General features: G+C 47.4%; 5 protein-coding genes across 5 annotated transcripts; 4 read left to right on the plus strand and 1 right to left on the minus strand.

Annotated features, from left to right (window-relative positions):
• The first annotated feature begins 7330 nt into the window (after positions 1-7330).
• On the plus strand, positions 7331-10939 carry LOC101786212 (acyl transferase 9). The gene is made up of 2 exons (XM_004968430.3): positions 7331-7886; positions 9891-10939. The coding sequence occupies exons 1-2, from the start codon at positions 7461-7463 to the stop codon at positions 10716-10718; spliced, it is 1254 nt and encodes a 417-aa protein (XP_004968487.1). The 5' UTR covers positions 7331-7460; the 3' UTR covers positions 10719-10939.
• Positions 10940-12385: 1446 nt separating this feature from the next.
• On the plus strand, positions 12386-17258 carry LOC101785805 (pleiotropic regulator 1). Its single transcript, XM_004968429.4, has 8 exons — positions 12386-12642; positions 13662-13845; positions 13987-14078; positions 14476-14581; positions 15620-15828; positions 16115-16157; positions 16310-16566; positions 16669-17258. Exons 1-8 carry the CDS (start codon positions 12482-12484, stop codon positions 17063-17065), a joined length of 1449 nt encoding a protein of 482 aa, XP_004968486.1. The 5' UTR covers positions 12386-12481; the 3' UTR covers positions 17066-17258.
• A 1826-nt stretch (positions 17259-19084) lies between these two features.
• Positions 19085-22036, plus strand: LOC101759093 (plant cysteine oxidase 2). Its single transcript, XM_012845946.2, has 5 exons — positions 19085-19397; positions 20364-20482; positions 20589-20724; positions 20807-21028; positions 21560-22036. The coding sequence occupies exons 1-5, from the start codon at positions 19151-19153 to the stop codon at positions 21676-21678; spliced, it is 843 nt and encodes a 280-aa protein (XP_012701400.1). The 5' UTR covers positions 19085-19150; the 3' UTR covers positions 21679-22036.
• Positions 22037-59758: 37722 nt separating this feature from the next.
• On the plus strand, positions 59759-62109 carry LOC101785397 (probable WRKY transcription factor 72). Its single transcript, XM_004968428.3, has 4 exons — positions 59759-59983; positions 60104-60178; positions 60315-60923; positions 61070-62109. Exons 1-4 carry the CDS (start codon positions 59906-59908, stop codon positions 61832-61834), a joined length of 1527 nt encoding a protein of 508 aa, XP_004968485.1. The 5' UTR covers positions 59759-59905; the 3' UTR covers positions 61835-62109.
• Positions 62110-63386: 1277 nt separating this feature from the next.
• Positions 63387-64786, minus strand: LOC101784996 (WRKY transcription factor WRKY24). The gene is made up of 3 exons (XM_004968427.3): positions 64354-64786; positions 64078-64257; positions 63387-63969 (listed from the first exon to the last, which is right to left on the minus strand). The coding sequence occupies exons 1-3, from the start codon at positions 64641-64643 to the stop codon at positions 63666-63668; spliced, it is 774 nt and encodes a 257-aa protein (XP_004968484.1). The 5' UTR covers positions 64644-64786; the 3' UTR covers positions 63387-63665.
• Positions 64787-69708: the final 4922 nt, after the last annotated feature.

Genomic DNA, 69708 nt, shown 5'->3' on the forward strand with positions numbered 1-69708 from the left:
ACGGGGTGCTGCGCGGGCTGCTGGATGAGGTCCACAAGGCGACCACGACGCTGCAGGGTGAGGGTGGGCGGCGGAGGATCTTGAGCTTGGGCGGCGCAGGCTGGGGTGCCAGCGCCGGCGGGGGTTGGGGAAGTGGCACGTGCGGGGTGGGAGCGGCATTGTGTGGGGAATAGTTGCTTGTTCGGTGAGAAAAAAAAAACCTTCCTTGCTCCTCGAAAACAAATTGTGAACCATAAGTTTTACACACTGAGCTAAAACATTTCCTCATTTTCCCCCTAAATTTTTCTCTGATATAGCTCATCGACTTTGCAAGTTATCGCACCCTTTTGAAAGATCAACGTTTCAGAATATTTAGGTGTGGCCTCTCAAGTGCCATAACAAACCTCTAATTCATTAGCCATAAAAAGAACATTGAAGAAAAGAAATAAGAAGAGTGGGCCGAATTCGCATTGTCAGGCCAGCCTCGGTTTCTGTGGGCTCTGTGCATGAATGGGAGGGCGCCTCAGCTCGGTGAGGAGGATCATTTCCTCCTGATTCTTTTCATTTGTGGATTATCGTGCTCGGAACAATAGCCCGAAAGGCAAATAGTCCGTTCCATCCAAAATTTGGTCCCGAACCGCGCTGAATTTCGTGCCTATTTCAGAGAGGAGATTGCGATTTAAACCTTTTGTATTTATTTAGTTCAAACTTCAAGTTTATTCAAAAGCTCCTAAAGCTACCGCCTAAAAAATTCCTAAGGTAACCTAGTGCGTTTCCCAAATAAGCCCTTGCAGGTGAGCTTCTCGTGGGAAATTCATAGTGCCCAACACATCCATCAGGAATATGTTCAAAATTACACTTTTGTAAGCTTCTAAAATAGGAGTATAATCAAACATGTTGGTGATATGATGGACCGTGCCTCATCGATCAGGATGGACAGCTGAACCAACTTGGACGAAGATGAAGCTCTGACGCTACAGTGACATCCATGCTACAGCCAACAGCTTAATGTTGGTGACATGATTCGGCCACAGTAAACTCGTCGACCACAAAATGCCAGACCGTCTTACGTCTTGTTTAGTCCCCTTTTTTTCAACTTTGGCACTATGTAAAAAGAAGATTCCCCATCACATTAAACTTGCGATATATGCATGGAGTACTAAATGTAAACGAAAAATTAAAAACTAATTGCACAGTTTTGTTGTACTTTGCGAGACGAATCTTTTAAACCTAATTAGTCAATGTTTGGACAATAATTCACAAATACAAATGAAATGCTACAGTTGCGCATTTATAGCAAAATGCAAACTTTGCCACTCCCAATTTGAGAACTAAATAAGGCTCTAGCTAACGTTACTTAGCTGATGCCAAGGAGCTCTCAGGTGCTTTTAAGTTGTGTTAAACCCTGTCCCTGTGACCAGGCACCAGCAGAGAGCATGTTTATTTTTCTCCAAAACAAGCAATGCAGGCTCAGCATTCACGGATTCACCCAAGATTTCGTCAGGCGAGAGCATGCGGCACCAATCATCCGTGTGTGTGGATAAAGGCATAAAGCCCTTTCAGGACCAATCGTAGGTCGTGGTTGCCGGTGTTACATCCGCACCAAATCCACCAGCTTAAAGGGAAACAGCAACCTGCATCGTCACGTGACACGGGCACGCGAGATCCTTTTCCGTTCCATGGCAAGCTGACCGTCAACATCCCTTGCAGCCTACGTCTGGCACCTTCGTGCGTCGCATGCATGGACGACTACATGGTCCTCCTCTTCCTCCCCACCCGTTCGCGTTGTGCTGTGCGCTCTTCTGGCACTTACGTTGACTGCTTCACAGTTTAATCCGGGCAGGATTAGGAATTTGCAGCTGCTAAAATAGGGCTCCAAAGTCAATGCACCTGCCTGCTGCAAACCTGCAACTAGGCCACGTCGTTGATGCAGCAGGGCCGCGGCCCCGTACCAGCCGAAAGCACAGCCAGTAGTGGTTGCTTCCTTTGATGGAGAGTGCGTGGCTGCCTTCACCCTAATGCCTATCTGATTGATTGTTGGCGGGTAATGACAGGATCGATGAGTGCGCGCAAGTTTTGCAATGATTTGAAATTGCCTACAGCCTGTGTGTGTGACCACGCATCATCTGAGAAAACGACCTTACCCAATGCAACCAGAGCACCTGACAAAGCCTGAAGATCCATGTAATGGAGTCGACACCTAACCAATGCCTTACTGAATTTACAGCTACGTACTACGTGTATATAATATGATCGCAGTAGGTCAAAAATAATACCGACGACGACGTGCGACATCGTGTTCTCTTCCATTCAGAACGCTACCAAACCATACCAAGTTACCAACTACACATGCTGGATATCAGGGAATTGATCCATGGAACCCGGCGGCCACCAGAGGCTGCACCACATCCTAGTGGCCGGCGACAGGTCTGGAGATGAGGACCAGAGAGGTCACCTTCCTGGTGGACGCCAATAGCTGCGCGTCTACCTGGCTACCGCACATGCTCATCCTCCCAACCAAATGAGGGCGGCTGCGCAAACGCAATGTTGTCTCCATCGGGGCACGCACTCGGGCAAGTTTTCTATGCACTATGCATCCATTCGCTTTCAGAAAATCGTAAGGACGACAAGATGAGATATAAATGCCGGCAGTTAGAAAAAGAATACTGCTCCCTCCATTCCAACCATTCCAATTTATAGATCGTTTTGATATTTCTAGATTAATAATTTTTATTATTCATTTAGATATACACTATATTTATATACATAGTAAAATTATGAATTTAGAAATGCCAAAACGATCTATAATTTGGAACGGATGGAATACATTAACCGGTCCCACCAATTTTATTTGTTCATTTATTGGTATAGAAGTAACGGAACATACTCTTGGTCTTTTCTTTTTTAACTTTAATAAAGTGCGATATCACGATTAATTCTAGATGTTGATAACATCCTACTTACTAGTAGTACTTAAGGTCCTGTTGGGATCATTCATTTAGAACTAAAAGATAAGCATGTAAGTTAGCTGCCTAAAATTAGTTCATATCCTATTTGGATCCCATGACTTAAAGATAGCTAGGGGACAAAAAAAAAATTCATTTTATTCTTCCTGTTTGCATGTGCGCGAAGGGATAAGGTAGAGGTATACTCCGGTCATTTCTCGTATGATTGGTTCCTTTTGATTGTTTTTAGTCCCAAGATGAGTTTGGAAGATTAATTTAGTTGAGGCGCAAGTAATTTTTAGTCCACCTTTTAGTCCTCTATTTAGACCACTAGTGGACTGAATTTTAGTCATGAGATCAAACAGGCTGTACTTTTGCGACCAGCGCGTATGAATGGAGTAGGAAACCAAATAAGGTAAGCAAATACATGTGTACATAATAGTATACCGGGTGGGAGGACATTACCCCCCCCCCCCCCCCCACACACACACTCTAGGCTTGATGTCATGGACCCATTGATTTCGAAGTATCAACTCCTCTAGATCACTGCTACGAAAGCACACCTTTAGCACCGGTTTTGTAACCAGTATTGTTAGTTTTGTACTAAAGGAGGGTCTTAAGTACCGGATCAAATAACCGGTACTAAATGGGAGCCTTTAGTACTGGTTGTTTATACCAACCGTTACTAAATTAGCTGCCACGTCGCGCGTGGTGGAGGTCAATTTAGTACCGGTTGATATAAACAACCGGTACTAAAGGGCTTTTTTCTTTTTTCTATATTTTTTTCTCATTTTCTTTTTCTGTTATATTAGTATTTCGTATTTATTTCCTTTACATATACTATTTCTAATATGCTAATATATATAAAGTTATATTTATCTATAATATTATATTTGAGATAATATTATATATATATAGACATATTGTGCATACACATATATGAATAATATTACATTGCATCAACTTTCTAAGTTCAACATTTTGGATCAACTATTCTGAACCCGAGTCCTAACGGTGATGCAGATTTGATCCATCATTATGGAACTCCCCTGCTGGATTTACTATCTCGTCTAGAAGAAATCCACTGAGTTGTTCTTAAAATGCCCTGATTTTTTCCATCTCGAGGAGTGCTCCTTCATGTCTCTCATCTGTATCATTGGCAAAGGTTATTATATAGTAGATTAATGGGTCTGCACAATTAGAGCTAATTTATTGTTAAAAATTTGTGTACGTACTCTGAATTCGCGGTCGGTTATACGCTTGGGACCTACAAAGCCATGGTCATACTCACATACGTATCCGTATAAATTATTTCCCGAATTCTATCTCAAACACTATATATATGGTAAAATAAATTATGAAATATTTGTTGTGGTCAAGAAAGTATCACACGATGCGGAAATTCAACACATACCGGGAATTCAGGCTTGAAATCAAGTTCCTCCTTTAATTGACCTGTGTGATGTTGACGGTTGGAGGCTTCACCCGGTACTAAAAGTTGCACATTGGTACCGGGTGGAGGCTCCACCCAGTACTAATGTGCATCCTTTAGTACCGGGTGAAACCCCCAACCAGTACTAAAGAGGGTCACTGGGAGCTCCTAGGGAATTAGCCGTTGGATCCGGTACTAATACTCACATTAATACCGAGTCAAAAATGAACCGGTACTAAGAGCTAGGAACAATGCTCAGTTTTCCATTAGTGGGAGGTAGTCATATCAGCTCATGGTTCTGATTGCCCATATGTCACATATGGGTAAATCGTTTTGTTTCCAGTATTTCTGTGTCAACTAGAATGATGGCCCTCGCATTAGTATATGCACTCACTTTTTTATAGTATATTTAGTTTCCGTTTGGAGCTTTTCAACATTGATTTGTTGTTTACATTTCATGCGATGAGTGTGAAAAGGCAGGGAACAATTCTTAGATTCTTTTACTACAAAAATTAAAAAATTGTCCATTTAGTTATCCAAATCCTAGTTGGAGAGAGTGTGTGGCCTCTAACATTTGGTCTAGTGCACCGTGAATGCCCTAGTAGGCAGATATGTTAACTTAAAATCAATGAGTTCTTGTGTGAAGATCATTTGTTGTACATGACGACCACATCCTATTTATCTTTGCAACCAGAAGCAGATTTATTTATGAAGAAGAGGGGGAATAAGAGAAGAAAACATTGTAGAAAAAGGCTTGCGTTCGAACTCGAAGAACAGAGCCACAACTCAATCTAAATGTTGCTAGACGGATGGCAACATGTTAGCGAAAACAAAAACTCAATTCGTGTGCCCATTGATCAATGATCGAATTAATTAGTCTTGTGACCATAAGTCCATAACGACTTACAAATTTGACCAAAGTTTGTCGACGAACTTGATTATTAAAAATGTCATATTCGTCCCGCCACGGGTCATATTCTAGAAAAGCTTGTTAACATAAATTAAAAAGCAAATTCAATTCGCAAGTTGTGTGTTGTTGTAGTTTTTTTGCTTTCCGAGATCACTGGTATGGGTGTAGATTGTAAACGGTGATCTAGTCGGCGGGGCCAGCTACGGCGGCGCATGCGTCGGGCGTGCGGATTGGCTCGGGCACGGCTGCGCCGGCGACCGTGGCTCGGGCGGCGTGGCTCGGCTACGACGACGACGGCGGCCGGTGCGAGGCACGGCTCGGCTGCGGCGGGGCTCGCGGCCGGCGCGTGGCCGCTGCCCTACTGTGCCCGACTGCGGCGGCGCCCGCATGTGGCGCATGGTGGGGTCCGGCGGCTGCAGCACCCGCTGTCGGCGCGCAGCAGCACCCAGCGGCTCCATGGCGATGCGGCTGGGGTTGCGGCCGGGCCCTGCGGCAGCTAGTCACTCTAGTGGCGTCGCGGCATGCCCGTGCAGCAGACGGGCTCCTAGGTGTTGTGCATCAGTGTGTTGGTGGCACCGCGGTGGTGTGGCCGACAACGGTTTGCTCGAGCGTATGCCAGCGTCGCCGTGGTGGTGTCATTGGCTGCGACCGTGCGGAGGATCACTAGCAGCACCATGGTGGTGGGGCTGGTGGCGCCGGCCGTCTCTTTATACCGTGGTGATGATGCGGGTGAAAACCCATCGCTCCTTGGGATGGCGTCGATGGTGCCATTAGTGTCATGTCCTCCCTGAAGGTGACGTCAAGCATCTCTTGCGCGGGCCTTGGTTGGCCCGGTCTTCCCTGTCGTATGAGCCAGGTGAAAATCCAATCCAGGTTGGGCTGGCATAAACGACGTCTTCGACGTCATGGCCTTCTTGAAGACGATGTTAGGCATTTCCGGCGAGGTGGCTTGCTTCGACGATGGTTGTTTCTGAGAGGGTGTTTTCTTTCTTTTCCTTTCTTTCTCTTTCCTTTAAAAAAAGAGAAAAAGAGGATCAAGTCTGTGGTGTTGGTTGTGTGCTGGCTCGTGTCGACGTCCCAATCCGACCGAGCAGAGTTCGTGGAGACTTGGGTCGATGTCCCAATCTGACCGGGCGGAGTCGTCGTTGAGGCTCGTGTCGATGCCTCAATTCGACCGGGCAGAGTTGAGAGAGACCCGGTTGTGTCCCAATCCAACCGGCCGATGTTGTGTGGTTGAGTTGAGTTTGAGTTGTGCGTTGGCGTGTTAAGATGTGGGTTGATCATCCTGGATTGTTTATTTGTTGTTTGTCTAATCTGAACTTATTCTTCTTTTTAATATAATCAGCCGCTCCCCTCGCGTGTTTATAACAAGTCGTGTTTCCGCTACTTATGCAAGGAATCAATCCTGTATTTTGTTCTCCATTGGTTCTGCAATCGCGTTGTAAAGTATGCACACCCATTGAATACTACAGTGGTTAGACATTGATCTCTCTAATGAAGGATCCAGATAGTAATGAAGCACCTCTCTCTGCGTCCCAGGGATTAAAAAAAGAACAAGGACTCCGTTGGAAGGTTCCTACGCTACGCAGGATGAAAACGTGAGAGGACTTTAGCAATGTCCAGACTCCAGAGTCCAGACTGCTGGAAAGGCACTGTCGGTGTCGGCGCAGAAGCATGACTACTCAAAACTGCAGGCCATTTCGGGTTTTCGCCGGCGTAACAAATTTGAACCTTTGAAACATCGTAGCTACCTCATTTGACTTGATCAAATGTATGGAAGTTTGAAGTAGTCCCTGGATTTGCTCGAGCACGTTCATAATCTGTCAAATCGAGATTCTAGATGATGATCACATCCTATCCAACACCACCTTCGTCTGCCTCAAACGGCAAGCGGCATCTGTACGTCAAACATTCATCCAGCGGCCGATCTCGGCCGTCGCCGCCACCGAACTGGCACCGGAATTCAACGCTCTCTCCCGCGGGCCCCACTCGCCAGCGACACACGCGCCGAACAGTTTCTGCACGCTGCAAGGCCAGCTCCTCCTCCTGCCCTCCATTTAAGACCAGAGCTCAAGCTCAGCGACAGCAAGGCTCGAAGCTCCCGAAACACCACCCCACAAGCCGAGACCCGAGAAGGGGAGGGAGAGTTAGAGCAGAGGCGAGCAGTCGGCGTCGTCGTGGTGCGGCGGTGGCCATGGCGAGCTTCAAGGTGACGCGGATCTCGGAGGGCCCGGTGAAGCCGGCGTCGGCGACCCCGGAGGAGACGCTGCCGCTGGCGTGGGTGGACCGGTACCCGACCCACCGTGGCCTGGTGGAGTCGATGCACATCTTCCGGTCGGGCGCGGACGCGGCCCCGGGCGTCATCCGGGAGGCGCTGGGCAAGGCGCTGGCCTTCTTCTACCCGCTGGCGGGGCGCATCGTGGAGGGCGCCGAGCCGGGGTGCCCCGCCATCCGCTGCACCGCCGACGGCGTCTACTTCGCGGAGGCCGAGGCGGACTGCAGCCTCGAGGACGTGCGGTTCTTGGAGCGCCCGCTGCTGTTGCCCAAGGAGGACCTCGTCCCCTACCCCGGCGACGACCGCTGGGGCGTCGAGCCCCACAACACCATCATGATGATGCAGGTAACCACCGCCAACCAGCCATCCAATCCGATTCCCCCTTGCTCATCCAGCTGCGCCCCCGCCGCCCCCCCTTCCTTCTGAAGCATGCGCGATACGTGAGCGCTAGCCGCTAGTGGTGCTGGCTCCGGCCGATTGCGGTTGCGTGCGGGAGGGATTTGTCAGATCCGGGCACGCGCGCGCGGTAGATCTGAGGAAGGAGGTGAGGGGTGAGGCGACGGGGGCGGGCGGAGCAGAACCGAGAAGTCAAAAGCTCCCGGGAAGGTGAATTGGTGGGGGAGGTTGACCGTGTCGGTTAAGGAGGCTGCCACGTGGGTCCCACGCGCTGTCTGACTCCCGTCGCACGATCACATTTTTTTTTCAGTTTTCCGATATTCTTTTTTCCCACTCGAAGAAATAGGATTAGTGGTGTGGGCTAAAAACAAAATGCACGAGGAATTAACGGCTGGTGCGCGGTGGCGCGCCGTGCACGTAGTTGGCGGGGCGGTTGGAGCGGACGGCCTGGTGTTGAATGCGCCGGCCGCCGGCCGGTGAGGTTGATCCGCCGCAGATCTGGATGTGGCCGCGCGATCGTGCGCGTGCGTGGTCTGGCTGGCCTCTGGCGCGAGGAACCACCCGGGCCAGACGACGGCCAAAAATTGCCTCGAGATTTCTCACCTGCACGCCGCGTCAGAGGAACCGAGCCGGAGTCACACTGACACTATAGAATTAGTAGAATCCAGTGCTAGGCTTGCGGCTGCCGATCGAACAAAGGCAATTAGCGACAGAAGCCACCGGCATCACCGGCCTTGCGACAGCTGTCGGCGGCGGCGTGACTTTGCTTCGACTCCGGGCTTGGCTTGCTCGGTGCGGCGCTTTACGCGTCGAGAGTTTGGTGGGTTGGTAGGCAGGTCCGCACTTGCGTGGACGGGGGGAGGACTCCCTCTCCGTCGTTGCCTGAACTGAAAGCGATGCCCCGAGATGATACTCTGGGGGTCCATTCCGTTCCCCATTTGCACAACCTAAACACACGGGCTTTGTGGTCGTCCGAGGGGAGGCGTACCGAACCGGCCATGCTCTGACCACGATGTTCCGGCGATCGCCACGGCAATGGCGATCTTGCCGATCGCTGCACGCTTTGACGGGGGGCATGGTCATCTGATCTGACCGGCAGTAGCTGGCCGGTTGTTGTGTCGTTGCCAGCCAGGTACTAGTGGCGCTGTGCTCGTAAATACGTGGATGTGTTGCTTTTGAGCTAAGGCTTTTGGCTAATTGGCTTCTTCTCCGCTTTTAGATACTTTGGCCCACCGACAGGTTTGCTGGGGTTGTTGGAGATGAGATGCGTACAGGCCGCTCATGGGGACCTTTCTCGAGTACTGTAGTCTGTACTCTACACCTTTTAGGGCTAAACTTTAGAAGTGTTCGAACGCTAATTAGGAGGACTAAACATGAGCTAATTATAAAACTAACTGCAGAACTCCTGTACTAATTCACGAGACGAATCTATTAAGCCTAATTAATCCATCATTAGCAACTGGTTATTGTAGCACCACATTATCAAATCATGTACTAATTAGACTTAATAGATTCGTCTCGCGAATTAGATTCCACCTGTGCAATTAGTTTTGTAATTAGACTATATTTAATACTTCTAATTAGTATCCAAACATTCGATATGACATGTCCGTGTTTCCCTTAGTGCTGTTGGTTGCAGCTGTGAGTGCTTTGCCACCGCGTGATGGCCATTGCTTTGGCATGTCAGCACTAATGGCTTGGAAGGACTAGACGGAGCGATGGCTTTTCTCGATTCAGAATTGGCGTTGGTCTCGTTCGATAAAAAATATAATTTATTTGCAGAACAATATGACTGAATAAACCAATTAACAATGTGCCATATCCAACAAAATATGGATTTTCATGATGTTTGCTGAAGTTCCAAGCGAAAATTGTCGTAGACTAGTAGCGTGACATCTTCTTTGTGGCTTGAAATTCGGTGCTTAATTGAATGGCATTCTTGCATGGTTTCAGATCACGAAGTTCACCTGCGGCGGGTTCGTGATGGGCCTCCGGTTCAACCACGCGTCGGCCGACGGCATGGGCGCGGCGCAGTTCATCAACGCCATCGGCGACATGGCACGGGGTCTGACGGAGCCCAAGGTGAAGCCCGTCTGGGACAGGGAGAAGTTCCCCAACCCCAAGATCAAGCCCGGCCCGCTCCCGGAGCTCCCCGTGCTGGCGCTGGACTACATCGTCCTCGACTTCCCGACCGGCTACATCGACGGCCTCAAGAAGCAGTACAAGGAGCACAGCGGCAAGTTCTGCTCGGGCTTCGACGTGCTGACTGCCAAGCTCTGGCAGTGTCGCACCCGGGCTCTGAACCTGGAGCCCAACGCCGAGGTCAAGCTCTGCTTCTTCGCTAGTGTCAGGCACCTGCTCAAGCTCGACAGGGGTTACTATGGCAACTCCATCTTCCCCGTGAAGATGTCCGCGCCGGCCGAGAAGGTGCTTGGCTCGTCTATCATGGAGGTCGTGGACATGATCCGGCAGGCCAAGGACAGGATGGCCGTGGAGTTCTTCCAGTTCGCCAAGGAGGAGACCGACCAGGACCCGTTCCAGATGACGTTCAACTACGAGTCCACCTACGTCTCGGACTGGAGCAAGCTCGGGTTCTCGGAGGTGGACTACGGCTTCGGCCCACCGGTGTTCGCCGGGCCACTGGTGAACAACGACTTCATCGCCTCTGTCGTCATCCTTAAGGCGCCGCTGCCGCTCGACGGCACGAGGATGCTCGCCAGCTGCGTCACCAAGGAGCATTCCGAGGAGTTCATCCGTGGCATGAAGGCAGACCTGCCCTGAACTTCCTTCTTTTATAGATGATGATGAAATGGGTAAACTTGACTGCAGGGAGATGAATGGTGACACAAAGACGCTTTTCTGTTTGGTTAATGCTGCTGTTACTTTTGGTTTGTATTTATTTGTCATATTATCTTGGTTAATACGACTTTTTAGACAGCAAATTCGATCTTCTGTACCATTTGATATGAGACAATAAAAAGGGTATACTGTCCATTTGATTATTTGATGGTCTTTCCTCCTCGGCTACTTCTTAACTCCAATGCTAGCCTACAATCTTGACGGAACAAAGAAAATTTTAGCAACAAAATGGAGAAAGTCAATCCAAAGGTAGATCCTATTTTCTCATTCTCTCATTTTGACCTCTCGTTAACTTTAATTTCCCTAATGTCTATTCGCTTGAAAATTTCTTCTCTCTCAATTTTCAAAGTCATGTGAATTTTAGATGTTGATATAACTGTTCAAAAATTGGACATAGTAAGGTATTAGAATTCAAAGAAATCATGGCTCCTCTCACAGACAAAAATGAACTACAAGAGGGAAGCTCTTATTTTGTAGCTTTGGCCTTCTTTAAATGGTTTCAGAGCCTAAGGGGGTGTTTGGATCCTGGAGCTAAAGTTTAGTCCGTGTCACATCGGATATTCGGATGCTAATTAGGAGGACTAACCATAAGTTAATTACAAAACTAATTGCAGAACCCCTAGGCTAAATCGCGAGACGAATCTATTAAGCCTAATTAATTCATCATTAGCGAATGTTTACTGTAGCACCATATTGTCAAATCATGAACTAATTAGGCTTAATAGATTCGTCTCGCGATTTAGCCTAGGGGTTGTGAAATTGATTTTGTAATTAGTCTATGTTTAATACTCCTAATTAGTGTCTAAACATTTGATGTGACAAGGGGCTAAAGTTTAGCCAGGGATCCAAACATGCTCTAAATAAGAGTGGGCGAGTGGTCGACGTTTGATAAGTTTAGTAATACTTATTTAATTTCACAAATTCATAAATGTTAATACTTTTTATATCAACTTGATCGAAGTTAAAATGGTACGATAAAGTTATAATTGCATTTTTGTTGGAACGAGGAGTGCACAGTCCAGATAAGATTAGCCCATCCCCTACATAACACCTATCTCTTCCTACCTCTTGATGAAATTTCGTTGGTTCCAATAATGTTTATGATTTATTCTTTTCTCAAATATTCAGGAGTTCGTCGAATCATGTTATTAAAGAAGAAGAAAAAGGGTACAAAACCAATTCGAACCATTTCATTTTTTTTAATTTCAGTAATTCTTTCCAAATTGAATTATATCTGAGTTCTTTTGTGGCAAATAACTCATTCGAACTGATGTTAGTGATCCAGTCTCGAATGCCTTTTCCCCTTTTTTAACTAAAAGGCCCTTTTAAAAAATAATTGTATTTTCCGACGTCTTCGATATCAGGAAAAAATTCTGCTGAGAAAAGGAAAATTGCATGAGGAATTATTTTATAGAAGTTCCTCCCTCCGTTCCAAATTGTAAGTTGTTTGGTTTTCTAGGTGCATGGATATTATTATAATTTAAAAAAAGTAAAACCACCTGCAAACTAAAATAGAAGAATTTAAATTCCCCGGGAAAGGCTTTCCGGCTCGTGATCTCGCTCGTTTATTGTAGGCGAACTCGAACTAGATAGGAAACGAAACAAATGCCACTGCCGCAGGGCCGCCCGCCCGGCACGGTGGCCACCGCTGCACAGCCCTAGGGTTCTCGTCGCCCGCGACCGCGATGTCGGCACCGCCGGCGCGGACGCTCGCGGACCTCGATGGCGACGTGCTGGCCCACTGCGCCGGCTACCTCGGCCACCGCGACGTCGCCAGCCTAGCCAGGGCCTGCCGGCCCCTGCGCGCCGCCGCCTACAGCGACGCCGTCTGGTACCGCCTCTTCAGGTCGTGACTCTTAACGCCCCCCCTCTTGTATGGTTCAGAACATGGAATTCATCATGCGTTGGTACCTCTCGTTACACATTTGCCTTCGTCTAGGGCAAAATTTTGGGAACAATCGGTATGCCGCTTTGTTTATTGATGATTGGGAATTTGGGATTTGGAGATGGTGCAAGGTTGAAACTTAGGCAAAGTTTTGCGACTTCCGGGGCTGATGCTATCGAGTTATATTATGGATGTGATTTAAAGCTTTCATGGGGGCAAAATTTAAAGCTGGACCTGGGAAAGCACAAGCTTGGAAGAGGAACGATTATTTAGGTTCCGGCTATTTATTAAGTGTAGTGAAGAAAATCTTCTAATTCCATTTGCTTTTGTTTCGATTCAGTGGTTAAGAAGCTCATCCTTGTTGGGCTTGTGATTTATCCCTGAGTAGTAATTTTCTTCTTTGGGTAATTAAGCCTGGAATTCTGTTTTGCCCAATCTGGTGAATTTTGCCATGATATGATCTTTGCTGCTGGACAATGCAGAATTACATATATTTCCTATTAACACTAAAATGTTACCTCCAGCAATTAATTGTATACAATTTTGTGATGTCCACACAAGATTAGTTTTTCAGTGTCTTTCAGTTTCAGCAATGACCATGCATTTTGTTGCTAAATTACCAATGATGGGAACCATGCAATCTTCCATGTTTACAAATTAGGATGCTGAACCTTTGAATAACAGTGAACAGCTTCAAATGGATTAAGTAGAGATGTTATTTCTAATTGTCTATGTTCATGATATTTTTTAATGATATTATTATACATGAAACTTGATGGTGACATACATTGTCAAGAAAATGGCTTTGGCGGATCACTCCTAACAAATCAACCTATCTATAATATCATGATTGTTTGTCTTGTCTCTAGCCTAACCCCAACTTGCTTTGGACTAAAGGCTTTCTTTGTTATTGTTGTTGTAAAAATGATATATTCATCTTATAGTCCACTTAGTTTTCATGTAATTGTGTAAACATTCAGGGATCAATGGCCATTTGAGAAGATTCGTGGAGCTGTAGGGCTCAGAGAACTATACATCCGTAGGCACACTGAAGTACATCAAATGAAATTTGATGACCCTCTATCAGCTATTTTTTACCTAAATCCTGCGGAAACATCACCGAGCCACCTAATGCTTGATAAGAACTCTGTCTGGTTGTCTCAGGTGAGTGGAAATAATAAGATCTGTTTCATCTTTTATTTAGCAGAAGATCTGCTCTTTCTCTTAACTACTAGTGATTGTTCTAATATCAAGACCTTATTTTGTCTGAACCTACATATATGATGTGTCGTTTCTTCTGTGCAGGGTTCAGTTGCCAAAAAACTTAGTTTTGATTGGCCGGTATCTGAAGTGGTGGAGACTCACAGAAATCATAGTGCAAGGATCACTTGTATGAGGTAACTCTAAAACAAATAACTGTTGCTCAAATTTGCCATCTGTAGATAATTCAGACCAGTTTATGTAATGTTGAACTTGTTCTTTCCTCAGTCTCAATCATAATTATTCTTGATTTGTGAGGAGAATTAAGGGCTGCCAATTAAGCCCTTGATTTTCCGCAAGTATAATCCCCTAAATAATGATCAAGAGAGTAAAAATTTTATCCTTCACTGTCTTGTAATTGTAGTTATATTTATACTTGGACATTTTTCCTGAATCATGATTCTCATAATTTCTCCATGTGTCTTCGCTACAACTACGATACGGATGCATGTAGTGCTAATGTGCTACTTGTATCCACCCTGATAGCTGAAATAGCAGCACTTGATTCTAAAGTATTCTTTGTTAACCGTGCAGGTCATTTTCACTGATTGATACCCCACTGTTTCGAAGTGATACACAAAAAAATGAAAAAGCATTAGTCACTTCAAGCACAGACAGAACAATCCGTCTTTGTTGGAAGGTACCTCATTTTGACATTTTAATACCCTGTTGATACTGCTGTCCTTGCCTACAGCAGGAACATTGCTTATGGACATCTGCATTTTTTTACATGCTTTGAGGGGATATCCTCCGCAGAAGGACAAGATCATATCATGAAAGCCTTCTCCCTTTGGTTAGAAAACTTACATTAAGTGGGATCAATTGCATCTGCCTCACCTATTGTCAATTTTCATGCCATTTTCCTTTTCATTACTGGCTTCTGGTGTGTATATAAACCATAGTTCTTCGTCCTATGCCATTGTGAGGCCCTTCACCTGCGCTAGCTTCAGTATCTATTATTATAGAAAGTTGTGCTTCTGTTCCTCCTCAGTCCTCACTTTGCCTTGTCAGCCTTCTGTGTGCTTCCGCGTGAGGCTATAACATGCTGTTGCGCTCTTGTAGTCGTGTACAGTTGTACCGCATCTTTTGTCACTCTTTTTTCAATATTATCTTCTTACTCCTAGTATGCTTAGGTTCTTCTAGATCTGCCATGGGCCATGGCGTCACAATATTACTTGAAAGTGTCACAGTTACACGTCGCCAAAGGTTGAGATGGCATAGCGAGACTTTTTTTATTATTTAAAGTAGCATGTTTTTTTGACAACATAAGTAATGAAAGCACATCTACAGTGGTTTATGGTTTTGAAAATATATTTAGTGTCTTTTTTTATAGAAACTTTTGCAGTTCCAAATTTCACTGGCACATAGATGAATGGGACTACTTACACTTTTGGCTTTCTTTCTCAAGTTTCCACAAAGTCTATTTATGATAAGCTTCCTCTCTTAGTCTCTGACATGGGTTTCACCCTCTCTGATGAAGGTTTTGCCAATTGTAATGTGATATACAAATGTAGACCTTCATGATTGGCTGATCTCAAGCTTTTCTATTTGATCTTACTTGAGACCTTGTCTGACTTGTGTACTATCAGTCCATTGCATACATGCCTTGTTAGGTCAGCTTTACCTCCATTGGATGCAAAAACTGATGTTATGAGGGGTCTTAACATTTTGTATGTAGGGTCACTCACGCTGTTACAAGGGCCATTCAGCACCAGTCACCGCTCTGGTTGATAAGTTGCTTGTGGATGGTGAATCTAAAGTACTTGCAAGTGGAGGGGAAGACTGCACCATTCGCCTATGGTCTATGAGTACGAGGGCGAAAAATCACCCTCTAATAGCAACATTTCATGGGCATGAAAAAGCATTGTCATTTTTATCTGTTGCTCGGTATGTACTCTCGAACTATCTTAATGCAACGCACTAGACTGTTAGAATTCATATTATGCTGTTAACCCATACTTCCATATAGAGTACCAGTGTTGCTCAAGTAATGATTTTCATTTAATTTGATTCTCACTGTGTGCCTTCAGCATATGTTTCTGACTTTGCACAGCTTCGTGTACCTGCGTTATATAGAAGGGAAAAAACTACTCGTACCATGTTATGACATATTAGAATCATGATCATCGGATCAATTTCTTAGTAACCCTTCTCCCTCTCTATTTCTTTTCAGGCATAAGTCCTCCCTGTTGGTGAGCTGTTCCAAAGATTCAAAGGTAATAGAACAGCAGTAGCAAATATCTGGTAAACCACAATAAGAAAATGTAGTTGAGCCTAAATTTGTTAGTGCCCATCTCTTCTGTTCTTTACTAAGTCATTTACTTTAGGAACCGTGCTACATTCTTTTCATGTTGGTATGTTGTATCAGGTTAAAGTTTGGGATACAGTGGCTGCTTCCAGTGGTTCATCGTCATGTGTAGGCAGTACTCACATCAACTCAAGCGGTCCACCAATTGCACTGAAGTGCCATGAATCCCTTTGCTACATGGTCGCTGGATCTGAAGTGACAGCGATCGACTTGAGGACAATGAAGAAGGCTTCTGTTCTTGCACTCCACAACCACGGAATACTTTCTTGTGAGATGCTGCCTTCCGAGTGGTTAATATGCACCGGCACAAAAGACAAGTAAGATTGCCAAATTCGTGCAACTAATGTTTTCTTTTATGCTTCAGTTTTTTATTGAAATCGTGAAACCTAGACAACTACTCATCATTATTTGTTGAGCAGGGCTCTCCTTTGGGATATCCGCAAGGGTCAAGAACTCCCAAATGCAGTGGCGGAACTGCATTCAGATGGCCCAGTGACTCTGCTTCACCTGGATCCATATAAGGTGGTGACCGGGGTGCCATCAGACTGCGAGGTCCATGTCTGGGAAACTCGAACAGGTGAACTGTTGAACACATTGAGCTGTGGTGAGCCTGCAGACTTGGGAGGGAGAAGCAGATTGTCAGCCATGGCTGTGGACGGGTGCAGGATCGCCATGGCGGGCAGCTCTCCAGAAGCCAGCGTGTTTCACTACCGGGACTTTGTGAAGTCTTCAGCCCCTGTATCTTTGCCTGGCAAGGAGGTTTCCAGGTTCTGGCGGCCCCAGTTCGGCTACAACGATAGCGATGATGAAGAATAATTTTTAATTTAGTTAAGCTATCTCACCGGAGCTTCAGTTTTGGCTACTGGCTGTTGTAAAACAAGAGATAAATGATTGTAAATGAGCGTGATTTTTGAGGTTATGTATTCGTTTGTGAGGTTTAATAAGTATATCTCGCCACTGGCCTTTGTATTGTAAAATGTGCATCAAGTCAGATGAGCATCTTTGTCAACCGGGCCTGGGTGCCCAGCGCGCTTGCATCATGCGTGCAGGATTCTGCAACAACGTAGTATACCAGAGGTTACATTACCATGGGCGCCGCTGGTGTTGATCAACATACAGCTTTGTTTGTGTTCGTTGCTTTGGAGTTCCTAAGGATAATGCTCCAGGTATTGCGCCTCTGCTTTGCTCTTCATTTATGCCTGCAACTCCAAAGCTTCATGGAATGATCAGACAATTCCCAGGCTTTATAGTTTATATGCAGTAAAGTAATAAATAAAAATGCATACACGATCAGCTACAAGCATCTTTTTTTTAGATCAGCTTCAAAGTATCTTGATACCTTATAAAAAAAAGTACCTCCTCCGTTCCAAATTATAAGTCATTCCAACTTTCTTGGAGAGTCAAACCATTTTATGTTTGACCAAAATTATAGAGAAAATCACAAAAGTTTATGGCACCGAATAGATAGACTATGAAAATATATTTAATGAAAAAACTAATGACACCTATTTGATATCATGAATGCTAGCACTTTATTGTATAAATTTGGTTAAACTTGAGATGCTTTAACTCTCTAAGAAAGTTAGGATGACTTATAATTTGGAACGGAGGGAGTATCTTTACCCGGAAAGGCTCACAGTCACAGGCTTTTTATCCAAAAGGAATCCTGTGCAAAAGGCAACAAAGGCTACGGCATGTTTCTGCAAGCGAGCACTGGTCGTCATGGGCACGCGAATCCTACCAGCTCTGCATTGTACATGACAAAATAGGCATGCAACAACAAAGGGAGAAAAGGACCCGGACCCCCCTCCCTGCAGGTTTTCCAGGGCTGTTTGGCTCGCAGCCCAGCCCACAGGAATGTCTGATGCCGATGGTCTCTGGTTTGGTTTCTCTCCAGGCAGCTTATAAAACTTCGAACCCAGTTTTCCTTGTGTGGCGTCACCGCCGGCAACACAAAAGCACGCCGAGGGTGACGAAAAAGCAGCGAGAATAGTAGTTCTGCTACCGCTTTAGCTTTAGCGTATAGGAGGCAGAAATATCATTGCCCGAAGTCATTTGCTTGGAAGATTTTTACCGAGGTAGCGTTCCTACTAACTCGCTGTGGCTATTAAGCTCTTACTAACAACACGGAAGTTGACACAAAGACATTCTGATCTGCACCGCAAATTCCAATGTGATGAATTCGACATTTTAAAACGCAAACAAGAGAGATGGCACCGAACACGTACACCTCATTACATGATTGCTATTACACAGGAGAGATCAACCAAAGACAAAAACACTCAGGGCTGATCATCTTCGCTTTGGAGTTTACATTTGGTAGTTTCATTGTTGTGACTTTGCATTTTCATTGCACAACAAATTGAATGATATGGCCCTCTTATTCATCGCAAATACAAACATTCCACTAGTAGCAGTTAGAACATGCATACTTCACAAATTTCAGACACCAATACACCATTCACAATTCGATTTGTACATTTAGTTATGGAATATTTACAAAATATAAAAAAATTGTATTTTAGAAAACTATTTTTATTCAAGAGAAATATATTTATGTAACTTTTAAATATCCAAACCTTAACACGCTAACAACAATTTCTAATCAAAGTTTGAAATGATTGATTGTACTGCTGTCTGTAGGAAGTATTTTGTTTCAATACGAAGCCGTGTTGCAAAAAGCATTTTGCAGTACATAGAATATTCACTAGTCTAAAAAAGAAGTACAGAATACTCACCAGTCTCCACGTTCACTATAAAAATCTTCGGTTACTCCTAAATTTCCCAGCCCACTCAAGAACTCCGAACGCTTGCTTGGCAGCCGTTGTCCAAAACCCTTCGCCTCTAGACCCCATCACCATCAGCTCTCCTCAAGCCCTCCGCATTCCCACGAGGGCGTTGATGCAGGTGAAGGCCAGCGGCGGCCTCCCGGAGCTGGAAGGCAGCAGGTCGGCGTCGAGGGTCGGCGGCGCTATCCGTCGGCGGCGGCAGCGACAGCCGCGGCGCGGCGCGGGGGCGCCCCAAGCGATGGCCGCGCCCGTCGCCGCCGTGCAGCGGCTCTTCGAGGCGTGCCGCGAGGTCTTCAACGGCGCTGATCCAGGCGCGGTTCCACCACCGGCCGGTATCGAGAGGGTCAAGTCCGTTCTAGGTAATTGATTCTCTCTTCATCTCGTGGTTCCGGAGATCGCGACTTTGTGCTCGTGGTTGTGTGCATGCGTTATGTTCGACGTTATAGATCTGTGTCCAATTCGTTCATAGAATCGTAGTTCATCGTTGGGTGGGGACGTAAGTAACCATGCTGATCCTGTGGTGAAGTTTCTGGTTTTCTTTAGAGATGAGAATTACACTTCGGTAGAAACGGGGAACACGGATTGTTGAGCCGCTCAAAGAAACTGAACAGACTCTAGACTCATCTAGTATATACATGCAATTGCTTGAGGTGGATTCACCAACTTAGATTCTTACTTCTTCTCAAGAAGGAAATCTTCTGCAAATAAATAAACCAGCAAGCGACCAATGGAATAGCACATTGGATTTTGATGTAACTACCATGCTGTGATGCAACAATGCCAGTTTGTGGCGTGATTTAGCTGCAGCTTGCATGTAGCATGCTATTGGTCAGAATGAAATACACAATGCAATGCCTGACTTGTGCCAGTTGTATGTTCCTTGTGAAAATAAAGACTACTGGGACAATAATAACAGAAACCATGTGCTGCCCATGGTATATACACACATATGATGAAACTGCTGGTATTATCTCGCTTTGTGGGGGTGGGATAGAATCAAGATTACGTCCATCTTGGAGCTGCACCAGGGGTCTTTTTTATTTCATTTGACCGCCTAAAGCTTGCCAGGTACCACGAATAGTTAGTGACAATGCACTTGCCTAGCACAGTTGAGCATGTTTCTCGAATAATGGCAATGGTGGTAGCTGTTGTTGTACCATCCTTGAGAATATTTATTTATTCCTCCTGATGGATGTACTATATGATGTTAATTTCTTCCCGAGTTCCAGTTAAGAGAGTCTGCAACTGCAAGAGAGTTGAACTGTCCAAGTTTCACGCATATTTTCTGTTCCGCTGATATAGGTTTCGCCATTTGTGTCCCGCAGATAGTATCACAGCAGCAGATGTTGGTCTAATTCCCAACATGTCATATTTTCGACGTGTTGATCCCCGTGGCACTCCTAAAATCACGTACTTGCACCTATACAATTGTGAGGCTTTCTCGGTATGCTTATTCATCACTAAAAAAACCACAAATATTGATTTTTTAGCATATATTGAAGCTTCACGTTGGATTATTAAAGCGTATATGTCTGTACTTATTCCTACAGATCGGCATCTTTTGTTTGCCTTCAAGGGGTGTCATTCCTCTCCATAATCACCCTGGGATGACTGTGTTTAGCAAGCTTTTGTTTGGAACCATGCATGTGAAATCTTATGACTGGGCAGCCCAACAAGACGCACCTGGTATGATTATTTTCCCTAAGCATAACGTTCTCACACATAATCTAATACATTTCTTTTGTTTTCTCTTTTCCTTTGATCTTAGATGTCCCATTGCAAGGACCACGTTTGGCAAAAGTGAAGGCTGATGGCATCTTGACTGCACCTCGTGAAACATCGGTACTATATCCAGAAGATGGTGGTAATATGCATTGCTTTACCGCACAGAATGCTTGTGCCGTGCTTGATGTCCTTGGCCCTCCATATGATGATGGCAGGGGAAGGCACTGCCAGTACTACAATGTCTCTTCCTCTGCAATCTCTGTTGGTAAGATTTGTTACCTGAGTTAACATGGCTGATACATTCGATGTTACAGATGGAATATCATTGCTTCTTAAACCAGCAATTTTTGGCTCGGCCTAGTATATATTTATCTTTGGATTCAACATTCAGCACGTATCCTTATCCAAATATGTGTATAGAAATTAAATTCTAGCATAAAATAAATAAGATATTGATATGCATATCCTATAACCTGCCCACTTGTTAAATTTGTATGTCTGTCCTTTAAAATTATATGATTGTAGTCCCATACAAAACATTGGTTGAGCAAGCGTCATGTTTTTGTTCAATATCTTCCTAAAATGCTCAATCCAGGACTCTTTGTTTGTGCCAAAATAACTATCAGGCTCCTACTCACTGAAAGTACGTGCTAAAACTACTGTGAATGTTGTCTACTCACACCTTAAGTTCAATATCCTGTACCGTGTTCCCTTGTCATATTACACATTGTAACTTGTAAGCATACTAACAGAAAGATAAAATACTGCTAACTGACTTGCGAGGTGCATTTTACAGGAGGCTCGATGATATTGCCTGGAGCGGATAGATATGAGTGGCTGGAGGAGAGTGAACCACCAGAAGATTTTTATCTTGTCGGATCAACATACATGGGCCCAAGAATTTTGGACCATTGAACTCCTGTGCATGTGAGGCTGCCTTGGTTTCTTGGAGCACATGTGTTTGGTGTAAATACATTGCTGAAAGGAAGGTGATCAAATGAAATAAGTACATAGAGAGCTGGGCCTTGGGCCTTCCGTTGATCATCATCACTTCGACTGGAAGACTGTAATTGCTTAGTAATAAGCAATGAGAACAAGGAACGTGCTTGGCAGCTCAATAGATTATGTAGCGCCTTGGTGTATTCTTGTTCTTTCCCCCAGTATTCAGTCTGTAGCATCTATCAGTTAGCATGATATTTAGTCGTACCCATTCTTGGGTTGCCAAAAATGTTGCCTGATTGATATGACCTTCTGCAGTGTTGGAAATTGTTGAATTATTGGATCTCGTCTGTGTTCTTCTTTCCTGAGCGCATAAATTTCACTTGTGAATGCATACCCATTTGCTGTACCAGAAGAAAGCAATGGGAATTATTGGTTTAATTACCTACTATGAATGAAATGTGAAATAGTCAATTTGGTTACATACATTTTTTCTCTGATTTATCCGGCTACAGCTGCTTACAGAATATTTTGGATGCTTTTGCTACTTGGCTGTACACATTCAACTCTTCTATTCAAAGGAACATGATGTCTTGCTTGTCTGGGGATTCACATTAGTTGGATATCATTCTCTTTTCTTTCAGTTGCTCTGTCCTTATTTTCTGATTATTTACCAGTTGCCCCAGCAGATTGTATTTTCTTTCTTGTTTGTTTAGGATTCATCTTGGAGTGCTGGACTCTTGTTACTATACTTGTTTTAGTATTGTTTGTACTCTTAGGGTTTCTGCGAACTGATTCCCAAATAAAAAAAACTGCTTGCAGACAGTTTCCCATCGTTATTTACATCATGAAAATGCAGGGGGCTTAACTTTAATCGCTAAAATATTTAACTTTCTGAAGCAGCTGTAGATATCCAGTATCATACATATTTCTGTTTTCTAATGCTTTTTCTGGACAATAATATCACCACCTAACCTTTTCTTGCAGCACAAGAAGCAGCCCTAACTGCAAAGGATGCATGTGCTAAGAACCAGACAGCTAGTGGAAAGGAGACAAGCCACCGTTCATTACTCCATCGCTGTTCACAAGGAGTATATAAGGTGTGTCGCAGATAGGGAGTTCTTTCTTATCCATCTAGATGGCGTGCATAATTAAATGGTCTCTTCAGTAGTTTAATGGCTTCATGACAGATAAGTGTTTTTGGAGAAATTTGATCAGAATGAAGAAATGGAGGGGCATAATGATAAGCACTAATTGGTCGTCGTTATTCAAACTCATCAAATATTACTCACTTCGGACTGAATTGTTTGTTCTTTCCCACAGGATATCCCAGAGTTACAGTTATGCTTCCGTATGAATAAGACCTTGATCCATCACACAATTGTAGCTGTATTTTATCCTGTTACAATGTCAAACATGTATTGTCACCAGAGATAAGAGAAGTCTCCTGATTTGCCGTACAATATTATCACAGCCCAAGCTGCCGATGCATGTGTTCACACATTACAAATCCAGGGTTGACATTTAAAATGTTTAGTTGCTGAAGAAAGAGGTGAGCACCCCTTGGCCCTTGCAATTTTATCTTCATTGGACAAAAGGTTGGTGTGACCGGATCGTCTTTGGTTTTCTCGCACCAACTGTAAGGCCGTGTTGGTTCTTTAGAAGTTCCTAAAATTCCTGTCACATCGAAATTCATATTACATCGAATGTTTAGATACTAATTAAGAGTATTACACGTAAACTAATTACAAAATCAATTGCACAGATGGAGGCTATTGCGAGACGAATCTATTAAGCCTAATTAGTCCATAATTTGACAATATGGTGCTACAGTAAACATGTGCTAATGATGGATTAATTAGGCTTAATAGATTCATCTCGGGAATTAGCCTTCATCTGTGTAATTAGTTTTATAATTAGCTCATGTTTAGTCCTCCTAATTAGCCTCCGAACATTAGATGTGACATGAATTTTAGTCCGGACTAAAGATCCAAACACCCCCTAATTAAGCAGTTGACATTTGAATTAGTCATTCCTTTATTCTGCTATAATATATAGCTGATCGTTGATTAGGCCGTCAATTATTGCATCAATGGTCTTGGCACAGGTGTAATCTTGAAGCTGATCTGCTTGAGAAATTTTTGGGTCTACTTTCTCAGAATTGCTTAAGCAGTACCACCTTAGATGCGGACAAGCTGTCATTTGCCCATGCTTTCCAAGTAGACTTGAGAACCATCATAGCTTTTCATTGTCTTTTTGCAAGGAAATGGCCAGCTCTCCAAATTACCTCTGTTTTGTTTTCAAATGGCATGTTTACTTATTTCGTTTCCTATTTCAATTTGATTGAGAGTATACTATTTTTAGAAAATGGAAAACAAAGCTCCTCCTTAAAAAAATTGTTCAACCTGATGCTCCAGAGAATTGCAAAGTTGCTTGCCTCAAACATTGGTATGCAGCACTGCCAAATATGCCCTTTATTTCAGATCTTTAGGAAGTCATTGTTAAGTAAGCGAGAACAATAGTACACCTTGCGTCATTCTTGTGTGCACAGAGACAAGTTAACCTTGGGCTATTTCCTCGAAGCTGACTAGTGCAGCCTTATCTTTAGCTCATTCCCACTGTTATCGCTAATGATGATTACAGGGGCAATAAACTAGCCATATAATAAATTAATTGCTGAATCACTGCATGAAGAGTAAAATTATGGTTGAGTGAGGACCATGCCAAAAGAGAATAGTCTATGCTAAGCACACAGGGTTGAAGATGCAACTTGGATAGTACTTGGTACATTGAAACTCAGTAATCCAAGGTCAAAATTCTGACGTTACATAGTTTCACATCTGTCTGTGCTGTCCTGTCATCGTTTTTACCTAACATATAAACATACATTACATGTTATTTTCGTTAATTACTTGATTCTACCATGCTGAACTATTCCTCCACTACAACTCAGGTACTAATCCATAAAAGTCAACTGAAGTTAACATTTTTTACGTTCTGTGAAAGCTAACACATTTCATCTGCAGCTTGAACTATTAACAATGTACAATTGCTGTTGTCTGAACCCTTTCAAGGAAGCATAGTGAGAATCACCAAGTAGCACTTTGTTTAAGTTTACTTCATTTTGATAGATCAACAACCAGGTCAAACAACAGTTGTCAGTATTCGTGTACAGTTATATGATATTGAGTAGCAAGTAAGCTACTATCAGCATCATCTCCTAACTAATTTGCTAACAACTCAGTTAATTACAGGCAGTCCACTGTATGATGTAAGCCACGACACACCACCAGTGTTCAGTTTAACTAGCATTAGCAGGTGATCTAGCCTTGGTTGTATTGTGCATCCACAGATTTGTCCTTTCCATGTCAGCGTTTAGTCCAGAAATCAATTGTGAAGTTTATGTTGTCACTCATTGGGTTAATTAAACTAAGTGATCCCAGTTTGACTATGCTGGTCATTGTTGTTTTCCAAATTGAGATCACAATGTGCTGTCATTACAATCCAGAAATTTTTCTGATGTTATCTCCGGTGTTAAAGAAGGTTTGTTCTGAGCTATGCATGCGGTGCTGCTCAACATCTTGATTCACATCTCTGTTCAGATTTTGAGTCTGATGTCTTATTTTGACGAGCTATCCTACTTGCATCGTTTTTCCCCAGTGAACAAACGGTGATGAACTACATGCTGATTTTTATACCAACGATAACCTAACATATTCGGTAGCGTAATGACTTGGTTGACAAAGGTGTCCTGTCATAGTCATAAAAGCCAGCCTCTCTAGTAGTTTCTACAGGAAGTGAAATAGGAACAGACACTTCTTCTACACAGTAAATTTTGTGTACTTTACCACTTCTCTTCTGTTGATGGTTTCCTTTCCATTCAAGTCTTGATCTCGGTCAAGCAATTGGAAAGTCTTCTGAGAAAAATTACTTTTTTTTTGAATGGACAGCAAGAGATTTGCCAAATTTTTATTAAAAGAAAGAGAAAATAAAAACTACAAAGGCGACTGAAAGGCGGTCCACCGACGACCCGCCCACCGAACCACAACCGAAAAAGAAAAACACAACTATTGGGAGAAAGAAAAAAAAAACTAGCTGGGAAACTGAGCCGCCTGTTGTGTCGCGAAATTGAACTGTTGAACGTCTTCTCTGGTTAGGAATGCTACTTCATCAACTATTTTGTACTCTTGGTTGAATGTCCGCCGATTCTGTTCTTTCCAAATATTCCACCAGAAGGAGATCATGACGCCGTCAAAAGTCGATTTGTTCTGTTTTTGCACTTTTACTCTACACTTTTTCCACCATCCAAGAATCGAGGTCGTCACTGAACTTGGAGGAAGGCCAGTCAAATTAAACCAAATCACTAGTCGTTCCCAGACTTGTCGTGTGAACGTGCAGTCTTTGCATAGGTGCGTCGGTGATTCCGGTTCCGAGGTGCAAAGTTTATATGAGGGTTATTTGGCCATCCTCTCTTCTCCAAATTGTCGGGCTGTCAATATTTTCTTTTGCAATAGGATCCATGCAAAGAACCGGCATTTGAGTTCTATTTTGGCTTTCCATATTGGCCTGATGTTGAATTTTTTTGTGTAGCCCTCAAACTGAATGCGGTACGCACTTTGTGTTGAATATTCTTCATTTGCCGTCCATCTCCAATGAATCTGATCGTCAGAGTCTGGATCAAAATCTTAGGTCTGAATTTTTTTTCCCAAAGCATTGCGTACTCTCTTATTTCTTCCCCCGTTGTTAATGGGCACACCTATGCTATTCAGTAGTTGTTCCGCAGTGCCCTGTTTACTGTGAACTTTTTACGCCTTGATCTTTGGAAGAGCAGTGGTGCTAGATTTTTTGGTGAGGACCCGTCCAGCCAGTTTGAGTGCCAAAAACTTGCTTTGTTTCCATTGCCCACCTTCACCGTTGTGGAAGCATGGAACAACTCTTTGTCATCTTTGTTACAAGGTATGTCCATCCCAACCCATGGTCTGTCATTGTTTCTCCATTGGAACCAGCACCAGCGTAGGTGTAGTGCCCGTGCAAACTGCTCTAAGTCTAGGATGCCCAGGCCTCCCAAATCTTTAGGTGTGCAAACGGTCGGCCAGTTAACAAGATAGTGACCTCCATTGACACTTTTCAGTTCCTCTCCCTTCCAAAGGAAACTCCTCCTCATACAATCAATTTGTTTGACGAGCCACTTTTGCGTTGAAAAGACCGTTAAGTGGTAAATGGGTTGTGAAGGTAGAACACTTTTGACTAGTGTCACCCTTCCGGTTGAGGTTAACATTTTCCCTTTCCATCCCGGCAACCGGGCACCAATCTTGTCTATTAGAGGTTGGACGTCTACTCGCCGAAGCTTTCATGTGTGCAAAGGGAGGCCCAAGTATTTCCCGAGAAAGGGTGAAATTTTCCCGAGGAAAGTTGGCAGGGCGTCGGTGATGAGGTCGTCTGTGCAGCGAATGGGAAAAATCTCAGTCTTATTCATGTTAACTTTATGACCTGAGCACTTTCCAAAAATCTCCAAGAGTTGATTTATGTGGTGTAGTTCCTCTCGGTCCGGGTTGGTGAAAATCGCCGCGTTGTTCGCCTACTGGGAGCATCTAAGCTTGGCTGCTGTAGGAAGAATCAGGCTGATGATGTTCCTAGCAACTGCCAGTTCGAAGATTTTGTGGAGAGGATCGATGTCCAGGAGGAATAACATGGGGGATAGCGGGTCGCCCTATCGTAGCCCTCTAGCGTGTTTGAATTTTTTCCCCAGTATTCCGTTTAGGAGCACTCTGGATGAAGATGTGGCCAGCAAAGTAGTAACCCAGTTGCGCCACTTTTGACCAAAACCTATGGCACCCATTGTCTCAATAAGGAAAGTCCAACTGAGGGAGACAAAAACTTTGGAGATGTCCAATTTGATGAATAGGGATGGCTGTTTCGCTTTGTGCAAGGCTTTTATCACACTCTGAACGTAGACAAAATTATCATGTATGCACCATTTTCTTATGAAGGCATTCTGGCCGACTGAGGCTAGTTCATTTAATTTTGGAGCGAGCCTATCCGCCAGGATATTGGTGATTATTTTTGCAAGGCTACTAATGAGGCTGATTGGTCGGAAGTTGGCGACGTTTGTTGCTCCATCTTTTTTTTGGCAGTAGCACTATGTTGGCTTCATTGATTAGTTCTAGGCGTCTTGTTTTTAGAGAATGAAAAGCGCTCAGAGCCTCCATCAAGTTGGTTCCTATGGTCGGCTAGCATTTTTTGTAGAACAGGCCAATGAAACTGTCCGAGCTCAGTGATTTCTCAGCCAGCATCTATAATACTATCTTCTTGATCTCTATCTCCTCAAAGGGTGCTTCCAGTTCCATCAGGTCATGCGGTTGATAACCTAGGTGACTCCAATTGAGACAAAGTGATCTCTCTTGCATTTACCCCAAGAGGCCGATAAAGTGCTCATAAATTGCTTCTTCTTTTTGTTGGTGGTCAGATGTGTTGCCATGTGGGGTGCTTAGGGATGGAATGTGGAGTTTTCATTTTTTTGTTATTAGCATGTAGCATGAAGAGCCGTGTACATGCATCTCCTTTTTTTTAACCACATTAGTCTTGAGTGTTATCTCGCACGTGCTCTCTGAATGGCCGCAAGGCCAACGGATTTGGCCTTTAGATATCGTCGGAATTCTAGTTCCTCGGGAGTGAGCGGGCATTGTTCTTGTGCCTTGTTGAGGAAGAGGAGGACCTCGTTTGCTATAGCTAGGTGGAGGGCCAGATTACCCATATTTTGGTGTTTCCACAACTTGAGTGCTTTTGTTGTGCGAATATGCTTAACATGCATACGTAGAATGGCATCCTGTGTATTGACCGGCTGGTTCCACACCTCTTGAATGGTTTCAAGAAAGCTCTATCGTACATACATCTGTGGGCCCACAAGAAGGTTTCGACAGATCCAAATATGAGGTTGGATACCGAGACACATCTGACATGGAGACCATGGCGCAGGACGACATAGTCCACATGGAAAGATAGAAACTAGTCTAAGATTAGGAAAGTACTCGTTGTAATAGGGTAGGCTTCTACTAGTCATATCCGATTAGTATTCTTGTAACCAACCGACCTATAACCCTGCCCCGACTATATAAGGCGAGGCAGGGACCCTCTCCAAAGCAATTCAATTCAACAAACACACAGGACGTAGGGTATTACGCAATCTAGCGGCCCGAACCTGTCTAAATGGTGCGTCTGCGTTTACCTTCGAGTTCCTGATCTCGATGAGCCCTACCAAAAAAACACTACCTCGGGCACCCCCCTCGGTAGGTTGCCGGGTCTACGCACCGACAGCTAGCATGCCAGGTAGGGGATCTCGCCAAGAATCCACTGGCAAACTCGATGGCACAAGTCATCATCAAGTCAATCATCGTGTTTAAACTAGGCGCAATGTTCGTCTTGAGCTCCTGGGTTTGCAACGCAGACGGCGCTAGAAATTTCCGCCGCCACATTGTGTCGGTCCTGGAGAAGAAGCAGCAAACCATGAAGTTCCAGCGCCAACCTCTGGAGGATCTCATTAAGAATTTTGGCGAATTTTTAATTTCTGACCTAGTCAGAGGCTGGGGGTTCGAGTCTGAGTACAACTTCCGCCGGTCGGATTGACTTGCACGAGCCGGCGCATAAGCCATCGTGCGAGTCAGATTACCATCAGAGTCGATTCCCGTTCAGACTCTGCAACACGACCACTGCTTATCAGGCAGCCCTGTCTAGATCACAATCCGATACGGATACGATCGAGGACCTCGACTACTACTCGGATCCAAACGAGGAGACTCCTTTATCAGGTCCGTAGCAGGGCTTGGTAATCACATCAACTCCACAAGGTAGATTCGTTTACTAGCCCAACATGAAGCCACCCGCTCTTGCCAAGGACGACGATTCGTGCCTCATCACCTACCTCGACACTCTCCCGTGCCAGGAGGGAGCTCCTCTGTCACCCATCTATGAGGAAGGCGGCACCACATATGTCATCACTTCAAGCTCGGGAAGCTACTCTCTAGAGTGAGAACTCTTCGCTGTTGTTGCTGGACAAGAGGACGAAGAAGTAGAGCAACGGGACATAAACCTGCAACATGAGCGTCACCCAGATGACGTCTCGTAGAATGAGGTCACCACCAATGTTGTCGGAGAAAGAGACCAAAGCTCAAAGAACTCGACGACGAGCAAGAAACACCGTAAGAGCAGAGCGCCGCCACCACCTTGCAGTGGATCTACCAATCCAAAACCTGGATAATGCCTTTGAAGCAGTTCAAATGCGTCACTATTGTACTCCCCTGGCTACCGTCGCGTCTATTGATCTCATCACTCACGCGATGCCCTAGAACAAGTACACTAGACAGTTGGCTGAACTGGTGGAACTCACGTATGAACAACTCGATTAGCAAAATCCGATACAGTCAGTCTAACGCTTCGCATCCCAACAAATTCAACATGGCAGCAACCATAGAGGCCCTCTATCCAGACCAAGTCAACTTGGAGGCGCAGGACCATGCCAAACTAGAACTAAAGGTAGTCGGGCAAGACCCTCGGGAGGCCGTGGCCATCGTGAGGCTAATCTAGAGCTTGAACGCCCAGTAGGAGACCTCCGTAGCAAGATCAACACCAGCCGCGATGCTCGTACCATCATCGATGAACAGCGCCGTGAGCGTGAGCAAGAAGTCGAACACCTAGGGGATGATACTGATGGGTTCCCCACCTTCTCTAGACGTGTGAGGAGGACAATTGTACCCGAAAAGTTCAAACCCTCGGGCATCACCAAGTACGATGGCAAACAAGACCTAGTCCAATGGCTCCGGTGCTACTCGCTGTCAGTACAATTAGCTAGGGGAAATAACGATACCAAAGTCATCTACTTCCCCATCTGCATGGTGGTGGCACCACTCACATGGCTCGAATCATTGGATAAGAACTCCATCAACTCATGGAAGGACCTCAAGGTGGCGTTCACCAACAACTATGCGGGGGCAATGCAACATCTTGGCAAAAGGATCGACTTGTCCTAGGTCAAGCAACAAGAAGGCGAGACTCTGTAGAGCTACTTACGTTGCTTCTTTGACAAGAAGTCCACAATCGTGGATGTCATGGAGCGCGACGTAATTAACTGCTTCCAGACTGGACTCCGCAACCGATGGATGTTTCAACACTTTGGCAGAAGACACCCCACTGATGTCAAATCTCTCAAGATCATGGCACAGACGTGGGCAGATGAAGAAGACAATGAAGAACACAGGGAGATCAAAAGGTTTGAGTCCAATCACAACAAAGGTCAGAACAACAACAATCAGAACAATGGCCAACGCAATGATAAGAACCACAATGATCGCCCAACTATGACAACCGATATAACTACTTGGGAAGTCAGAACGGCAGGCGCAAGCCAGACAATACTGTTGCGGCAATCTCGCAGTCGTCCAAGAAAGGTGTCGGCAAGAACCAAGATAGGCCCTCATTTAAGGAGCTCCTGAAGAAGCAGTGGTCTGAGGTGCCAATTACCTTCTCCAGAAAGGACTAATGGACTAGTTTCTTAGATCCAAGATGGTATCCCCTCATCTTGGACCCGGTTGTCGCTGGCTCCAGACTTACCAAAGTACTCATCGACGGTGGCAGTGATCTCAACATCATATTCACCAAGACACTAAAGAAGATGCCTCGACAGCACCGATATGCTCACCCCGATGAACTCTCTGTTCAACGGGATCATCCCGAGCAACGCGGCTGTACCCCTCAGATAGATGGTTTTGCCAGTTACCTTTGGGACCAAAGAACACTACCGGACAAAATACATCTGGTTCAAGGTGGCAGACTTCTAAACATCGTACCATGCCATCCTCAAAAGATCAGCATTGGCTAAATTTATGTCCATCCTGCACTACGTGTACTTAGTACTCAACATGCCGGACCCAAGGGAGTACTCTCCCTACACGGAGACTTAAAAAGGTCGTACGATTGCGACACAGAAGCCGTGGAGCTAGCAGCAACTACTCAAGTACCAAACTCGATGATGCAAGTCTTCGCTACATCCAAGAAGTTGTCCCCATCAGAACTCGAGATTCCAGAAAAGAAGTCAGGGGCAACCAAGTTCAAGCCTGCAAGTGAAGTAGACGTCAAAGCCATTGACCTTGAAACTCGTGATAGCTCCAAGATAGCCCTGATTGGCACATGGCTGGATCCTAAATAGGAAAGTGCACTCGTCAGCTTCCTCCGGGCCAACCGAGACATCTTCGTGTGGAAACCAACGGACATGCCGAGGGTGCCCAGGGAGTTGATCGAGCACTCACACAATGTGAATCCAAAAGCTACACCAAAAAGGCAACACCTACGACGATTCGCCCATGATAGAAGGAAAGCCATCAAGAAAGAGCTGGCCAAACTACTTGTGGCGGACTTCATAAAAGAAGTGTATCATCCAGAGTGGCTTGCTAATCCCGTCTTGGTGCAAAAAAAAATAACAATGAGTGGAGCATGTTTGTCGACTACACAGACCTCAACAAGCACTGTCCAAAGGATCCCTTCAAGATCCCTAGGATTGATCAAGTCATCGACTCCACAGCTGGATGCGTCCTCCTCTATTTCCTCGATTGCTACTCGGGGTATCACTAGATACCTCTCAAGGAGAAAGACCAGATCAAGACCGCGTTCATCACCCCATACGGAGCTTTCTGCTACACAACAATGTCTTTAAGGTTAAAGAACGCAGGCGCTACTTATCAACGGGCAATCTAGGAGTGCTTCAAGAAACAGCTACACCACAGTGTCGAAGCGTACGTGGATGATGTGGTCATAAAGACTAGAAATCCCGACGATTTGATCACTGACTTGGAAGAGACCTTCGCCAGCCTGCAAGAATTCCGGTTTAAGCTAAACTTGATAAAGTGCGTCTTTGGCGTGCCATCCGGGAAACTACTCAATTTCATCATCAGTCACCGAGGAATTGAGGCAAATCCAGAGAAGATCTCTGCCATCACTGACTTTCATGCCCCATCAGGCATCAAGGACGTCCAGAAGCTGACTGGATGCATGACGGCCCTCAACAAATTCATCTCAAGGCTTGAAGAATGGGGCCTACCCTTCTTCAAATTAGTCAAGCGGCAAGACAAGTTTCATTGGACCGAGGAGGCAAATCAAGCCCTACAACAATTGAAGGACTTCTTATCAAAGCCATCGGTCTTCACGGAGCCAAACCCCAACGAAGACTTGCTGCTTACATCACCACGACTAGTCACATTGTCAGCACGTTGATCTTGGTTGAAAGATTGGAACCAGGCCATGTATTCAAATTACAGAGGCATGTCTACTTCATAACGAGGTGATGTCAGATTCCAAGACCAGATATCCACTGATCCAGAAGCTGTTGTACGCGATACTGCTCACCTCGCGGAAGTTACGTCATTACTTCCAGGAGCACAAGATCTCCGTCGTCACACATTCCCCCCTCGAAGAAATTCTCCACAATAAGGATGCAATAGGAAGAATATCTAAGTGTGCGGTAGAACTTGAAGCATTGTCCCTAGAATTCAAGTCGAGGACCGCAATCAAGTCCCAAGTCCTAGTCGATTTCATGGCAGAGTGGCGGGAGAATCAACTACCAACGCTAATGGAGCGTCTAGAGCATATGGTCATGTATTTCGATGGATCACTCAAGATCAAGGGCGTTGGTGCAGTGGTACTCTTAATATCTCCCAAAGGCGAACAACTCAAGTACGTCCTGCAAATATTTTGGGAAGTGTCCAACAACAAAGCTGAATATGAGGCGCTTCTGCATGGGCTTTGCCTGGCAATCTCGCTAGGAATAAAGCGATTGTTGGTCTACGACGACTCACTGGTGGTGATCAATCAAGTCAACGACGAGTGGGACTGCCACAAGGAGAACATGGATGCGTACTGTCTAGAAGTACGCAAGCTAGAGAACAAATTCTCTAGTTTGGAGTTCCACCATGTCGTCCACGACAACAACGTTGCTGCAGACGTCCTATCAAAGCTCGAATCTACTCGCGCTCAAGTTCCAGCAGGGGTTTTCGTCCATGAGCTACACAAGTCATCCATAACGGAGCCAGCACCATCAACAACCACTGATCGAGATCCTAACGCACCATATTGGGAGGTTATGATGATCGATGTAGACTGGACCGCTCCCTTCATCGACTACATCAAAGAGCACAAGCTACCTTCAGACAAGAAAGAGGTAGAACAAGTCTCACAGTGCAGCAAGAACTATGTTCTAGTTGGAGACAAGCTTTATAGAAGAGGCACATCATCATGAGTGCTCATGAAGTGCGTCTCACGGCAAGACGACAAGATCATGTTGGAGGAGATCCACAAAGGCATTTGCAGCAACCACGCATTCTCATGCACAATCTTGGGTAAAGCTTTTAGATCAGGGTTCTATTAGCCTACAGCTCTCGCTGACGTCGAGGAACTAGTCCGCTGATGCCAAGGGTACCAATTCTTCGCCAAACAGCAGTACATCCCTGCCTACAAGCTGATCACCATACCACCCTCTTGGCCCTTTGCATGCTGGGGGATCGACATGATTGGCCCACTTCCTACGGCGCCTGGAGGATTCAACCGAGTAATGGTGGCAATTGACAAGTTTACCAAATGGATCGAGGTGAAGCCAATAACCTACCTCAAGGCAAACTGAGTACTCAACTTCCTCGATGAAATTGTCCACCGCTACGGGTTCCCCAATTGCATCATCATAGACTTGGGCTCCAACTTCAACAATCATGAGTTTCGGGAATATTGCAAGAACAGCGGGATCGGCGTCCGGTACGTCTGTGTCGCTCATCCGCGAGCCAATGGCTAGGTTGAGCGTGCCATCGGGATGGTACTGGAAGCTCTCAAGAAAAAGGTTGCACGACATCTCAAATACCAAAGGAGGAAAGTGGCTCAAAGAACTACCCAATATTCTCTGGAGGCTTCGTATCCAGCTGTGCAAGCCTACAGGAAAAGCGCCCTACTTTCTGGTCTACGGATCTGAAGTTGTCCTACCCACCGATGTCATGTGTAAATTTCCAACAGTCAAGTAGTATGAGGAAGGCGCAGCAGAAGAAACAAGGCGTCTAGATTTAGACAGCCTCGAAGAAGCCCGCTGTGCAGCATTCGTCCAGTCCGCAAGGTACCTGGAAGGGATCCGCCGCTATCATGATCGCAACGTCAAAGAACATTCATTCAATGTAGGCGATATGGTCCTAAAGCGTTTCTAAGACACTAAGGGGTTGCACAAGCTAAACTCACCATGGGAAGGACCGTTCATCATCTCCAAGGTCACTGGACCTAGGTCGTATAGGCTCTAATATCTCTTTGGTGAAGATGTCGACAACTTGTGGAACATCGAGCATCTATGTCATTTTTATCCATAAAATTAGATTTACAATTCATGTAATCGACCATCGACCTTAGCTGTATTTACAATTCAATAAAGCAAAATTTGTTTTCGGTGTAATTTGACTAATTATTTTTGTTTCATCACAGCTTGCAAAGCAAGTTTGCAGTATTCATCCTGAGTTATTCAACTCGCTGGACAAAATTGTCCAATTGCAGCTTGCAAAGCAAGTATACAGTAAACTTCATGAGTTAGTTAACTCTTTCGACAAATCTGTCCCTTGGCAGCTTGCAAAAAAGAAGCCATCAGTTCCTCAGGAGTTAATTAACTACCTGAGTGACTATTCACTAGACAAATCTGTCTAGTTGCGGCTTGTAATAACAAGTCTGCAGTTCCAGGCTTTCTAGAGCATAACATCAATACAACTCAGAGAGGATTTAAAGATACACTCTAGTCATCGAAACCTTGAACTGACTACTCGCCCGGTAGTCTACTATCCAGATAGCTCGAGTACTCGTGCTTCACAAAAGGACACATATCCTAAGTACTCTACAATATGCATATGATGAGGCAAACAAAAGAAGCCTTGTGCGTAGACACTCACATTAATCATACGAGCAACGATCAGGATTAATTGTGAGAGGCACTAAAAAATAACAAGTCACAAAGCAAGACAAGAATTGCATAAAAGACTTCAATATATTAGAAGCATTGACAATTGTTATTTATACAAATACTAATTTTTGTTCATCTCTAGATCTACTCAAGGTCTAGCTGCTTGGCTAATTCTTCAGTGATGGGATCCATCTCCCGCATAATCTCCTTCAATTGCTCATCTGAGCAGTCTGACATCATCCCTTCAACAACGGGTTGTAAATTTACCTAGGGATAGAAAGACTTCATAAAGCTCAAGACGTGCTGGGAGATAGACTTCACCATCTTCTGAATATAGCCAAAAATCTTCTCTGGTGCATCCTTGAGTATCTCTGATAGTGGACGAGTCTCTGCACCTTCAGCTGGGTACTCTATCATATCCGCAATCAGCCGGGTGGCCTCACAAATCTTATTTAGGGTGAATGTGGCAATTTTCGCCTTAGCCTTGCGATCTTTGATGGTCTCCATGGCAGTAACAAGATCAACCTCGCCATCCTTGCGCATCTTCTTCTCCTTCTCCAAGTTATGCTCCAACTTCTCAACTTGCAATACAAGTTTGTCGTGTTGGTTAGTCACACGATTGAACGCATTGGTCCAATCGGTGGCTATCTCCTGGAGTTCTTTATTCGACTTCTCAAGCTCTACACATTAAGGAAGCAAAGGGTCACTACCACAAGCAGAATTAGTATTTGGAAAGCAGCTAGAATAACAATTACCTTTTTTTGAAACTGTATACCCGGCAGAGATTGCTAGGCTTGTATTAAATTAATAGAGAAGAGAGTCACAAGGCCTACTCCAAAATACAAAGGAAGAAAATATAAATGAATGTACAGATGTGTGGTTGAAAAGGCAATCACTCCTCAATTTGACAGATATCGCCCAAGTGCCTTGCTCCTGCTAAAATCCAACATCGTGCCTCCTCCTTGATTTTTTTGAGTAGTTGGTCTAGGCTTTTGAACTTGTGCTGAAAAACTCTACCATTTTGCTCCTTCCAAATTCCCCATGACACAAGAATAATTAGTGATCTTAAACCCTTCAGGGGTGCGCTGGTCATTGACCCTATTTGTGCCCACCATTGGCTGACATATGAAAATGTAGACCAATCTCCTCTAGGCAGGACGTGTGCAGCCATCCACTCAAAAATTTTATCCCGGACTCATACCATGTAATGGAATTTTGTTAGCAGATGCAATAATGTTTTGTCGTGCGAATGGGAAACCATACAAACTTTTTTGGTTGAGCCATCCTCTCATCATCAGTCGATCTACTATCCACAGTCGATTTTGAAAGGCTAACCATGAGAAGAATTTGCACTTGGGTAGCGCCCACATCCTCCAGATTAGGTGCTTCATGTCCGAGGGTGCTAAGCTTTGGAACTGTGCGCTGTACACCGATGCTGTAGTGTACTCGCCGTGTCTGGTCAGGTTCTAGACTATGGAGTCTAGCATTCCTAGTTTTATAGGACCATTCTTGTTCGAGCCCAGAGGAAGGTGAATTCTGAAAGCTGTGTCATTGACGATATAATGGCCACATTTATGTCCGAGATCCATCTATCATTTGTTATGGCATCCTTTATCGTCCGTTTCTTATTTTTTGATACTTTATACACCAACCACGCAATATTTTTTAGGGCCTCCCCCTGCAGCCACGCTGAATCCTAGAATTTAGCCTTCTCCCCATCTGCTAGCATGATGGTCGTTGTGGATGCGAACAAAATATTGTCCTTCTCGTTGCACGGTGTTGGCGTGCCGACCCACGGTTTGTGCGGTTCCTTCCATTCGTTCCATAGCCAACGTAGTCTCAGGACTCTTGCAAACTTCTTTAAATGTAATATCCCTAAGCCACCCAGTTTAGTTGGTTTGCATGCTATGTGCCATGCCACTTTACACTTGTCACCCACAATCTGGTCTGTGCTAGTCCAGAGGAAACGCTTCCTTTGTCTATCGATTTCTTCTAGTACTGTGGCTTGAGCATTCAGGGTAGAAAGGTAGTAGATTGGCTGTGAGGATAGGACTTCCCTAACTAACGTTCTTCTTCCCGCTGGGGTGAGGAGCTTGCCAGCCTAGTTGGCTAATCGTGCATTCGCTTTGTCAGATAATGTTTGAAAGTGGACCTTTTGTAGTCTGCCCAGGGAGAGAGGTAGTTTGAGGTATTTAACTAGGAAGGTTGCTCTAGCTGCCGGGATGGATGATAAGATGGAATCTAGGTCGACACCATTGCAGCGTATGGGTGCAACTGAGCTTTTCTGAATGTTGGTGCTTAGTCTGATGACGCAGCCAAATAGTCATAGGAGAGCACTTTTACCTCTCAATTTCGATAAGGCCTTCTTTTCGGTTGCCAGGTGTAGCAATTTTTGTAGCAGGTCGATTGCTAAAACGAAGAGCAGGGGTGATAGCGGGTCCCCTTGTCGAAGCCCTCTGCCATGTTGGATGTCCTCTCCCAGCGCGCCATTCATGAGGACCTTGGATGTGGCAGTGCTTAGTAAAGTTGTTACCCAGCTTCTCCATCTCGGGGGGAAACCTCGACGATGCATGAGGTCTAGCAGTTAGTCCTAGCGCACGGAGTCAAAAGCCTTGGATATGTCTAGCTTGAGCATGACGGATGGGGTTCTAGATGCGTGGAAACGTCTAGCGAGGCTTCTGACATACATGAAGTTGTCGTGTATTGCTCTTGTTTTAATGAAGGCACTCTGACTCTCCGATATCAACGTGTTCATGAATGGTTGTTGCCTTAGGGTCATCATCTTTGTTATGATCTTCGCTATAGCATGGATGAGGCTTATTGGCCTGAAGTCAGCAATAGAATCGCCTTCCTCCTTTTTTGGTATTAGCACTATGTTGGCCGAATTGAGGATGTCAAAGAAATCATGACATAGGCTGTGGAAAGCATTGATCATGTTCATCAGCTTCACTCTGATTATGTCCCAACATTTACGGAAGAAATTAATTGTAAAACCATCCAGTCCCGGAGCCTTGTCTTTGGGCATGAGCTTGAGTGCCCTTCTGACTTCTTCCTCTGTGAATTCTACGTCTAGAGAGGATAAGTCGATGGACGGCCAAGAGAATAGTTCCCAGTTGAAGTCAATTTCTCTTCCTAAGACGTTGGCAAAGTGTGTGTGAGCGACGTTAGCTTTATCTTGCTGCCCAACTATTTTCTTTCTGGAGCTTGGTGATGAAATTCTTCCTTCTCCTAGAGTTAACCTTTAGGTGGACGAAACATGTGTTTGCATTGCCTAGTGAGAGGTTCGTTATTCTGGAGCACTATATTTTATGTAGTCGCTCTAAAATGGCAAGGCCCATTACCCTTTTCTTCAGTTTGGATCACAAGGCTAACTCATAGTTGGATAGAGTTCGAGACTCTTGTGCAATGTCCAGCTGGAGGATGACCGATTATGCCATATGAAATTAAAGTATCGCTTCTGAGAATAGATTCTTGCTCCATTTTCTCAAGGCCAACGCTATCCTGGCAAGCCTGAAGATTAGGCGATGTGATGTGTGAGTGTTTGGAGAAGACCAAGCATCTTGGACCACTAGTTTGAACCCCGGCATTGATAGCCAAAAGTTTTCGAATTTGAAATGGCGTGGTCGTGGTGGACTTTCTTGGTTCAATAGAAGCAAAGGGCAGTGATCAGAGTGCAAAGTGGAAAGGGCTTGCAGCACATGTGACGAGAAGGCCAAGTCCCAGGTGGCATTGATAGCCAAAAGTTGTTTAGAGTTTCTCGGAAACTTCGCATGCTGTTGAGGTTTAAGTTGGAGTTGTTCTTGTCTCTTGCCCTGTAGATTAGGTTGAAGTCACCAAGAATTAGCCATTTGATGCCCTGTTGTGTGCTGAGCTTCTTATTTCCTGTAGGAAAAGTGATTTGTCGCGGCCTTATGTTGGTCCGTAGACTGTCGTCAACAATAATGATACAACAATCGCTTTTATGGTGACAACAGTGGAGAGTGAGAATTCGCGTTTGGTGATGAAGTATATGTCAACAATGTCATTGTTCCAAAGGATCAGAATGCCACCCCTTGTACTTGAAGCTCTCCCAGTCGGCAAAAAGGTAGAGCTACGAAGCTTGTACCCCCTACGTTTAGAATCAATTGGTCATCGATTGATGACATTTTCGTTTCCTGGAGACACACAATGTGGCACGGTGATGATGCAAGGACTTGTTGCACGGTATAATGACGCGCTTTGGAGTTAAGTCCTCGAACATTCCAACATAAAATTTGAAGATCATTGGCTGCCATATGGAGAAAACATGAAGCACTATCGATGTGAAGAGGCAAAAGACATAGCAATAAACCAGGGAGCACTAGGAAATAGCGTAGCAAACATCATGCATATTACAGAGCTCATAGTTCTAAAAGTAGACAACGAAGATGGTAGGAGCGAAATTTGCAAGACACGACCGGTGCTGCTGAACGCCCTGCGTAGAGGGCCGCACTGGGGAGTCGTTACAACTGCTAAAGCAAAAGACATGGCTAAGAAAAGGATCAGAGATTTCTTCATTTTAGGCTGTATTGTTGATCTCCACTGGTGCTTCCATCGCTTCTACGCCTTCGATCTTGATGAGAGTGTTGGTCGCCCTTCAAAGGTCTCCGTCCTCAAGATGGAATAGTGCTATCATCGCCTTGATGATGTACTGGGGCATGGGGCCCTGGAAAGTGGTGATGAAGTCCCTGATGGCTTCCTCCGCTGGTGTAGTGTCGTCCATGATGTAGCCCAGGTGCCGGCAGAGGATGTGATTTGCCCTCTCTTCCACGGACAGATGCTTGATCTTGCTACAAGCCTATTGTTTGCTGCAGCGCAGACTTGCAATCTCCATCGAAGGCTTCTTGAGATAGCAACCCCTCCTCCCTGGTGCAACTGGTGGATTTTGGAGGAGCCCCTGATCCAGCGTGGAGAAGAGGTCAGCGATTCCTCTTGGAGAACCAGGTGAATTTAAGCTGGGGGTTGGTGGAGGAACCTAAAGGGTCTGGTTGCCATTGTCGTTGCTCTCATCGTTGACCGTGCCGACCCTCTCTTGCTAGTGTTGCGGTTCATTCATCTTGTCGGTGAGCTCCTAGATGGGGCCGATGACATCGTTGACAGCAGCCATGGGGCTTGCTTGGTCGTGGACGGCGGCGGCCTCGATGTTGCCACCCTCTTGCTGCTGGTGTTGTGTGCGGACTGGGTCATTGGCAGCCACCTCCTGCAGCTTGGCAAGGGCGTCGTCAACCTCCTGTATGGATGGCGAAGGGGGAGGAGGCAATTTCTCTTTGATGCGATAAAAGACAAGGCGTGCAGACACCAAAGAGTTAGGCCTCATGTTTGGTACCTTGAGTCTTTGCTTGTCAGCCGCAATGTCGAACCAGGCTTTTTCCCCGGGGTGCTCTGCCATTTCTACCACCTTAGAGAATAGCTGATGAAGCGAGCATGGTGAAGGGGTGGCCTGCACTAGCTGCAGGACGAACTGCAGGTTGAGAAGCTTCTTGGCAGCATCCTCCATGGTGGTGACATTGAGGGAGAAGAGGAGCTTGAGGTCCCTCTGTCTACGCGCTTCTAGCTCCTTCGGTGTCGTTGGAGTGTCCTTGTCGCTGGCGGCGTGTCAACAGCATCCACCGTAGGTGCTAGAGCTCCGGCTCTAGTGTCGTGGTGAGCGGGAGTGCTCCCTGTGCACTGTGTCGTGGTAGCGCCCATAGGCATTGTCGTGGCGCCGTGCGTGGTCATTGTCATCGTCTTCATGGTCGTTGGTGTTGTAGACGTCGTGGAAGTTCGGGTGGTTGTCGACGCGGTCGTGGTGCGCACGATCATGACGGTCCTCCTCCTCCCGCTTGTTCCACCGCTCCTGTACGCGTGGTTGCGGTGGGTGCTGGAACGGCTCGAACGCAGCCATTTGGCACCTGGTCGCTGTCCCGTACACCCCAGTACCAGGGGAGGCGCCACTACTCAGGTTCACCCATGGTGACGTCCGGGTCATCTTGATCAGTCGACACCTTGGAGAAGTCGTGAATCTCCCATATATGGATGATGACCCGATGCTTGATTCCTCGCTGCCATCATTGGGGGGGGGGAGTGTCTAGGACCTGCACAGAGGAAGAAGAAGTATCCAGTGCTCTGGTGGTGAAGATTAGCCACATGACCTTCGAGATCCTGCTAGGGTCGGCCGTCCATGCCCACAGCTCAATGCCGCGGGTATCTGTTGGGTGGAGCAGGTTGGTGTTGATGCATTGAAGCGAACAGGTGCAACTGACGATCCTCTGATGAGCTATGGCTGCCACGCGTGCCTCGGAACACCGTCGAGGACGAGGCACACCCTGTAGAAGAGCGCCGCCTCGAGGGCGCCCGTGAGGCTTCACCATGGGCGGACGCAGACCTCCACGCCGCGACACTTGAACTTGCCTTTTTTGCGTTGACCTCCTCGCAGCTGTGCCTGTTCTGGAAATGGATGAGGAATGCTTCAGGACGATGCCTAGTGACGTCAACGTCGCCCGAGTGTAGCCTGAAGTCCGCGATGAGGGCCTCCTCTAGGTGATGCACCGTGGTGTTGGGCGGATCCCTCCTAGTCACGCAGCTGCCACTCCAACTCGAAAGAGGTGGGGACATGGAGTCTGTCCTCCTCTGGCCTGAGCATCGAGTTGCCGACTCTGAAATCCTTCATCTTCACACGGCGGCAAGAAGGAGCAGTTGGTGGCACAGGTTGTTGGTGGCACAATTACCTTTAATTCGCTGGTTCAAGGACTTGTTGCATCTGCTGAGTCAGTCTTTCTCTTCTTCAAGTTGCAAGATGTGATTCCGGTATTCAGTGGTAGCTCCATCATACTTCATCATTAATTGAGAACAATGCTCCCTCTCCTTAGCAATTTCTTTTTCAAGGGCCTTAGCACGAAGTACTGTGTCCCCATATCCTTTAAGCATTTGGGATTTGCGGCAGGAGTGCTTGATGACATTCTGCGACACACACAATAGTTACTCGTATTAGTACACGAGTACTAATTACAAGGCAACTATCAACAAATCAAGTCAGAAAGAAGATACCTCTACATTATTGCTGATACGGCGGTGCATCTCCATCATTTCAGCGACCCCGTCCATATTCAATAAGGGGTTATCGATTAGTTGGATTTCTTCAAGACGAATTTCTCCAGCTGACAGAGGATCTACACAAGCTTCAGAATCAGTTGTGCTTTGCGAAACCACGGCAAGGTTTGTTGACGGACCTGGCTCGGAGGACGCGTCAGCGGACATGACTTCCAAAACTGTAGTCGCTTCAATTTCCACCTCTGGCTCGGGGGCTACGGGAGTAGCAATGATGCTAGAAGTAGTCGCCGCCATTTCTTCGAGTACTTGTTGCTCAGAGGCTAGCGGCACAACATCGGTTGACAATGCCAACGCCTCATGCATAGGAGCCGCCACAGCAGTCGTAGCCCTTAGAGTAGACGGCTTCTCCACAATTTGCTCCTGCAGCGGAAGGACTACTTGAGCCTAGATGATGTCTTGAGCTAAGTGGTTGCCACCATCAGTCACAGGCAATGTACAAAATCGTGGGCTATGGAACTTAGCAGAGGCCTTCCAAAAACGCTATGAGTGCTATAGCATCTGCTATAGCAACGCTAAGCTATCTAGCGGATTGCAAAAAGACATGGACAAGTATTAATCAAATAACCAAATGGCAAATATTAATATTTTAGTTCCTAAAACAAACAAGTACACACTTCATTCAGACAAGTAGGAGATGGCGTGCTGCTGACCTACCGTGTGCAGGTGCAGCTGCAGAGGAGATGGCGTGCTGCTGACCTGCCGTCTGCAGGTGCAACAGAGGAGAGTCCTAGGCCCAGGCACAAGCAGCCACGGCAGGAAACGGGAGATACACTCTCACCTCTCGGTCTCGTCTCTCAGCTCAGGCGATTTAGATGCCGATGGCGGTGACGATTTTTGGACAGGAATGACAGAGAGGAGGCTCCGGTGCTAGGGTTCCCAAGGAGAGCAGGAGTAGCACATATACATGATCGATCTATTGGGCCGCCGAACAAGTGATGGAAGCCTGGAAATCGGCCTGCCTACGCATTTTGGCCCACGCCTGAATATTCCATCGTAGCAGCGCTACAGGCTATATGCCGCTACGCCATTTAGTGCCGCTATTTACTTCTATAGCGAACGTAGCGGCCATATCGGCATTATGCACCTGTAGCTTAGCACCTATGCCTCCAAAATGCTATAGGCCCACAATAACGGCGCTATAGCCCGCTATTTCGTACATTGGTCATAGGATTGGAGTCAGGCCTAGCCAAATCTATGTCCGAGGATTTCCTGCAGAAGGGCACATATTTCTGTCACAAACAGCTTACTTACGAGTCATAATAAGTACTCAAAAGAGCAACAGAGGATACCTTGAAGATATCCTTAGTTTCAATTGGGTTCTCCCATCAGGCGCAGTGGCTTAATAGTGGGAGACGGTGCCTTTGGCGCGGCCTCAGAAGTCGTAGCCTAATGCTACCAGCCTTAGTTACCGCCCCCGCTGCTGACGTCATCTCTGCGCTAGCACGGTTCACCGCACCTCCAGAGGAGTTGTCATTGCTAACAACAGGCTCTGGATCATCTTCAACAACGATCACCTCCTCGGTGATCGGCGACTTGTTTTGAACAGCCAAAGCAGCTGCCTTCTTAGTTTCTGTTGCCAACTCGAGTACATATAAACCACTAGTGTCATCCTGAGTAGACACGATGGTGACATTGGAAACATCCTTTGGGAGTACATGATACCCAAGATCTTGTCCTTCCTCATAGGTAATTACCTTGGGAGGTACATCATCCGTAGTGACGGATTTATTCACGACCTGTTTTGCAAGGGCAATCCGTTTCTTCTTTGGTGGTGGAGGGATCACGACTTCAAGTTCATTTATGGCTGAGCGTTTCTTTTCCATAGAGAAAGATCCAGCCTTAGCAGACGGTCGGGCCTTGACTTTGTATCAATCCACAGCATTAGAACTAGTGCCACTGGAGGAGTCCTCGCCTCTCATGACTTCCTGCGTAAACAAGCGAGGAGCAGCTTCACAGACATCTTCAGATCTAGGAGGAGGAGGAGCGGAGAAGTACAAAGCAACATCTTCCTACAAAATGAGACAAGTTAGTTGACTAGTACATTCAAAATAAGTACTCGAGGGTCACGGTCACGAGTACTTACAGGATTTGGTGGGTGTGGGGCACTGAATTCCTGCACAATAGTGGAGATCCCGCCCACATTCTTGAACATCCATTTGAGCCTAAACATGATCTCATCTGTGCTGATTTCATCAAGAGAAAATCTGGATGGATCATTGAGACCAGTGTATTCATAACCATAGTGGCATCGTTGCTATAAAGGCTGGATTCGGCACTTCATAAAGCTAAAGGCTACTCCAATTCCAGTGATCCCCTCTTGTTTCAACTTGGCAATTCTATCCATAAGTTCGGGTAATTGGAGGCAATCTCCATGTTTCGATTCATCAAGCCACCGGTTGTTCCAAGAGGGGTGGTGTCCTGTCAGCTTGGGTAGTTTCGGATCATGGTTGCCAATGTAGCAGCATTTTTCTTTCCACCTGGCATTGGAGTCTATCAACCCGTAAAGCAAATACAGGGTGCTTACTATCTCCCACATCTGAATTCCGGCACCTCCAACCAACAACGTGTGTTCCCTCAAGGGTTGTGGCTTCACACGGAAAAACTTCGGGAATAACTGAAAGTTCAACCTGATCCCCAAAAAAGCTTTGCAGAAGTGGATGAAAATAGCAGTATGGAAAATTCCTTTGGGATTCAGATGCACTAATTCCAACTTGGAGTAATCAAGAAGACCCTGGAAGAAAGCACAGGTGGGCAATCCAAGGCCTCGCTCAATAAAGTGCATAAAGGTTACCATCTCGTTTGGATATGATTCCAATGGGTATCCATTCCCGAAGGCGGATCTCCACTGAATATAGCATTGCTCTTGCAACAGCTTTACGGTGACAAGAGCGTTGATGTCACCCTCGATTGCCTTCAACTCTTTCCAAGAGCACACGACGTTGGCGGCGCGGTCTTATTGGTATTGCCATACTTGGGCACTGGCAACTGAGGATCCTTCCCCTTGCCAGATCTCTTTTTCTTCTTCACTTCCTCGGCGGGCTTTGATGCAGTGGTCTTCCTCCCCATCCTTGATGTCACGAGCATCTTCAGTCTCATACGCTCGGGGGCTGCATGGTGGGGGGCAGGGACGCTAGCGTTTGGAAATCGAATAGTGGCAGCGGCGCTAGGGCTACAGTGTGAAAGTTGGAAAGGCGAATGGCAAGGATAAAACAGAACGGATAAATTTCTCCGTTATTTATAATAGTGGCATAGTAAAAACTGCGCAAGTGAATGGTCTTCGATTTAAAGGATTCCTAAAATCTAGGAAAATTGATTGGTGGTTTCTTTCATTTCGGAAAAATATATGGATATTCCAAAAGATGGTCACGTTGACCAAGTTTGACCTATACCCACCAAACTAGTCACCTAAAGGCTCGGGGGCTGTGTGCCACGTGTCCATCGACAAAAAGTTTTTTCTTCGGGTTTTAAGGGGAAATTGATGCAAATTACATATTGACCCTCAGCCTGATTCTTCAATTCAACCTAAGGCTCGGGGGCTACTTCGTATGGAGTGCGACTTTCATCGTACTTCCATATAAAATTCAAGGTTCAAGGATACGAGAATAAGTTGAATGAGGCTTGAGCACATTCTAGCCGCATGGCAGTTTTTGGGCACCTTTGAAGATTCAACCAGATGAAGTACTCGAATAGAACTAAAATTAGTCGGTGAAGTCTACAAAAGTACTTGGAACTGTTGCATTTGACTAAAAGTAATTGGAGGCTTGTCGTACATACATCTATTGGCCCACAGAAGGTTTGGACAGAACCAAATATGAGGCTGGATACCAAGACGCATCTGACATGGAGATCATGGCACAGGACGATGTAGTCTCCATGGAAAGACAGGAACTAGTAAAAGATTAGAAAAGTACTCGTTGTAATAGGGTAGGCTTCTTCTAGTCATATCCAACTAGTATTCTTGTAACCAACCGACCTGTAACCCTGCTCCTGACTATATAAGGCGAGGCAAGGACCTCCTCCAAAGCAATTCAATCCAACCAACACATAGAACGTAGCAGCCCAAACTTGTCTAAATCATGTGTCTGCGTTTACCTTCGAGTTCCTGATCTTGACGAGCCCCACCAACCAAAATACTACCTCGGTAGGTGCCAAGTCTAAACACCAACAAGCCCAACATATTAACCTAGTATGAATGAAATAGAACCCTGCATAATGCTGCCTCACCACATTCCCTGTTAAGAATAAAGGGCAATGGTCTGACCCCATGATCGAAAGAGCCTGTAGGTCGAGGTTTGGGAAGAGGATAAGCCATTCTGGTGACCCAAAGAATCGATCAATGCGGGTGAACACCGAGTTGTCTTGCTCATTACTCCAGGTGAAACGTCTCCCTCTTAGCTTGATCTCCATGACTTGGGTCTCATCCAGAGTCTGTTTGAAACTGTTCATTAGCCGTCTGTCTAGTCTGTTATTGCTTTTGTCTTTGGCCTTGAATTAGAGGTTGAAATCTCCCACGACTAGCCATTTGTCCAGAACTTCCTCTTTTAGTGTCTTTAATTCTTCTAGGAACATTAGTTTATCTTGATCAGCTTGAGGCCCATAGACCCCTGTGAGTGTCCATTGTGATAGTAGATGAGACTGTGTACTCGGATGTCGAGATGTTGTGCAAACTAAAATGTCTCTCACTTGCTGCTAGTAGGATGCCTCCTCTCATTCCATTTGCCGGCAGCGTTGCATATTTTTTTTGCAAAACTTGGGCCCAGCGTCTCACTAACCAGTCACGACGTCTAGTGTGCGATTTTTGTTTCCTGAAGGAAGATGATGGTTGCCCCCGTTGATTGAACCGTGGTGCGGACGGTCGCTCTTCTAGTCACGACATTGAGCCCTCTAACGTTCCAACACAGAATATTACAATCCTTTTGAGACATTAGAAATAGGGAGCACAACTAGGACAAGATAACAATTTCGGCTTGGCGCGAGGACCAAATACAAAGCCAAAGAACATCAGTCCGTCAAGGTGGATCTGCAACACGCACGGATTGGCGAGCTTCTGGACGTCGGTAGTGGGCCTATGACCGCAGTGCCGCTGAAGCCGCAGGGCCTAATTGCCGGCCTATTAACTATTACAACTTCAAGAAGTTCTGAATGTTTGCTGCAAAACATAGCTAAATGAAAGACAACTAAGATAACTAGAGGATCGGGTCCTCAGGAAGGCTTTCCGAGCCTTGGCCTACATGGCCTCTGGCCCATGCATCAGAGATGGGCTGTCCACTGTCACCGGCATGATCTTGCTCTTCTTCTTGCTTCTAGGCTAGTTTCCTTTCTCCACCAGCATCTTGATGGCTGCCATCTTCATACCCGTCAGGGGCTTTGGGAGGTGCTGCGCCAGGTGATCAAAATCAACATTAGAGTCTGTCGCCTTGGGAGATAATTCCCCTAGCTTACTTGATAACAGATACTATCTTTCCTCGGGTGTAGTTTGGCCTTGTCTGCCAAACAACAGCTCTTCCTTTGTGTGGTAGTAATCTCAGGTTGATCTTGGTGGGGTTGCCTAGTGTTGATTTTTGGAGGAGTGTTCAGCATTGGTACTGGGGGCGTGTGTGAAATGAAATCAATGAAGGCTGTTAGGTCATCAGGTTGGGAGAGCTCTCCATTGTTCAATGGTGTCCTTTCTTTGTTGTGCTCTACACTATCATTGTGTTCATTCTCATCATGTTCAGGTGAGTGAGTTATGCTCACAGCAAACACCGGCGTTGCACCGGACACTGGGTTGTTCACTGGGATCGAAACATCTGTAGAAGGTTGGGTGTGCTCTCCCATTTGCAGGAGTGTCTTTTCACCATTGTGCTCACTGTTGGCATTTTGTTCAGATGCAGCTGGACGAGTGTTGCTCACTGCATTCGCCAAGGTTTCACAAGGAACTGGATTGTTCAGAGTGTTGGTCTCCTTGGCCAAAGCAGTTGCGCTAGGTGCAGAGGGAATGGATGGGTTTTGGGTGGCTGGTGGGGTGATCTTTGATGCTGCCATGTTCTCTCTCACATTCAATGAAATGCAAAGCTCAGGAATAGAAATAGCAGAGGTAGGTTCATCAAATCTGCGAACCTTCTTGGTAGGATCAACTTGGGTGAGGTTGCTCCTCCAATCCTCCTCTACAGCTGTCGCCCCTTCACCACCTCTGGAGGGTGGCGAGATGACTAGTTTCCATCCCGGAGCTGCATTCAGCATGTCCATAATGCACCGCTCTTTGGTGGGATGTCTTGCACTAACAAGGGGGATGAGGAGTTGGTCCCTCATAGGGTCCATCCAGTCTGGCCGCAATACACAACTAGAAGAGGTCAAATGAAGAAACTTCAGGCTTTGATCATGGAGAGGCAAATTCTAACCCAGTATTTGGACCAGCGGGTTGGCGAAGGAGACGTGCCTGGTGCCATCTTTCTGGTGCCATGTCTTCGTGGCATCTACAGGGGCCCCGACCCTACTGTGGTGCCCGATCTGTCTACCGCCATGGTAATGGTTGGAGCTGTAGCAGTCCTCCATCGCCCCGCTACAATGCGTGGTCCTGCCCTAGGAGATTTGGCTGCGATGGTGCCGCACCCCATGGTGGAAGTTGTCGTCGTGGTCGCCGTGGTAATCTCTGCGGGGGCGGTAGTCCCGGCCGTTGCAGTAGTCGTGCCCCTGACCCCGGCGTCGCTCCCCCTGCAAATCCGGCGCGCCGTAGCTCCAGAGGAACTCGCACCGTGGCTTTCTGTTGTGCGGCCCACCTCCTCCACCATGGCCGCCGTTGAAGGAGAGGTCCTCCACGATATCCAGGTGGATGTGGAGCTTGTAGTCGTAAGCGCCCTTGCAACCTCGTGGCGGGTTGTGGTAGAGCTCGACGGCGTCTGCAGCTTGTTCCCATCAGGGTTAGTGATGGTGAGCACTACCTTTTTAGGCATCTTCCTAGGATTGGAGCACCAAGCCCACAGGTCGTAGGTGCGTGTACAATCTTGGCGGCGGAAGTGGCCCTCGACGAAGTGGATGGCGCAGTTGTTGCCGATGATGTTGGTTGCCACCTCCTCGGACTAGGCGTGTGCCGGCAGCCCCTCGACACGTAGTCTCACCCAAAACTCCAGCTTGCTCTCCACGGCCCCCTAATGCTCTGACTAGGGTTCGAAATTGAACAAGGGTTCGAAATTGAACATCCGACCCCTGCTCCAGACCTTGGGTAGTTCATGACGTGCTGATACACTTTGCTGTTGGAGAAGAAGACCAGGTATTGCTCGGGGAAGTGCTTGACCACCTTGATCTTGTGTCGGTCGATGTGCAGCTACTCGTCGAGGGTGTTGACGATGTGGTGGGTGTCAATGTCGTGTCTGTTGCCGTTGAGCCAACAGACGACCATCTTGTCGATCATGGCGTCCCTCTTGCGCTTGATGGTCCCGGTCACAGAGATCGCACAGACCGCTAGCTCAAGGTGCGCACGGGTCGCTGGGGTAGGTCACCATGGCAGCAGGTTCTCCTTTGACCGCTTGAAGGTAGGTGCAGCAGGAAGAGCGCACGACCACACCAGCTGTGGTGCAGGAACTGGGAGGAGGGTTTGTGGCGGATGGAGCGGTGGATGGGTGGTGTAGGCGCAACTCTAGCTTCTTTAAACTGGTTGCTCCTCTCCGGGTAGGATCGAGCCTTGTGCCTCATTTTCAAACATCTCTAGCATTTAGTGCTATACCGGTAGTCTGCCACTCTATGCTCAGTGGAGAAACAATTGAGGCATTTGCCTGTGACCAGAGTAATGTACCTCCTTCTCTGCTCGATCTCCTCTGGTTGGTGGAATTGATACTCCTTCCTTGAATGAGATCCCAGTTTGTGCCACCAGAATACTAGCTTAAACTACCTGGAAGCCATGCTCATCAATGTGGTTGGGTTCCGTGAGCTGTCCTTGGGTAGACTTGTTGCTGGATACGAATGGAGATCCTTGCAATGCTATCTTCGGTCGCCGATCCATGGCCTGGGAGCAAACTGAGGAATTGATGTTTTGGTCCCCACTTTCCTTGCTGTTGAGCAATCTCCCTGCAGTAATACCTTGTTGCTACCTGTGTTGTTCTCTGTCTGAAGCTCATGTCTATGTTGTCGTAGGTCACCGGTCCATGGCTTGGAACAAAACTGAGGTGTTGATGCTTGAGCATTCACTTCCTTTGCTGCTGCGCCATTCCCCTGCAATAAGAACTTCCCTCTGTCTGAGCCATTCTCTATCTGAAATGGATGCGACTATTGTCCTTGCGATTGGTGACCAGTGGGCGCAATTGATTCAATTCCTTTCCCCTTCTTTGCTCAAGTGAATCTTTGCTTCTCTTTCTCCATAACTCTCTTGCTGAGATTCATGGTGGCCATGAGGTCATGAACCAGTGGCGGATCTTGCCTAATCTTCTGGTGGTTGAGCCTTTGAATGAGGTCTCTAGTCAGAGGGTCCTCCTCCTCGAGGCCGCCATCGAGCCTCGCGTTGTCGTGCGTTGTCGTGAGGGCGTCACGTACCTGAAGCTCCCATGCAAGATCCGGGAGGATGATGGCTGCATCAGCTTGGATTTAGGATTGGACTTGGATGGCTGGAGCATCTTGCCATTGCAGGGAAGGCAGAGACAGCATCACCGAGAGATCCTCGCCGGCGGGGACGGTAGATGGTGTCAATTCAGAGGAGCAGAAGCTATAGGTGAACGTCGCAGGCAAAGATGATATGCCTCTAGCGACGGCTGCGTGTATATATAGCACAAGGTTACACGGGGGCATAACAAACAGATATGCATGTGCCGATCTCCTAGCTGATTACAACAACTTCCAACAACCTTATCTAACCGGCCATGATCTGTTTGTTATGGTTAGTTACAAGATAACTCAACAAATGTCTATCTTATCTATCTAACAGCCTCCCTCAATTTCAACGTGTCCATGTTGAGATTGACTTTGAAGTTTTCAACTTGGCGGACAGGAAGAGCTTTGGTGAAGCCGTCGGCTATTTGATCCTTCGTAGAAACAAACCCAATGTCCAATAGTTGCTTCTTGACTCGATCTCGAACAAAGTGATAATCAACTTCAATATGTTTTGTTCTTGCATGAAAAACAGGATTACTAGACAAATATGTGGCACCCAAATTATCACACCACAATTTTGCAGCTCTTGGACTCTTGACACCGATCTCTCTTAGCAAAATCTGAACCCACATGACCTCAGCTGTGGCATTAGCAATCGCCTTGTATTCTGCTTCTGTGCTTGATCTAGAAACAGTTGGCTGTTTCCTAGCACTCCATGATATTAGATTATTTCCTAAGAACACTGCAAATCCTCCAGTAGATTTTCTATCATCTATACATCCAGCCCAATCAGCATCTGAGAATGCACTGACTAAAGTAGAGGAGGACTTGTGAATTTTAATCCCTAGGCTAGTGCACTGCCGAATATATCTTAGTATCCTTTTTACTGCTTCCCAATGACATGTGGTAGGAGCATGCAGGAATTGACATACTTTGTTTACAGCAAAAGCAATGTCAGGTCGTGTCAGTGTAAGATATTGCAGGGCACCAACTATACTCCGATACTGGGTTGCATCATTCACACCTAACGGAGTACCCTTATATAATGACAATTTTTCACTGGTAGATAAAGGTGTAGTGACCGGTCTACATTCTGACATTCCTACCTTCTTGAGTAAATCACTAGCATACTTGTCTTGGGTGAGCAGTATACCATCGCGTACCTTTGTAACCTCTATACCGAGGAAATAATGGAGGGGCCCAAGATCTTTTAGTGCAAACTCCTCCTTGAGATCCTTGAGCAATGCAACGGTGGCCTGTTCATTGGAGCTAGCAACAATAATGTCATCCACATAAACTAATATAAACACTGTTATGCCTCCCTTGCTAAAGAAGAAGAGAGAGGTATCGGCTTTAGATGCTAAAAACCCGAGACGAAGAAGCTTTTCACTGAGGCGAGAATACCATGCTCGCGGAGCTTGTTTGAGACCATACAAAGCTTTGTCTAGCTGACACACATAATGAGGATGAGCTGGATCCTCAAAGCCTGGAGGTTGATGCATGTATACTTCTTCTTCTAGCACTCCATGGAGAAATGCGTTTTGTACATCAAGTTGCCGAAGCGACCAACCACAGGAGACAGCAAGTGACAAAATAATGCGAATAGTAGTGGCTTTAACAACAGGACTGAAAGTATCTTCATAATTAATTCCATACCTTTGTTTGAATCCCTTGGCCACCAGACGAGCCTTATATCTGTCAAGAGTTCCATCTGACTTTCTTTTTATTTTATAGACCCATTTGCAACCGATAACATTGCGGCCTTTTTGAGGAGGAACAAGATGCCACGTTCGATTTTTCATGAGAGCTTCATATTCAGATTCCATAGCTTGGTGCCAATTCCTGTCATGCAGTGCTTCATCTAGAGAGGATGGTTCACCAGTAGATGTGAATAATCCATACCTTACTGTGCCATCTGTGTACTGCTTTTGCTTGCGAATACCACGCTGCAAGCGCGTGATAGGATGACTGGTTGCTGCAGCAGGGGACGTATCCGCGGTCATTGCAGTCGTGGGTGCAGAAGATCCGGGCGGCGCAGACGTGCCGGCAGCAGGAGTCGATCGACTGGCAGGTGGCGCGGATTCGCCCGTCACAGCAGACGCAGCATCCGTGCAGGGGCCAGCGAGTTCCACTCGCCCGGCCGGTGGCTCTCCTGCCAGGGCGCCGTGAGGTCTGCCAGCAGGGCTGTGGCCCGCTCGCTCGGCCGATGGTGCTCCCGCCAGGACACCATGGGTCCCGTCAGCAGGGCCATTGCAGGGAGATTCCCTGGCAGCAACGACCGGCGGATCAGCGGCCTATGGTTGATCACGGACGCTGGATGGATGCTCCTGGAACCTGTACAAAACATCAGAAGGCACACTGCACGGCGATTGATTAGCAAGGTCAGACAAATCATGCATGCGGTCATCAAAACCAGTGCCACCCGAGCCAGATGATGGTAGGAGAAGGATTTCCGGTCGTAACCGAGCTCCAGCATTGGGCGAAAGCTCTTGGAATGGTAAAACAGATTCATCAAAGACCACGTCACGAGAGATATAGACACGGCCTGAAGACACATCTAAACATTTGAAGCCTTTGTGAAGGTTGCTATAACCAAGGAAGACGCAACATTTGGACCGGAACTGAAGTTTGTGTGTATTGTATGGCCTGAGGTTTGGCCAGCATGCGCACCCAAAGGTGCGTAGCCATGTGTAGTCTAGTTTGTGTCCATGCAAACGCTCCAGGGGTGTAGAGAAATCAATGATCTTGCTAGGTAGGCGATTTATGAGATAAGTGGCGGTGAGGAAGGCTTCATCCCAGAATTTGAGGGGCATACATGCACGAGAGAGAAGAGCTAAGCCAACCTCTACAATATGGCGATGCTTACGTTCGGCAGCACCGTTTTGCTGGTGTGCATGGGGGAAGGACACTAGGTGGGTGATGCCGACCTTATTAAAAAAAGAATTGAGTTTTTGATACTCGCCACCCCAGTCTGTCTGGACAGACTTAATTTTTCGATCAAATTTTCGTTCTACTAGCTGCTGAAAATCATGGAATTTTTGAAACACTTCAGATTTAAATTTGATGAGATAGATCCAAGTAAATTTACTAAAATCATCAATAAAGCTGACATAATATTGTTTCCGCCCGACAGACTCAAGAGCGGGACCCCAAACATCAGAGAAAATAAGATCCAAAGGAGCACATGATCTACTAATAGACTCGGGATAAGGTAATTGATGAGCCTTGGCTTGCTGACAAGCATCACATACATGTGCTTTATTTGACTCAGGGACACAGGATAAATTATTATGACTAATGACATGCTTAACTACTTGGGACGATGGGTGACCTAGGCGTTCGTGCCACCTGGTCACAGACTCACGTGAGGATGCAAAAGCTTGTTTGGACGAAGCTGGAAGAGGGTAAAGCCCACGACGACATGGTCCCTTATGCACAATTTTCTTGGTTGCCTTGTCCTTGATCAAAAAGAAGCTAGGGTGAAATTCAATGAAAACATCATTATCTGAAGTGAAGCGATGAACAGAAACTAGATTTTTAGCAGCACTAGGAACATGAAGAATATTACGGAGCTGAAAAGTATGGCTCGGAGAGGCAATAGTTGAATGACCAACATGATGAATTGTCATACCTGATCCATTAGCGGTATGAATCTGGTCGCCTCCATTGTATTTTTCACGAGTGGCCAGCTTGGCTAGCTCACTTGTGATGTGGTCCGTAGACCCAGAATCGGTGTACCAGTTGGTGTCGACGTTGTAGCTTGTCGAAGCCGCTGCAGCATGTTTCCCTTCCGGCACGTAGTCCTCGTCGAAGCGGTACCAGCATTGCACCGCGGAGTGGCCGGTCTTCTCGCAGACTTGACATATGACGCCCTTATCGCGACGATCAGTGGACGCGCTTGGGGAAGATCCGCTGCGACCACGGCCACGGCCACCAGGGGAGCCGCGGCCACGGCTAAAGCCGCGCCTACCGCCACGACCGCGGCTGATGCCACGGCCTCGTCCACCAGAGCGCCCGGCAATATTTGCCGAGTTTTGCTCACCCCCAAGAGCCAGATTGGATCTGGCTTCAAAGGTGAGCAGCTGGGAGTAGAGCTCGTCGATGGACACCGATTCAATCCGCGTGGTGAGTGAAGTCACCAGGGATTCAAACTCCGGACCAAGACCGGCGAGAACGTATTCCACCAGTTCATCATCGGAGAGTGCAAGACCGGCCTCGATCATCTCATCACCAAAACCCTTCATCTTAGTGAAATATTCAGTGACGGACTGAGTACCTTTTTTTGTCGTGGTGAGCGCCATGCGTAGATTAACAACACGGGCTCGTGTTTGCGAGGCGAACAGCGTGGTGATGGAGCGCCATGCCTCGGCCGCCGTTTGTGCTCAAGCAGCATGGGCGAGGATGTCCTTGGAGAGTGCCGAGAGAAGGAAGCTGAGGACCTGCTGGTCCTTAGCGTCCCAGTCGTCGAACACCGGGTTTTCAATCTCCCGATCTTCGTTGTCCTTAATGGTTTTTGGCGGCGGCTGCACGGTGTCGTCGAGGTGACCTTGAAGCTGGGCCCCGCGCACAGCAGACCGAACCTGGGCGTGCCAGGTGACGAAGTTGGTGCGACCGAGTTTCTCGGTGATCACCGACGACGGGAACGGCGAGTTGGAGTTCTGATTGGAGGAAGACATGGCATGGGGTTGGAAAAAAAAACTAGGCTCTGATTACCATGTCAATTCAGAGGAGCAGAAGCTATAGGTGAACGTCGCAGGCAAAGATGATATGCCTCTAGCGACGGCTGCGTGTATATATAGCACAAGGTTACATGGGGGCATAACAAACAGATATGCATGTGCCGATCTCCTAGCTGATTACAACAACTTCCAACAACCTTATCTAACCGGCCATGATCTGTTTGTTATGGTTAGTTACAAGATAACTCAACAAATGTCTATCTTATCTATCTAACAGATGGGGCTGACCCCCTCACGCATTTGATCTCTTCCATTCTGAGGTGAATCGGGACGGTAGAGCGATGAGATTGTAGATCGGCTTCGGGCGGATTCAGATCTGATGTGGATTGGGTGGAATCAGCGATGGGAGTGGTGGATTTGGGAGATTTGGTGGGGCTTTGGTGGACAGGGTCGGGGACGCCATGGGAGTCACCCTGGAGGCGCATGATGGTTCGTCGGTTTACGTTTTTCCCTGTACTACTTGTGCTTGGTAAGTTTTTGATGGATCAATGGAGGTAATAAGTAGTATTGCGGGGTTCCATTGACCCTTTTCCCTATACTACTTTTACTGTTCCAAATCTGTCAAACAAGTTTTATTGGTGATGTATGATCTGTAGCAATTGAATTACATACTATATCTGTCCGTCATTAGTCTTCAGTTCGGTCCTGGTGTGACAGATCCATGATCTGACACTTCCATAATTTCTGACAAATTGTTGACCTCGAGTATTTGAATGCACAGGTTGCCAGAGCTTGCTACTATTCTACTCGTTCTGTGGCTAAGTTACATTACAATTGTTCCCATAGGGCAGTTCCCTGAACTGATCCATGTGAAAGACGACTTCTCAGAATGATGTCCTTCTGACTTCGCAGTTTTCTTTTCAGGACTCAGTAATCCATGAGACGAAAACACCGCCAGCATTATTTGACAGACAGCTGGAAAACTCGGCGAGGGCTGTCGGTAGGGTGAGCTTGAATTTGCGACGCCGGTTTTGAATCTGCCGAATGGTGATGTATCAGTGGCTTCCAAGCATCAAACACCGGGAAGAGAACAAGAAGAGAATGCATTTGTTTCCTCCTAATTTCTCCAGGCTATGCAAGGAGCGTCTGCATGGGGGTCTTTCCTTAAGAAAAATGTGATGGAAATCCGCATCGCTTACCCCACTTGAGGGTCCAAAGATTTGACCAGATCGTTGAAAAGCTTGGCCTCACATGATGCGTCGACAAACAAGGTCCGCTCACCAGCTTACTCATCAGACCAATTCTTTTTTTTTTCTTTGGGCTGGGTGTTAGCTGTATTCATTTGGGAAATGGTGGTTAGTATATGCATTTAGGAATTAGGTAGGAAAGACGCCTCCCTTGATGCATCCGTTGACTAAACATGCAGTTTACTTGAACTGAGTCCATCCATCATCCATGTGCTTACATATCTTTATGCCATTTTTTTCTCCGCTGCTCTGCTTTTTTTCAACTCCAAGTTGTGTGTTCCTTGTAAGAAATTGTGCTGTTGCTATTGCATGACGCCATCTGTATAGGGGCCATACATCATGGGTGATCCCTCCCTTAGACCGAATCCCCTGATTGCGAAAGCTCTCCGAGAGTCTCCGATCTGAAATACGACTCGCCTTCATTTTCCCAGGTACGTAAATCCTGTAATTGATGGAAAGTCGTGGGAGCTCTTGAGTGTGTGTGTATGGTGGTGGTGTGCACTCTACTTTCTCTAGGCAATCCGCCAATCCGATGATCCAAGATTCCAGCAAAAACTCCATCTCCATGGTTTCTCCCTCGCCGGTGGGCCCCACCTGCACAAACCCTGTAGCAACCCATGGGAACACGATCACCACATCCAATTTGGTTAATGCTACGTCGCGGTGGAGACGGATCAAGGCAGGGCAGCTATGCCGATATTCAACGGGGTGGTGAGGTGAGGTCACGTACGCCCTCCATGACTGCCGATATAAAAAAAAAAGGCACAAAAAGAAATGGAAACAGAGGGAAGGGGAGGTCGACGATCCCGCGGGTACGGTGGCGCTGCAACAGTTTCAACGGGATTCGCTGGAATCTCAACAAGTAGGCCAACCAAAACCTCCCCCCAAAAAAAATCACTTGAACCCGATTATTGGATGGCAACACCGAACTGTCGCGGTCGCGGCACCAGTTGGATGGAATAAAAGCTACAGGAGTGTGTGTGCATGGTCGCATCGCGTGCGCACGGATCGATCGTATCCGCGGCTAATCAATGCGGGCTCGATCGAGAGGATGGTCTCTTCTCGCGTCACATGCTGCGTTTCTTTATTCCCCCTGATGGTCTCTTCTCTTCCAGTTCCAGCTCCGATCCCTCCTCCTCCTCTCCAATTCGGCACATGGTGGATAGATACGCGCGTGGGTGATGCTGACTCTGTGGGTCCGTGTACACGCAGTACTGCGACGATGTACTGTTCACACGCGACTTAGGAAAGGGGAAGACCTTTTTTCCTCTCTCCCAATGGTGACGGCTCCCACTGGGCTCTTGGAAGAACCTGCTCGATATGATGATGTGAACTAGTACTGATTACAAGTACTAATGCTGCGTTTAAGTCTGATTTCACTCCAACACCGTTCCAATAATGTTTCCATTTCTGACATTTGAAATAATTATTTGTTTATGTGTAATATCCGCTCTGGTCCGAACCCGATAAAATAAAATGAATTATCCGTCTTTCGTTCCTATGTGTGGGTTGATCTTTCGAAAGTAGATACTCCACGAAAGGTTAAAAGGTAAACGGCCGACAAGTGGATTGCTTGGGCACACCTGTACTTTTCATCCAGGTCCGAGTTTTCGCAGCTTGACCTGACCTGTTAAAATCCGAAGACATCGAAGCAGCGTCGTCGTCAGTGAGCGGCAGCAGAATAATTCGATGCGCCTAGCGTGTTTAATTTCTCCAGATTTGATCCACGCACCGGTTGGCTGAACAATTCCTCAACATCCCGGTTGCTTCTTCAACTTGACAGATAGCAGCAAGCACCTAGCTCCCCACCGGCCGTACAAAGTCAACCGGACACCCCTAAAGAAATGCAAGGCCGCGATCGAGCTCCTGCGTTCGTACGTACACACGCCGGCCGCCGGGAGCTAGCTGACATGTAATAAGAACGCGGCATCCATTTTGTCAGCTGGACAAGTCAGAACTAAGAACCTGCCATCCCCGTCAACCTCGCGAACCTGCCTGCAAAGTTGTGGCGGCGACGGTGGTGGCGGCGACGGCGGCTAACCGCTTGATCCAACGGTCGCCGGAGTAGCAGTAGCTTAGGGCTTATTAGCAGCTAGCGTAGAGAGCCCTGGCGCGTGGACCAGTGCAGACGACGACGCGGCGGCAACGACATGCAGGACACGTTTGGGATGGGGGGAGACCACCGCAGCCACGACGACGACGAAGACGACGGTGACAACGGGGACGACGAGTATTCTATTGGCGCTCGCTTATCTCGCCTCTCTCGCCCCCGGCCATGGGCTGGCATGGCAAGCTAAGCCGGTTGACATTTTTGATGCGCCCAGCCGTATGGGCAAGGCGACGACGACGACTGGGCCCCCCCGATAGGCCGGGCCACTGGGATTCGGTACGGTGCGGCATCTCGCAATTCTTTAGTCTGGGGTTACTCCAAGCGAGTCAGAAACTCCAGGCTTAAGCTTCGTTGCCTCTTTCCTTCTTTCCTTCTTTATAAGGACGGCGAGGGCAGAGGTACTAGTGCCACAGGACAAGCAAGGCATTGCTTGCCGAAAGCTATTGCTCGAAAAGGGGCAGGCGGCCGTCTCGTGGCCCGGTGCGGCGAGTTCCTAGTCGTAGCTTGAGCTCTCGTCAAGCTAATTGATAGCTTGGCTGCCATGGAGGTCGCTGTCGAAAGGCCGGCGCCGGTGAAGGAGGAGAAGAGAGCCGACGCCAAGCCGGAGATGGCAGCAGCGGTATGAATTCAGCACACGGCCACACCCTGTTCTTCTTTCTTCTTCCTTGCTCTTTTGTTCTTTAGTTGTCTAGTTCAACGCAACGGAGATCTGATCATGGTTTGGCTTTTGTGGATGCAGACAGGAAGCGCGAGGTCTCTCCCGATAGTCTTCGAAAGCTTCGCAACAACGCAAAGCGACGCAGGCATCAAGCAGGTAATTGAATTCTTCTCGGTTCCATGATGAATTGAAATTCGGTTGAGAATTTGAGCTAGCAAGATCGTGTCATGTTTATCGCATCGGCGACGTAATTCTCATCTGGTTCAACTGCATGGATGTTCTGACGCTACAGGAAGAACGCACGCTAGAGGCGGCCAAGGCGGAGATGGGCGAGGTGAGGGAGGAGAACGAGCGCCTCAAGACGATGCTGTCCCGCATCGTCAACCAGTACCAGTCGCTGCACATGCACTTCCTCGACGTCGTCAAGGTGCACGAGCAAGAAGCTGCCAAGGCTAAGCTCCCGGCGGCGCCGGCGCCGGCGCCCGGAGCCGATGGCGTCGACGAAGACCCCGACGATCTCGTCTCCCTGAGCCTCGGCACGAGGTCCAACGGCGCCCGCCGCAAGGGCCACGAGAGGTCCTCGTCCTCGTCCGGCACCGCCGAGACCACCGCCGGCGAAGGCCAGCTCTCCCTCGGGCTCGGCATCGCGCGGGGCAGCGGGGTGCCCGCCGACGACGACAAGGCGAGCGGCGCGTCGGCGGCGCCTGGCGTCCTGAACCTGAGCTCCGACAGCAGCAGCGCTAACGACGCCGCCAAGCCTGCCCGGGACGACGCCGCCGCGTCCCCGCCTTGCGCCACGCGCAAGAGCCCGAGCGCCGCCGGGGAGGGCGTGGACGACGAGGTGCAGCAGCAGGCCAAGAAGGCTAGGGTTTCCGTCAGGGTCAAATGCGACACTCCCACGGTACGTGACACTTCTCCTACCTCACACTACTATACGAACAAGAAATCGTTGCAAACACCACCAATTACCTGAATAATCAATTTGATCTCTAGATTAATGCGATAGTTATGGCTGAGCTAATTCATGTTGTTGTGGTGATCGATCAGATGCCCGATGGTTGCCAATGGCGGAAGTATGGGCAGAAGATCTCCAAGGGGAACCCTTGCCCGCGCGCCTACTACCGCTGCACGGTGGCGCCCCACTGCCCGGTGAGGAAGCAGGTGCAGCGGTGCGCGGAGGACACGACGATCCTGATCACCACGTACGAGGGCCAGCACAACCACCAGCTCCCGCCGGCGGCCACGGCCATGGCGTCCACGACCTCCGCCGCGGCGGCCATGCTCACCTCGGGCTCCACCACCTCCTCCTCCCCGGCCTCGCTCGCCGCCCACGGCCACCACCTCCCGCTCGCGGCCGCCGGGCTGCTCGGCCCGACCACCATGGTCTCCACCGCCGCTTCCTGCCCCACCATCACGCTCGACCTCACCACCCCGGCGGCGCCGCACTCCCTCATGCACTCCACGCCCTACGCTGCCGGTTACGAGTCCAAGGCGGTCCCGGCGGCGTGCAGCAGCGGTTACCTCGCGTACGGCGCCGCGCCACCGTCGTACTACGCCAAGGGCTCGCTGGCGCTGGGGCACCTGTTCGGCGGCGGCTTGGGCGTGTCGTCGAGGCCGGAGCAGCTGTACGCTGCCCAGTCGTACCTGCAGAGGACGAGCAGCCTCGGCGGTGGCGGCCATGGCGCGGTGGCGCCGGCCGTCACGGACACGCTCGCGAAGGCGATCACGTCGGACCCGAGCTTCCAGTCTGCGCTGGCGGCGGCGATCACGTCGGTCATGGGCCGCGGCGGAGCCGCTGCCGCCCAGAAGTGATCGACGCGCGCATGCACGGACTAGATTTTGTGTAGGGCAGTGGTCCATATGTAATTAATAAGTGCATCGTGGTTACTTACTTTGTTGATTGGAGTAGTTTTGGAATTTTTAGTAGTCATTGGCTGGGAAGAAATGGTGATCATCTATGTAACAGGGATCAAGTGATCAGCCGATATACATAGAGCAGATGAGTAAACTGTATCTACCATGAATGATTGGGATTAAAGAAGTTTTGATCATCAGGTTGTTCCAGCTAAATCTGATGGGGGTCTAAACTAAACTCTGAGCCTGCAAGTGCAGCATGATGATGAAGAGCATAAATGCATAATGATGGAGCTAGGGCAGTGGTCAAACACCATTATTCAACAATTTGCAGATCCCAAGCGAGGTCTTTGAAATGCATGCAGTTCAGGGGACATTTGATTCTTTCAAGAAACAATCATTTGATCAAGTCATGCGCTGTTCGATCGATCTCTAAACTGCCGTAGACGAATTAATCATGTAGAGAGCGTTAAAAGACCAGTCAATCAAGCTAAACTAGACATGAGAGAGATAAATTTCAAGCTTGAATCGAAGTTGATTAGCATGGCTTTGGAGGGACTCTGATCTGAACCAGGTCAAGCAACCACCGTACTAGTTGGAGATAATTAGCCAGGAAGGCAGCTGCTTGCTCGTCAGAGAAGACAACGACCCGCGAACCAATCAAAGCTGACTAAATATACACCGGTGGAAACTTACGATCCTCTCTTGATTGCACTAATGCGTGTGCTGTCCATTTCTTCAGTTTCTGAAATTGGGTTCTGCCCATGTCTTCTTCAGTTTCTGAAACTGGGTTCTGTCTTGTTCGAGAGGAAATCGGGTTCTGTCCATTTGTTCAGTTTCTGGAACGTTTTCAGACCAATATACATCATTCAGACTCCCTCTAGCACCATCGCGCCCAGCATTCAGTTCGACCGCTGCGAGGTAATTGAGATGCTGGATATCTTCAGTTGATCACGATCATTCACCTAGCATCCCTGCGCTATGCTGTTTTAAGTGACTTAAAGCACAGTATTGAGACCTGACAAGCAAACTATATTTACAGTGCTATGATTTTAGACACATACTCCCTCCATTTCAAATTATAGGTCGTTTTGACTTTAGAACAGGACTTTAGAACTCTGATCTGAAGTCTGAACCAAGTCAACCAACCACCGTAGTTGCAGAGTGCTCATAAGAGGATCAGGACGACAGGGTGCACTGATGAATGGCGCCCTAACTGATGTTTTTGCAACATATGTACTTCGCCAAATACATTACTGTCTTTTACTAGGGTATGCTGCCCATCATATCTGCCAGTTCCTGAAATAGGGTTTTCTTTTCTTTAATTTTCATTTTTTTCCTTTTAGCAGAAACAGGGTGTTGAGAACATTATATTACCATCTTGAGAAACAAAAGGCACACTCCCCCATCTTATTGATAATAGAATTTCACGCTGTGTTCTTAGCAAAGCCTGATTAGCAAATCGATCAGTACTACAAAAATTACTCCCTTCATAGTTATACGTTTATGATAACCAAATTAATTTTAAAATGAACTAATTAGCTTGTCCTAAACAATCGTATATTTAAAAATGGAGTGAGTAAGATTAAACATCGTGACTACACACAATGACACAAGAGCCAGTAATGTCCAGTCTAAGGGAATAGTCAAGCGAAACCGATTCAGTGTGTGTATGTGTAACTATAACGGTAATATGGTACAAACCCAAAAAAGCAGGGATCGATCTCGTCTCGATCTCCACGTTTCTGAACATTTTACATGGTGGCCCGTAGTAAGAACAAGCGACCGATCAGTACGACGATTCCGAAAACGAGTGAGCCGCCGTCGCGGCATGCATCAGCTGCGTGTGCATCCCCCACGCGTCACAGGGAGCGCCGCCGGGCGCGCTCCACGGCGCCGCCACCAGGGGCGTCGAGCACGGCATGCTCTGGGTCTGGGCCCCGCGCGGCGGGGCGAGGCATGCACCGCCGGACCCTGGCGCGGCGTGGTTGTGGACGCCGTCGTAGGTGGTGACGACGTAGCGCGGGTCGTCGCGGTCCCGCTCCACGCGCTTCTTCACGCCGCACCCCTCCGCCGAGCACCGGTAGTAGTTCCTGCCGCGGCCGATCGCTCATCAGCCACAGCGCAACGAAGAACGAACAGCCACCGATCGAGAAAGAAAGAAATCTGCGTGCAGGAAGCAATGGCAGCAAGTGCGTTACCTCGGGTTGGGGCTGCTCTTGACCGCCTTCTTGCCGTACTTGCGCCACTTGAAGCCGTCGTCCAGCACGTCCACCTCCGACCTCGTCCGGAACCCGATCCGCGGCGACGGCCGCCCGCCGCCATTATTCCCACCCGATCCGCTCATCACCATCCTCCTCCCGTCATCGTCCACGTAGCTCCTGAACTCGATCAGACCACACCTAATCAACATCACGGGACGGCGCACATTGCACGCAAGCAAGCTAGACGTCGTATAAACACGATGCAAAACTTACACGTTCACCATCTCATTCTCCGCGGCGGCGCCGCCGCCGCTGGTGCCGCCGCCGCTGGCGAACACCGGCGCCGGCGGCGAGGCGTAGTAGTCGGTTGCGCGAGCGCCCATGATCTCCGGGAGGAAGAAGTAGTCAGAGATGGCGGCGGCCGGCGGGAACTCCATCGTCACGGCACCGCTGTCCGCCACGAGCTCGGGAGGGAAGCAGTACGAGGAGGCCGCGGGCGGCGGGTAGGAGGCTGCGGCGTAGCAGCTCGCCTCGTGGCCGAGTAGCCCCAGCGACGCCGCCATGTACACGCACGCTCACGGCACACCGACTGCTCGCGATCGCTCCGCTACACACTACACTTTGCCGCTGCCGCTGCTGCCGTGTCGAGCTCGCCAATTTATACGCCCAGGCGAGGCTGGCATCCGTGGATTGCTGCTGGTGATGATGACGATGAGAGCTCGAACTCGAAGTCGTCTGAACTTTTTTTTATAATAAAAGTAGTCTTCTGAACTCTGAAGCGAGCAGAGGCTTCATGGATGGTTCATTTCGCGCGCGCGCGCGCGGCGCAGGCCGGATCCTGATCCGAAGGTTCTCAGAGGCGTCACGTGTCGATTGCTACGGCGACGTGTCGCACCCCGCCCTGCGCTTTTGGAATTTTCGACGGGACAAACCCTCCCCTAGTCAAAGGAGCTAGGGAGCTAAAAGCCCAAGACCCACCGTTAGTTACGGATGACCACGAGATGATTGCACGGCTGGCCATGCATGGTTTACTAGTATACGACGATCAGCATGTAGACTTACCAGTAGTATCTGGTTGGTACAGGCCGGCGGCAATCCAAGAAGACGGTGACGAAGGTTTCGCCGAGTGTCAAAAATACTCAGCAAAAATTTAAGCTTTGCCGAGTATCACAGCGGAAAAATATTCAAAAAAAGTCTAAACTTTACCGAGTGTTACGAAGAAAGCACTCGGCAATATTTAAAATGTCACCGAGTGTTAAGCCGAACAACACTCAGCAATATTTAAAACTTTGCCGAGTGTCACTCAGCAAAGTACTTCGTATAGAAAAGATTGCATTGTCTCTTTGCTGAGTGTTAAGGACAAACACTCGGCAAAGTACTGCGTATATGACACTCGGCAAAGCGACCATAAAATTCCTATTTTTATGGTTCGGTCACGTATAATGAATCCCCACTCAAACAAACATCACAGGCATAATTCACAATAAGCATCACAGGCATAATTCACAATAAGCATCAATTAAGCCACAAATGCAAATGCAAGTAACAAGTAAGTCACAACTAAGTCACAAGTAGTTAATGCGGAGGCCATGGGAACCACTGCGACAAATCCGGATCCTGAAGCTGATTATTCGATGCTGCCGATTGATTCTGCACAAAGAAGAAGAGATTGCATGTGTGAGACAAGATTGATATTTATATGTCATGCACTTAATAATATGAGCAACAATTAGGCAAAACTATGATTCCTAAATTGGAAGTAACGTGGCCAAAAACTATTTGTGCTAACATATTATTTTGAGCTAACATTTAGAGCTAACATATCATAGCATATTTCACTTTGAGCTAACATATCATTTGGCATTTGGACATTTACGACAAAAATAAGTTCTCTAAGTCAAAGTATTCAATCTGCAGTATAAGGTGTCAAGTGACTCACAGGAGTAGTTGCGGGTGGTTGAGGTGGAGGGAATAGCATCAGTAGCGGTGGCAAAGGTTGACTCATACTCGATGCAAAACCCTGCATGTATTGGAACATTTGCTCCATGCTCAGCCGTTGTTCTTTTCAGCCTCTGCTGAATCATCTGCTCCATTCTTGCCTCCAACTCCTGCCGTCGCTTCGTTTATGCTTCCACCTGGGCCTACAATATTTCATCCCAATATTACAATACAAAGCAAAAGTACGTAAAAATCAATGAACGATGAATAAAACAGAAATTATCTCGAGTGCCTCCATCTGGAAGCGTGCAGTGTCCGGCCTTGGGCGTATCGCTAGGTCGAGCTCATGCTCCTTGCACGAATCTGGGAGAGTGTGGGAGTACTGGCCATGTCGATTGTGCTGTCGCCAATCCAGTATCGGCCATGCTTCTTGCCTCCTGCTACCCTCATGACGACTTCTCCATCAAGATTCTAGGAGCTCGGATCATACTCTGGCCCATGGACCTCCCTTGCCATCGTTGTGTATTCACTGAGGTGGCTATGGATGGTCGCATTGCTGTACGACGAGGGTGGGTCCTCCAGGTTGTAGTCGATGTCGGACGTTGCCTAGCCCTTGTGGCGGTCACGTGGTGACGTTTTTTCGAGTGTCCATTCTTTGCCGAGTGTCGAGTTTTTGTTTGCCGAGTGTTTTATTTCCGACACTCGACAAATATATTTTTTGCCGAGTGTAATTTATATGTCGAGTGTTTTTAGCTCAGCACTCGGTAAAGGGATTATTTGCCGAGTGTTCGAGGAAATGCACCGGAAAATTTGAGGTTTTCGGTAGTGAGGATTGTTGAATAGGCTGTGTCGTTTCAGTGTAGTAATAGCATGAATGTACATCTTGTTTCAAGGGTCGATTACCTACCTGCTTTTCTTCTATAATGAAAAGGTAGAGCACCTACCATATTTGCTCAAAAAAAATAATTCAAGCCCGATGAAACGAGGCCGTGTGCCGATGCCGACCTAGCTAGATCCCGAGTCCAAACTTATCTTGTTCAGGTCCAAAATAGCGTCCGAGTCCAGTCCATGGCCCGTATTCCCGCCATCTGTAGACCGACCGATCGCGCGCACTACTGGCACATTGGGCACGGTACGGTGCACCTGACCGGAGGCAGGCGACACCTGTCACGAACCTGGTAGCCATTTACCTCGCTCACTCTTCTACTACCACTGTACTGTCTCCGGCGTGCCAACCATGAGGTACCGATCGGTCTCACGCAGTCACGCCGGTGTAGCAACAGTGGGATCAGTAGAAAAGTGACCGTGTGCCGACGTCCTCGTGATGATACGGTGGTTTTACTTTGATCTCTGTGACGGTTAGTAAATTCTGCGTGCGTGCGTGCGTGCGTGAGGTAGGCGACGGCCGACAGCGATGCCATCGTATTAACTGAATCTTGCTAGCGTAGTCTCGTCTTAATTATTAGATGGCACCACGCATTGCCCGATCGAGCATGCGTGATGCGTACGTCGATCGATCTAGATGTTTGCCAACCCTGACCGGCCGGTTTTTAGCACGTGAGTGTGATTTAGTTAGCTCGGAAATTACCTGGACCCATCGTAGCTAGTTGCTGGTTAATTACTGCCTGGTTGAGTGGCTCTGGCACTGGAACTACCACTGAAGAAAGTGCAGAAGCATCTATCCGTCTTCGCCGGCTTTGCGGGTTTAGTGACAGCAGGATTTCTGGTTTTATCTTTGTATTATATATAGTGTATCTGCGAATTTCGCAGGCGTCTGCATAAGATCGAGAGTGAATCATCCTCATTGAGATGGAGCCGGAGTTCAGGTGCAATGTTTCGTCGCTGCTGGCACCATCGAGCCATCCAAAAGGAGTGGACATTAAATATGGCCAGGTTCCGTAAGCCACCTTTCCATGTATGGAGAATTGGAAGCCAAACAGAGACGTTTTTGGCTGCCATCCCCTCTAGCCGGATGCCCAGATGCTGCTGCTAAGACATAAGTAGAACACGAGCCGCCACTAGAGCAGAGCATCTGGTCCTCCCCGGTCGGGCGGTCCCGGCGTGCGCATGGAAGGCGCCGCAACCCCGTACGAGGGGGGCAGCGACACCGATGCTGCCACGACGCCCGCTCTCTCCCAGTCCCAGGCGGCGGCGGCGGCGGCGCGCTGCGAGAGCCGACTGGCATATGCCGGTTGCGCCGCCAGATCGAACCCGCTAATCACGCGGCCGGCCGGCCGTCTTCCCGGCAGCTTCCCGTCGGCATCGGCGGCCTGAGGGACATCCTAGTCAGTGCTCATCCGCCGAGCTAGCTGTACGTGCTCCGCGGATCGACGTCGCCGTCGGATCATGCGCCGTTGCTTCTCCGGCAGAGATTGCACGGGCAGGACAACGGGCGGACTGTTAGCTCCCTCGCCGTCAGGGGCGCGCGGCTGTGACGATGGGATTCGCGGGCTAGTTGCCGCTCGACACATCAGGCATTCGGGTGGCCTTGCCATTCAGTCCCAGGACACGAGAACGATTCCTTGTACACCTGCCGTTTGTCGGATCCCATACAAAATTTCTCCTAGCCGTTCTAGGAAGTAGTACTGATAGAGTGACAGGTTAGAAACAACATCTCGAACGGGGACCCAAGTCTCACCACTCCTGCTACCAGCCTACCACTACTAGTAGCATTGACCGAGGGTCCAAATAAAGCTCCAAATGTTTCTACTTTCTACTGTTGCTGTGTAACGGCAGGAGCAAAAACGTTAGCATCAGGACGGACGGTGACCGACCGGGGACGGGGACTGAACGAGCTCGGAGGCTGTTGCCTTGCCACGAGCGGCTGCAAAGAGTGCCAGTAGCGGAGTGTACACTGTACAGCAGTCGGCGTCCTCGGCTGCAGCTAGCGACCTCTCAGGACGTCGTGGCCTTCGGGTTCCGCGGTGCATACCGCGGCGTCGTGCGTCCGTTCCGGCGAGACAAAATTCTCGCGGTTCGCCGGACGCGCCAGGAAACGAGACAGGAACCGGCAGGCGGCGTCCGTCGTGGCGCTTGCGGTTGTTCGCTTGCGCGCGCATCCACTTGGTCGCTGGCCGCCAGCACTGTCATCTGCGAAGCACGCACGTCATCTTTTTAATGCTAAATAAATAAAAAATCTCTCGCCATCGCCACCAACACAGTTCCAGGTTCCCGTACGCAGTATCTGGTGCTTCTGGGGCAATAGCGTCACGTGTCAGTTATGGGAATTTCATTTTTTTATTTTGGTTTTTTGTTTTATTCATTTTAGTGTACGAAGTAAGCTATGGAGATCGCAAGCGCTTCATGTTCATGTATGAATACGGTTGTTGCAGAGGCTGCGGAAGGATGGACCAGTTGCTCGTGCCAGTGTATCTGACGCAAGAGTTTAGAGATAAGATTAGGCTGCCATTGTTGAAGCCTGCTACTGCAGATGTATATTGCATTGCAGGACAGGTCATTTTCAGGCGAGTCGGGTACGACATGAGTCATGACGTCCTAATCCTACCAAATAAAAATCAAAACCTGTGGACTCCAGTTCCAGACAAGAGACAAGTGAATTCTCTGTGCTAACATCCAAACTTAACTGTAACTAGAACAGTCAGTTATTATCTGACCAGACCTTTGTGAGGTCAAACCGACACATATCAATTTAATGCACTTGGGGTCAAAAAAACCAATTAAAGTTGTAAC

This window comes from Setaria italica, chromosome V, assembly GCF_000263155.2.
Source record: "Setaria italica strain Yugu1 chromosome V, Setaria_italica_v2.0, whole genome shotgun sequence".
NCBI lineage: Eukaryota > Viridiplantae > Streptophyta > Magnoliopsida > Poales > Poaceae > Setaria > Setaria italica.

What these genes read in the sequence shown, in the direction of transcription:
- LOC101786212 (XM_004968430.3), top strand. Translation starts at nt 7,461, where the DNA reads ATGGCGAGCTTCAAGGTGACGCGGATCTCGGAGGGCCCGGTGAAGCCG. An exon ending in ACACCATCATGATGATGCAG is followed by an intron (nt 7,887 to 9,890) that starts GTAACCACCGCC and finishes GCATGGTTTCAG; the next exon opens with ATCACGAAGTTCACCTGCGG.
- LOC101785805 (XM_004968429.4), top strand. Translation starts at nt 12,482, where the DNA reads ATGTCGGCACCGCCGGCGCGGACGCTCGCGGACCTCGATGGCGACGTG. An exon ending in GCAAGGATCACTTGTATGAG is followed by an intron (nt 14,079 to 14,475) that starts GTAACTCTAAAA and finishes TTAACCGTGCAG; the next exon opens with GTCATTTTCACTGATTGATA. An exon ending in TCATTTTTATCTGTTGCTCG is followed by an intron (nt 15,829 to 16,114) that starts GTATGTACTCTC and finishes ATTTCTTTTCAG; the next exon opens with GCATAAGTCCTCCCTGTTGG.
- LOC101759093 (XM_012845946.2), top strand. Translation starts at nt 19,151, where the DNA reads ATGCAGGTGAAGGCCAGCGGCGGCCTCCCGGAGCTGGAAGGCAGCAGG. An exon ending in GAGGGTCAAGTCCGTTCTAG is followed by an intron (nt 19,398 to 20,363) that starts GTAATTGATTCT and finishes TGTGTCCCGCAG; the next exon opens with ATAGTATCACAGCAGCAGAT. An exon ending in AGCCCAACAAGACGCACCTG is followed by an intron (nt 20,725 to 20,806) that starts GTATGATTATTT and finishes CTTTGATCTTAG; the next exon opens with ATGTCCCATTGCAAGGACCA.
- LOC101785397 (XM_004968428.3), top strand. Translation starts at nt 59,906, where the DNA reads ATGGAGGTCGCTGTCGAAAGGCCGGCGCCGGTGAAGGAGGAGAAGAGA. An exon ending in AGCCGGAGATGGCAGCAGCG is followed by an intron (nt 59,984 to 60,103) that starts GTATGAATTCAG and finishes TTGTGGATGCAG; the next exon opens with ACAGGAAGCGCGAGGTCTCT. An exon ending in GCGACGCAGGCATCAAGCAG is followed by an intron (nt 60,179 to 60,314) that starts GTAATTGAATTC and finishes CTGACGCTACAG; the next exon opens with GAAGAACGCACGCTAGAGGC.
- LOC101784996 (XM_004968427.3), bottom strand. Translation starts at nt 64,643, where the DNA reads ATGGCGGCGTCGCTGGGGCTACTCGGCCACGAGGCGAGCTGCTACGCC. An exon ending in GAGAATGAGATGGTGAACGT is followed by an intron (nt 64,258 to 64,353) that starts GTAAGTTTTGCA and finishes GATCGAGTTCAG; the next exon opens with GAGCTACGTGGACGATGACG. An exon ending in AAGAGCAGCCCCAACCCGAG is followed by an intron (nt 63,970 to 64,077) that starts GTAACGCACTTG and finishes CGGCCGCGGCAG; the next exon opens with GAACTACTACCGGTGCTCGG.